The sequence below is a fragment of the Mastacembelus armatus genome, chromosome 7 (genome assembly GCF_900324485.2).
Source record: "Mastacembelus armatus chromosome 7, fMasArm1.2, whole genome shotgun sequence".
NCBI lineage: Eukaryota > Metazoa > Chordata > Actinopteri > Synbranchiformes > Mastacembelidae > Mastacembelus > Mastacembelus armatus.
The window spans coordinates 5,078,383-5,141,717 of NC_046639.1; the positions used below are offsets into that span (position 1 = coordinate 5,078,383).

The window sequence follows — 63,335 nt, forward strand, 5'->3', positions numbered from 1 at the left end:
TTTCCTTAAGAATTTATTCAACAAATGTGCAGACACAGAACAAACATGTATTGCAAAGGAAGCTTTATTGCCAGTGACAGAGGGGAAATATCTGAATCGGATTTTTTTCCACAATATGTTGTATTCTAATCTTGATTTGAACAGTCCAGCACCATTTTCAAAAGTACAGATATTTAGCAAGTTACCATTGCCCTTAACAGTTACAGTCCTGCAGGTCTGAAGATATATGTTTCACCTTAACACAATGGCTAGATTAACATGTCCAATTAGAATTAATCAAACATTCAATCGCAATTACTGAACCAAGGTTTAGCCATGCAGCTGTGTTAGAGTGGGGTATCACTGCATGTTCCTCCCTTGGAAATATTGCCATGGCATATTTCCAAATAAACAAAACAAAACATCCATAAAGCCTCAGGCATGGCTCTTACAAGGATACGTCCACAGATACAATGGCACTTTATACAACTTGGAAAAGAATTGCACACAGAGCTTGTAAACCAATTTTGTACTATGGTAACAATCATGTTATTGGAAAATGGTAGATATCTTTTTACAGTGGATTTGGTTACTATATAGCTGTTTCACCATTTAGAATATTAGATATATGAATTAACCTCCACTAAAGCCAGTGAACAGCAACTGAGTAATTGTGACGTTAGTAAAAAAGTTTTAAAAGAATTCAGCATGTGGATGACTAAAGAGTTCTGAATCAATTTGATTTGAAGAACTGATTTAAGAAAAACACATTACTGAGTAAACAAACAAATATTTATATTGCACTTTCCATCAACTCACAGGAAGAGTGTGCTCAGGGTAAACGTGTTGAATCTTTGAATGGCAGTAACACGGATGCAAGTCCACACTAAACCTCAGAGCACTTCCACTGTTGTCATGGCAACACCAACATGCTAGCCAATATCCAGCGTGATGGTCACAAGGGAGACTTTCTAACTGGCATCTCATGGCAGATCCTACATTATAGACTGTTCATTTATCAACCCTAATGTCTGCTTCCACACAAATGCAAAAGACAACAATTCGAATACAGCATCAGTTCACTGGCATGTGATTTACATCAGGCTATTTGAAAACATAAGTACTGTCTAGAAGCGCTGTTCTCTGATGAAATTACAGACTCCCCACTCCATGTGACGCACTGCAAGACTAGCATCCCCTTGCTGATATTTACACTGTGGGTTACTGGAGTGCAAAGACTTGATTATAATAAATAATTTACTCTTTGGTTCAAAATTATACAGATATATTGAAGTTGTGTGTGCAGACACAACATCCTATGTAATAAAATCTTTCATAAACATTTAGACTAATTTCATTATTTATTTATGTGTCCATCTATTTGTACTCTAAAATCACCCTAAATGATCCCTTCCTGTGACACTGTGAAATGATAGATAAAATACAATTTAACTTTAGAAAGGCAACATACTGCATGTCTCTGTTGTATGGTGTATGCAGGAGTGTACACTGTCACACTCACTGTGTTAATGCATGTTTGGTAATGAAAACATGTATCCTGCAGAACCTATATTATATGCATTTCTTTTGACACATTCACAATGCATGAATTACAGGGAACACAGCTTGAATAAAACGTTACATGAACATCTCACATAATCAGACATTTATAACTGACTTGCACCTGCATTTGTTATCAGTCATGCAAAACAAAAATAAATATCTATTAGTATAAATATGAAATTAATCACCACTACAGCCATACACACCCACATACTGTATACTGAAATATACACAAACTGCAAATTGCACGCTATTCCAGTTTGAGCAATATCTAAAAGTACACACCTAATAAGAAAACTGAAAGGGGTCAAGGGAAGGGGGCAAATCAAAGATTCATAGCTGGGTCAAACAGATAGCACAGAGCAGCGCTGAACTTAGTGTAGGCACAATCAGCTTTTTACATCATCAACAACAGTTCCAAAGAAAAAACACAGCTACTGAAATGTAGATGACCTATACAAGCACACATATCAACAGGTCAACAAGTAGACAGTACATTTTGACACTGCATAGAGTTAAAAACACAGTCCAGGCCAGTACTCAGCTGTACTGAGCTCACGTCACTAAGATCTGATTCTAGCTATCAGCATCCACACAGGTTCGCACTTGTGTTTAGCTTAGGTGTGTCATTGTTATCTGAACTCTGAGACCTTCACCACTTCTCCTGGGTGACTCAGTTGGCCTGGACTGGTTTTGGACCCACTGCAACGCCATTACAATCAAGAATGTACTGCAGACAACCTTGTGGTGGGCGCCCAGTTCCATTCTTGGTTTCACTGACAATTTCTCCCTTCTGGCCACCTCCCTAAAAACCCAAGGAAATAATTTATTAGCAACAACTGTGACGTTTTTTTTGTGGTGAGATCTAAAAAAAAAAAAAAATCTACATTATTGTAATCTTCCAGAATAATTAACTTGCAATGTCCTACCCTGTGTATAGCACATTATCATTGTATTTACAATAACACAAAAATAAGTATGTCTCCAGTGCCTTTGTTTCTTACTATACCTGGGATGGCTGTATGGTGGTGGGTCTCTGGGGAGCATTAGTTTCCTTCTCTGCTGCCTGGTTCATTTTTGCCAGCACCATGTCGGCAATAAGCTGTCTGTCTTCAGCCTGGTGCTCCCCTACTAGAGGCATAGAAGAGCCCACCACCTGCACCACATGGTGAATAGTCCAGCCGAGAGAGAGAGAGAGAGAGAGAGTCGATACCACTGAATAGTGCCTTATGTAAAGCTTACCCTTATTTAAAATATAAATTTTGGCTGATATACTGTAACTGATTAGAATAAACAGCCATCAATTGTAGTTATATTTTGTACATTTGTGTATACACACACACACACACACACACACATATATATATATATATATATATATATATATATATGAATATATATTAGGAATAAGCAGGTATAGATAATGGACAATTCAGTTCAGCATGTTTCTGAAGAAATATTTAGAGGTATCTTTCAAACCTGATAATCCTAGACTCCTACCTCTGTGATATAATCTCTGCCATCTTTCCCATGGATGGCTTTGACTGCACAAATCTCCAAACCTCCAAAAATCTCTGAGCAGGTGTCAACCCACAGTTTGTACCTAAACAAACAATCAGACCATAACTCAAAGCCATTAAAAGCATAATGGTACGCCACAGTCTGATCATTTTTGCCATTTCATCAGGTTAACCCTGATGCACCCAAGCACATTTTTGTGTCGAAGGGACATTAACATTCCCATTGACTTTTTTGAAGGTGCATCATAATAAAACACTGCAGGTTTTTTATACCTGTAATCACTTGTTGCATCAAAATGAAACATTTATCTTCTATTGTGCCTTGTTCATATTGTAGTGTAGGATTGTTTTTATTGAATACTTGCCTTTCAGTCATGGCCACCTGTTCAAGCATAGCTGAGCCTGTGTTGGTTTTCCAGTTACCAGATATAGATGTTCTCCTGCAGCATGTAACACATACAAATAAAAACAAAAGTTTGTTTTCTCATCCACGTGTACAGGTTGAGCACCAATGTAATCATACATACATGTAGGCTTTGTAGTCAGTGCCAATCTTCTGGATTCGGATGTCGTACTTAGAGTCAATGAGAGGTTCTGTGGTGGTGTATGTCTGGGTGAGAGCCACGACACTGGCTATGTCCTGGAACTTACTGTGATTGTCCACCTTCACCTGTACACAAAGGCACATCAGACACAATACAGCATAACACCTAGGATTTCAAAGCTGCTTAAACTGTACTCTACACGTCTCATGATTAAAGACAGAATTATAGCAATATAACATTTATTTACCTTTCCAATACCAGAGTGGGCGTGTCCAATCTTTACAACAACAGGGAATGATGGCATGCTCACCTAAGATGAGAAAAGCATATTATGTGTTTTTGCTTGCTTTATGATTTTAGACAGTGCAAGTGCAAATTCTGAAATTTAATGCAGAAAAAAAGGTGACGGGTGTTGATGGGGGTTCTTACCATCTCCTTGTAGTTTGGGTAAAAAGTTTGCTCAATCAGAGGGAACTTCTCAGGACCCAACTTCCTGTAGGTGTTTATAAGTTGGGCAAACTGGCCACACATAAGGTAAATAAATGCAATAAATATGTAATATATGCAATATATGATAAATATTTCGCAAAAAACTGCCAGTATTTGATAGATGAAATGCAATAAAGTTCTCAACAGCTGCTGAGTGCATACCGCCCAGGGCTTGTCACACAGGTTGTAAATTGAGTCAAGGGAGTTGATACTTGGGACACCGCCATATTGCAGACCAATGATCAAGTTGCGAAAATCCTCATTCTGGGTCATACTGAAGGCATGTTGACGAATGAGGACAAAGTCTGGCTTAAATGACCTAGAAAACAGAATTATAGCAGAGATAGCAGAGATGACTACGTTAGTCGTAACTTCTATGACTATACTAATTTGTGACTTCAAAGGCTAAAGCTTCCTTTACATTTCTATCTTCTTGAATGTGGCTGTATGTGTCTCACCTGACAACCTTGGTGCCATTCCTCAAAACCTGCATGTTAACATTGCAGGTCCCATTGGCATGAGCCACCACATTGATCTCATTGAATTCAGCCTGAGGAGTCAATGATTAGAGAGACGTATGAGGACAGAGTACTTAAGCGTCTGTATTTGTTTTACATAAGCACTTCAAATGGATATCACTGTCTTTGTGAAATGTACCTGTTCCACTTTGATGTCATAATCCCCATGCACTTTCTTTCCCCGGAATAATTTTGCCCTGGTTGAAACAGAAACCGAGAATTTATTAGCTTCTGATGGACTAACTAAATACAGATACAAAATTCCTAAAATAGACATTTCCAATTAATAACCAAAACAACAACTTTATATACATTATTGGAAAAGAATGACACAGAACAATTATTATTATATTATTATTATTATTATTATTATTATTATTATTATTATATTATGTCTATATCCCACTTTGCTGGCTACATGAATAGCACACAGCAGACAAACGCTTCTTTTCATACTCTTCCAACTGATGAGGCACACTCTAACACTTCTCTTCAATCTGGCAGCAAGGATAGTGAGAAGGCATTGCATCCTTTTATAAAGGCTGTATAATATTTAAAGGATCAGCTTTCCACAGCTTACAGACAGAAATATACAGAAATGAAACATTTTCTACTGCCTGGTCCACCAGCTGTACCACTCAGTGAGGTTAATAAGAGATGATGCATTGAGGTAACATTCCTTTTGAACATACCAAATTTCCAACTTCAGAAAATGCCTACGCCATTCATCACTTGTGATTCAGCACTTTTAAAAACAGAGAGTATCTGGCCGTTCACCTGCATGTGCTCAAACTCTTTTTTTTTCCTGGATCACTGCTGAGGTGGAAATCTTATCCCATGGGACTTAAGATTGAGCTCATTATGTTTATATTCATACAGCATGGACTATAGAAACTACACAGTAACTGGTGGTAATGGTGTGTTTGATTTCTGTCTTATTTCCTATACTAATGTGGACAATATAGGCAGACGACTGGAGTCATCTACAGTAAACCAATGATAATGAAAGAACCTCGCCCTTCTGTTATCTCAAGCTGCTACAGAGAAGGTTTCCACAGCTTTAGGTTTACTCTTACACTGTGACTCATCTACTGTAGTGCAGAAACACAACAGCAACAGTGTGGTGCAAAACATCGGGAAAGCTTTATTCGAATAGAGACTGTACATGTTTTGGTATAGCTGTTTTGATAATATCTTGCTGGCACATTTTGGAGTTCTCACTTTCTCTTCCTCTTTACCCTGCTGTCACGCATTCCCTTTAGTGAAGTGGTAAGGCTGAATAATTCATTCTCAATCTAATTAGAGCATGGGGATCTATCTGGCTGTTGTGGAAAACAAGCATTAACATAGGAATCACTGATCCTATATCTGAGAAATGAAAAGCTTACTCTGCACAGTGATGAGGGATATTTACCAGTACAATACTACATGATAGACAGTGTTTCCAAAACATGACCCCTAGAAACATTTGAGAGGCGATCATGACAAAGATTAGCCTCTGATTTCATTTCGCTTTCTGGGAATGGCGGTGTAGATGGAGCATGACATTTATGATTGATTTAGGCTTCATCACTCTGCAGAGGACAGCCCAGTTCAGCATAATTGAGTGTAGAAGTGACTCATGCAAAGAAGGTATGATCCTATAGTATGTTTAACATGATTATGCAACACCGTCAGTTAATATGCATTAGTACTTCACAGTCTGCTCACAGCAACCAGGCTGTCTGGGTAAAATCTACTCCCATTCTGTGTTCATCTCATCTCCTCATCCAAACATCAACATTATTGTTATATATTAGCAATACGCCTGCTGTTCCTCTTTTGTGATTTTTAGAATAAGGAAGACAACAGAGACAAATGAAAATCCAAGCAGCATCACTGATGGCTACAGGCTGTATATGTCAAAGGTATTGGCCAAGTTACATATTGCTGTGAAAGAATTTTTCAGTCAGATGATTCAGCCGAGAGCTTGGTAAGCGGGAGCCCTTGTTGAATTTTAATGCCTTCATCACTTAGCCTGTTTAACATTCACTCTCACATGGGGGTAATGTTTGAATAAGGTTAAGCTCACAGTACAAAACATTGTTTTCCTGATTCCTATTAAAACAGCCCCATATGTATTTTTGTAATTTTGATCATTTAACAACTGAAAGAAATCTTCTTTCTACTTTCTCTTCTGGTACAACTCTGTTATTGATCTTATAAAATAATATACCATCTGCTCCTTCTGTCAAAATAGCACCCCATTCCTGGAGCGAAACACATCTGTCTGGTTGACTGGCAGTCTCACCTAATATGTAAAAACACTGGCTGAATGACAGAATGCGTCTGTCCCTACAGTGTATGTGTTGAGACCCTGGCAATTACTGTGATTTTATCAGCCCACGTTTTATCTAAGATAGATGTCTTTTCTGCTGAACACAATCTAACAAGTCCCTGCTCAAATACTAAATTCCTTCTGTTTTTTGTCAGTGCTAATTCTAAAACTGCAGGACATTTTGTATTTGTAGGCCCCCTTGAAATTTTACATATTTTCTATATGCCAAGCTCTCAGCTATTGCATGTTACATGAAATCCTTAAAACATGATTAGAAGCTAAAATAGTCAGTTTCTGGTTGTAACAGTGCCCATTAGCAAAATCCTGGAATAAGAAATAATGTCCTGAATTTTGTATATTGTAATGTAAACATCTTATATAACCCCCAAAATGAAATAATATTGAGTGACTGAAATATGAAATAATATATAAATATGCTTTATGTAGCTCATCCGCAACTGGACTGATTTGATGTGGTGAACAAAAACTGTCTAATGCAGTTAATATGAAGGACTCCTGATTCATTCTGTGTGTCTTGGAGCCACCAGGTCTCATCTGGCTTTTCATTTACTGCAACAGCCAGAAAACAGTCTCAAAACAGACCATTATGCAATGAGAAAGAAGGTGTGCCAATATTACAAAGAATCTTAGGTCTCCGGCAAAACCTGCATGTAAACAAAGAGATGTTGTAGGTTGCCAACTGCCATATTTTTTATAGGTTTCAAGCTGCAACTGTGAACGCTGTGAATGCAAGGTATGGAGTATTTCCACAGATTTGTGTTTCTCTGACGCTTTTCTTCTTGGCATGATATTAATTTCCTTATTTAATTTTTCAGCACCATTTCAACAGTGGGCATACTAAATAGCTACAAGCTACAGAACACTGAATGAAAATAAGGCCAACTTACACAGTACTTAGTAAACCAAGACTGAGTTCTATTGCCATGGTGACTTATAACTACCAGGTTAAAGGTCTTATGAAAGCAACCAACAGAGATCTAACCTAGTGAACAAACATGTACAAAACCACTCTCAGTGATATCGAGCAGTCATAAAAAATAGATGCAGCACTCTGACAGAGGAAGCCCATTTTAGCTCAGCTTCCAAGTGAATGTGTATGAGACATACAACATGAAGTGAAGATGAAAACAATGTACTACATTATATTTTACAAAATGCATTCGGGAACAAAAGTAATATTTGAGCAGTAAATCACTTGATATTATTTATCAAATACAGAGCTACTTCATATCCTATCTTATTAAATATAGGCAGTTAGAAAGATGGAGCGTGAAACATTAACTCAGTAGGCTTTGATAAATGACATGGTTTTTCTTTGTATTATATTGTGCTTCTCTGCCAGGACTGCAGAGCAATGTTAGTGTATTGGCTCACATTGGAAAAACAACTTCCTTTCCTTGCATAACAAAGGTGCAATAAGTGAACCTCTAAGGCTGGCATCTGTCCCAAGGATCTGATCTTATTAACACTGATCAACATTTTGATTGTATAAATGGCCACTCTGGCACAAAAGAACAGGCTGAGAGAAATCTGTCAGGCTACCTGAATTAGGCAAATTGGTATCCTCATATTTGTGTGATTTGGTGTTTTAAGGGCAGTTTTCATAAAAGATTAAATTATATTCAATGCTATGTGCATCTTAATCACTGTAAAATTAAATACATTCATAATACCTATCAGAGGACAGTCTGCTGTTTATTTTACATGAATGTATTGCTTGGTTTTTGGTTTTCTGCTTTCTAACTATAAGCGGAAATTGGTGAGCTCCATACACACTATTTAAAAGGAGACAATAGAAATCACATAGATGAATATGTATGGCATCCACTGAACAAAAACAACTGCACAACTCCAGCATACATCGCTATGGAAAATATGTCAGCTTTGTAAACAGCTGTAATTCATTCATTCCTCTAAATTCATCTGCATTATGACAGATGAAGATCCTTTCTTTAAGCCACCTTGGAGTACAGGACAATACAGGACGTGTCATTATAATGGCCTGAATAACTCAATGAAAGCCCACTCTCAACATTAATGGCATGATGCAGGGCTGAGAAATATAGCTGTGTGTATACTGTTCATTTCGTTTTTCTTCTCCATCTGCTTACATGTCCATTTGCTGTGCACCGCTTGCTGTATTTATAATTGATTAACAGAAACCTAATATGCACTACCACTGCACATATCTTTATGCATGTAAATGGCATGCCATGTGATCTACTGTCAGTGAGAGTGGGGAAACCCCATAGATTGAAGGCGAACACTGCAGTATTTAGACTACTTCCAGAGAAATAATGTGTATTTCCCACTTTTGTACACTAGGTGAAATATATATTTTAAGAATGGTAAAATGTAACATTACAGGATAATACTACCAATAACCTTTGTTAGCTCAACAAATTGTATGCAGGTAGGTATATATAGTTACCTTTTATTGGTTCAGTATTTACAACAAAACAAAATACTACAGAAAAATATTTACTACAATACTGACAGAATGGATGGCAGGAAAATTCCTCTGTCATGGTATAATGTCATTACTGCTGTGAATCAATGGACCATATTTGCTTAAATATTAGCTGATGTTGTAACAATAGCATGCTGTACCATTAAACCAGAGCAGCACTGCCCATTCACATCTGCTGGGTGCTTCATACAGATGTTGTTTCAGTGGTTCTTTAACCCTTACCTAACTACTACATACAAAGGAATCATGAGGAGGCAAAACAAAAACACACATGCAAAGCATAAGCTAGACATGATTCATAAAGGAATGCAACATATTGTCCTACCACTCCTGTTGTGGTTCGTCGATGACCAGAAGAATCTTAAACTTCTTAGGTGTCGTGACTTGGGACTGCTCCACAAGCCCTGCTGAGGCAGCAGTTTGCTTGACAACGTTAGTGATGGAGCTGAAAAAACCTACACCAGTGGACTGAGCTGGTTGGGGTTTCTTCTCTGGTGCTGGGGAAGTGGCTGGAGGCGTAGGCCCGCCTGTAGGGGACTTGGCAGGGGTGGTGGATGCAGATGGTGGAGGCTGAGCAGGGTCCGGCCTCTGGAGGTCTGTCATATAACCATTGGGCAGGTTGGAGATGAAGGTGCTGTCCGACAGACGTCGCCGCAAATAATTCATGGCTACAGCAGAGACAGAAGAATCAACACGCACTGGGTGTGGAAAATTATTCTGCAGAGGAGACCCTGTTCTCAGTGTAGAGCTGATAATGGCTGAGCTCTCAATGCAAACTCCCAGCAAACGTATTCCCTCCCAGCTCAGTGGAGCATCCTCAGAGCTCCCCCTCACTGGCAGTGACGCTGTACTCTCCCTCAGCCAATCCCCGTACTCTGTGCTTTTCCTCAACCATTGCATGATGCTCCACTGTGCCTCTCCTTCCTCATCCTGTCCTCTCACTTACTGGCATGCCTTCTTTCCCTACCCCTCCCCCATTTTCTACTGCCTCACAGGCGTCATGCTTTTTTGAACCATGGCATGGAAATAAGAGGGGTATCCAGTGTAAGTAAAAAAGGGTATACTGAGCAGTACATTATAACAGCCATATATCTACTCCCTTATTCCCTCTTGTGCCTTTGCCTTGTATCCCTTCACAGCATTTCTCTGTATGTAAACTGCACCCATGAAATCTAAAATGGCTGTTAAGGATAGTGGGCTATCTTCAATTAGCTGAAAAGCGTCAGCAGTATGTCCCTTGAGACACAAACACATGCAGTAAACCCTTTCTGTTAATTAACTTATAAAAGCCTATCCAGATATGGATTTTACTTATATTTTACCCAATAAATACTCCTGCAAGACAAGCTTTAACTGAGTATTTTATTAGACTTTATTGAGTGACAATTTAGTATTATGTCCAATTAAATTTTGCAGATTCACTTCTGCACATGCTGTTTCAAAGAAACTATAAAGGTAGGATGAACTGGTAGATACTTTAAATAAATATCCAAACAAGCTGGGCATAATTATAATTTGAGTTAAAATATACTGAAGTGTCTAAGAAATTAATCCCTAAATTTGTCCAGCTTCCAGAAAATGAAACAGAAGAGGGAATTGGTAATAAATGTTTCATTTTCCATAGCATGGCTTCAGAAAATGATTGGAGTTGAACACAAACCAGCAGCCAACCCAGCTCTAATTAGAGCCTGTATATTTGCACTGTATTTAGTAGTGTCTGTTTCTCCATAATTTCACTGTCACTGTCAGTCAGCTCTTTATATATACAACATCTGTTGCATAACACATTGTATTTTTTTCCTGTTAAATGCTGCAAATATTTTTTTTGTTGAATCGGGAATCTAAAAACCAAGGATATAATATATCTAATATAGGGTATACACTAATATAGGGTCTTCTATGATATACAGTTAGGGTACAGTATGAGGAAACCTATAGGATGATCAGTATGGTATCGGTGCAAGCCTTCCTTACTGAATCCAAGAGATCTGGACATAGGTCCCATTTTCCTTTTTGAGTATTGGCCATGAGAGAGGGTGGTAAGAAAAGTGTGTAATGTGTGTGTGTGTGTAATCTGTATAACCACAGCTGCAGCATGCAATAGCCTGCATTGTATGCCTGAATGCTAGGGTGACACCAGCTGGTAATAGTGGTGCAGTGACATGGAAAACCAACCTCCACTTTGCTGAAACTTTTATTCCAGGCCCTCCAGGCAGATGTCTGTGGAAGGAGATTTAACATTACAACAAGCCCTTAGTGGCCTCTGTGTTACGGCCAGGATGTTGATCAATTGCACGCACTACAGTTGGTGCAAATGTTGCATAGACTGTATTTGGTTGTCTATAAATGGCATCAACAGACTAGACAATGTGAGGAATGCGCTTAAAGCTACCACAAATACTATACTAACATATATCTCACACCAGTAGCCAACAGATCAAAGATTAACCTGTAACCATGTAATTTAAAATTCATAACCAATAAAGGTAGGGGTGAGGACAAGACTTTTATGGGTGCTCACCCCTGTACAGCATTTATACAGGGCCTTATGCTCTTTCCCAGGGGTTTTTCTGATGACTACACCCTGCTCTCTCTCCTTGTCTTCATCACTGTCCTCCTCTCTCCTTCTTTGTGTTGTCAACTAAATAGCAAAGCTAACATCCGATCATACAATCTATGATCTGATAAGCACTATGAATTGATCTATATCAGTTTATAACATTATTCCAATGGAATATTAGGCTGATATGAGAATTCAGATAGGTAGTGTCATTTTGACCTCACCTGAACCTGGTTGTTTTCTTTGAAAACAAAACAAACAAACAGTAGGCTTATGTCTATCTAAAGAAGCAGAGATTTCTAATTATTGAGGGTTTGCCCAAAGCCTGGATTCACTGTCCATTAATGTCTCCATAACTTTTTTGTGTGACTGCATACCAATATGTGTAGTTCCATGATAAAAAAACTGCATGCAACTAATGCTTAGTAAACTTACTATTTAGTTAAACAGCTCTTGGCATTGTGTAAGATTTCCAATCAGATCCTTTGTCTAAATATCTTAGTTAATGATTTGATTAGTGATTTAATTAATTAATGTCTTACTGAAACCTGGCTGCAGCAGGAAGAATATCTCTGTCTAAAAGAACCAACACCCCAAGACACATTCCTGACCCTGTATGTCTACAGTCATCTTTCTAAGATTTGCACTCCTTGAACCTCCCGAAGGTGCTGGGTGTATGTGTATAAGTTTACTAAGCATTAGCAGTGGTTTGTCATGCCATGTGGAGCAAAGTTACCAATATGGTGACTATGTTTATGTACAGCTATGTTTTCTTTCATTTGTTAATGAAGTAAAACAATTGCAGTGCTTTATAATATTACACAGGTTTTATCTCTACTTAAACTAAAATAATAAAGTACATCAGTTACCTGGCAAGTGTGCAGCTAAGTCAGCTAATGTTGTTTGTATTCACACCATAAAGCTGTAAACACACTCACAGTAATAACAACCCAGTGTGTTCACAGTCAGAACAGGCAGCAGCTGTATTTGTTTTTAACTTGTGGACTTAATCTCCCCCATGAAATCCACCGCTACCTTCTTCTACGTTGCTTTTAAGTGCGTGCAGATTAAAAATTCGCAAAATTAACATGTTCGCGAAATCTGACATTAGTTTATAAATGGTCTAAAGTCGCCCCTGGGTAGAGTTGCTGACCGTGTTATAGGGAAATAAATGTTCATCACCCGCATAGAGGTTAATCACAGTACGTGCACCTTAACGCTAAATGCTGTAGTGCCGACCAGATCCGCATGCACGGCGGCTTTAACGCGACCTCTGTTCGCCTCATTTTAGCCGGGGTGGCCCCTCGCTCTTTGTTTGACGGCCGGAGTGAGTAACTAAAGGCGGCGTTAACTTGAGCCAAGCGGGGCTAGCCATGGTGCTGCTGTGGCTGTAGGCTAAAGCTACTTCGGTCGGTGAAGTGAAGAACACGGATTGTTGACATTAAGCTACACTTGGGTTTTGTAGATGGATATAAAGTCTGTGAACGTAAGTTAGCACCGACGCATTGATAAATTCAGCGTTTGTATGGTTTATTTGACCGAACTGAAAACATGTAGCTAAACTAACTTTATTAAGCTAACCTGTTGGTTAGCAACGAGCTAATAATGGCTAACGCTAGTTTGTCACGGAGCGCTAGTGCTGCAAGATTAACTACCGTAACAGTACGTGTGAAAGTGGTTATTGTAATAACTATTAACAAAATGTTATCGATTAAAGACAACTTATCTAACTCGTGTAGCTGTAAAAGCTAGTTGTTAAAAGCTAATGTGACGTGTTTATGTAGTGTAGCGTAACGTCAGCGTCAGACATCGTTAGCCAGCTCACCACTAGTTAGCCATTACCATTACATTTCTCCGAGTATAAGCCACATTATTATATTTACACGCGATGTTAACTGTTATATCACATTTCTCCCCGTTTTCAATTCAAATTCTTTTGCAGGGACGAAGCTTGTTGTTTTCGCTGGTATAACTTGCTAACATCGATGTTAGCAATTAGCCTGTTCGTGTAAATGCTATTCACTAGAATGGACCTGTTGAACTCTCAGTTCCTGGACAAGATGAACAATAACATCGGGAGACTGCACTACGAAGGTCAGTGTGCTGCTGCTTTTTTCAGCTGTAACACGGCTTTATTGTGTATTCAACGTCTTTTCTTAGCAGGAAGCCAAGTGTTTAGGTTGGCCAAAGATTTATTGTAAAGCTCACGTCAAATTTAAGGCACTATTATCAAACTGTCGAGCGTTTGCTTTTTCAAGTTATCAATAAAAAGTTGGTAACTAATTATCAGCACCAGAACAATTAGCTAATTAAACATTTCAAACTAATTGTCATTTTCTATTTTTCTCCAATAAACATTGCATTTAGCAGATGTTTTGTTTACTTTGTAGAAGTTAAGACGGTCCACCGCGTTTGTTTACAATGTTGTGTGTAGCACATCATTTATTTCGGGTTATCAAAGATTTGTATACTTTTTTCTTTGCCAGTGTCTGTGTTTTAGGCAAAAGGGTGAAAATAGGGAGCAGGAATGAGTGATTTTGTTAAGGTGAATAATACGATGAAGGATTTGTTTGACATGGAATCTTGACGCATCCACTTATTTTACCAACTCGGGACCGGGTCCAAAATAAAACTGGCTATCGGGAAGCATGAAAAATTAGTGTTGCAAAAATCTTGTTAAAAGGTCATGATACAACTAAATGCGGATATATAATGCCACAGTATCTTCTGTTCAATGCATTTGTAATTAGATTTAATCTACATGTAATTGGATTATTTGCGCAACTGATTTCTTTCCCACAGATGAGTCCAGGCCACCCTCCCTGCCCAGTGGTATGTCCAGTATTAGTGGGCCTTCTCCACACTGTTCAGGCAAACGGAAGTATGGTGAAGAACAAATGGACGACCGGCTCAGTTGTGATGATGACCACATGACGAAAATGAGCAGATTGTTTGCCACTCAACTGTAAGTGCCTTTCAAATTTTTAAAGTATTATCCTGTACCAGTGTTTTCTTTGTTGAATGTCACTCTTAGAATTTTTTTTTTTGTCAAATTGTGTTTGTGTTCATTTCTAAATGTGTTCATCTTTGCTCTTGGTGGCAAGTGATATGTAATTACACACTGTTTACCAGATTTACCAAATTAAAATAGCCAAGTTATCTTGAAGCTGGAGCTGTCTTAGATACAGTTATTATCATATGGTTTATAGACTACATCATCAGAGCCAGTTTCACTTTGTATTTGAGTTCATCCAAATGAGCTATTTTCCCATAGTAGATTCATGAAAATATTTCATTTCAATTACTGCAGCACTATAGAACTCATATTTGTACATGAGTATCTTGGTGCATATGGCAGGGTAAATAAAATCTTAGACTTGGTGGTTTGCTTTTTCAAACCAGCTAATGGCAGTGCTTATGGCATGCAAGTTAATTATACAAAGATTGTATGGGATATTATGTTTCTTGTTATTAAAAATAAGTGCAATATGATAATGCAGTTTGACAATATTTAAATAACTATGAATATGACTATACTTATATATTATATCAATGCGTTCTCTATGAAAAGGTAAAGCTACTAGCGTTTATTTAATGTCCACTCTTCTTATGAAGGGCCCGTCCCTCTGCTGGAGACAACCGTAATGAGCACTGGAGTCACAGTCCTATGGACCATGTTTCTTCCTTTTCTAATGGTCTCCATGGGAATCACCTGTATGCTTCCATTTCTGGTTATGCTATTGACCAGCCTCTGCCTCTTACCAAAAGCAGCCACAACATTGGAGCTGGGGGAAGAGAGAGGTCTGTCACAGGTGCAGCTGTAGAGCGGCAGCAGGTATGTAAACTTATGGAGGGTGTGCCTGATGTTCTCAGTGACAAACATTAGATAATAAATGTGGTATAGGTAACAAATAAATAGGTGATTTATTTATTCATTTATTTATTTTTTTAATATGTTGTGATTTGGATCAACTGAACCCCAGTTCATCCTTGCTGTATGTGCATCTCTATGAGAGGCCATGTGATGTAAATTTCACCATCCGCATAGGTCTGAAGGTCTGTGAGGACCCTTTTGTGGACAATCAATAAGACCACAATGATTTGGGAACAGCGTACTTAACCTCTGCAGGACAGGTTGTCTGTGTTGGCTGATTATATTATTTGTATCTATATATAGAATCGTCCCTCAGTTATTACCTGTGCCCCAGCCAGCAATCGCAATTGTAACCTCTCTCACTGTCACATGAATGGTTGCTCTCCAAGCTCACCTGCTGATCAGAGGAAGACCAATGGTAAGCCTTACATAGTAACACATAATCTGCTGAACCTAATATAATATTTGACCTTTTTCTGTAGTTTTGTCATCTTAATGTAAAAAATGTACAACTTGTGATGTTATATTAGAAAAGCCCTAAAATGTTTAAAGAATCTTTTTTTTTTCTGATCAGAAGAAAGTTAGTGATGTCTGCATCCGTTTATAGGGAGTAAAATATAATTCCTGTATTTCATTTGTTCATAAAAACCATAGTTCATTAACATTTGAATCTATTGAATTGTGACTTAATTCTGAACAATCACAGTAGCCATCTTTTTCATTTACATCACACTTATTATTCAAAGTTAATTAAAAATGAGTGTGACAAAGCCATACCAAAATATGATTGTTGTATGCCAGTAGATGTAATAATAGCTGATAACCAGGTTTTCCGTGTCTTCCTCCACACATGATATTGTTTTAGCCAACGCTATATGCGATCCTGTAATTGAGGAGCACTTCCGTCGCAGCCTTGGAGAAAACTACAGAGAAGCAGATCCTGTGTCCAACTCGGTGTCTATCACAGGTTCAGTGGATGACCACTTTGCTAAGGCTCTGGGAGATGCCTGGCTTCAAATCAAGGCCAAGGGTTGTGGTCATCAAACCCCAGAGGCAGATCCATGAAGCAGAGAGGAGTAAACATTGTAATCACCTAGTATTTGTGCATGAGAGTGGAGATTGCTCACTGTCATTTCTTGCCACGCATCAACTTCCCCTAGCCAAGAAGAATGGTGCTCACCTAGGCTGTTTACTTCTGGACATTGAGTTCAGCTTTTCATTAGAGCACTCAGCTCAGATTTGTACTCGAATATTGAAATAAGGATTTCTGTTGAAGAAGAAAGTACTGCATAGATGAACAATGTTAGTTGTGAAAACTCTACAATCATAGATTTTATTTTGCATTGATTATGGGATTCACAAAGCGTTTGGTTTTTAGGAGCTCATCTTCTGTTTTACCTGTCCTTCACCTACCTTGATAACCAAAGAAATTCCCTACATTTTCCATCAACATATAAGCCATAGATTTTTGTTTTCATAATAAAATTACACACTTTTCAATCAATATTACTTGAAAAGGACAGCCAGGTCTCATTTGCACTATTATGTTTCTGACCATTAAGGTAGCAGGTTACCTGTTTCAGTTGGAGCTAATGTGCTTATGAATGCATCTTGTATTTTGAAGTTGTGATAATGCAATTGAGGCTCTGGCACCCCGCTTTTTGAAAACACTAGACTCTTGTGTCTACTTTATGATCCTAAACTGGACTCATTCACTGATAACTAAGTAATTTTCATTTCTTGTTTATATGCTCACTGTGGCTGATTACTTAGCAGACTAATATTAATCATAGTAGATCTGTTTAACTAGATAGCATGTTCCAAATAGCTGGTTTCTATTACAGACCTTATTTTATACTATGTATTTACTCAGAATTTATTTTTTTCTGTAACATTTTAGAAATACTCACTGCTGGTACAGTTGTACTCAATATATTTTTTGTATCTGGTTTTCATTCCTCTATGTAGTTGTATATCTTAGTAACCATCAACAAATCACAGCCTCTGGCAAGGTTGTCTGAATGCAGTTTAATAGGCTACTTTGTTATTCTGTGGAGCTGGATGCTGTAGCTTTATATGACTGAATACAGCTAAATCTGATCTTCTGTAGCACAGTCTAAAAGCAGTGGCTTTATTTATTCTCAACATGTTAGTTTGATGTTGAGTTATGAAAGGTCAGATGTGTTTCTAATGAGAACAACAGTGGATATCTCCATTGCTTTAATTACAAGGCAGTTGATTTCCCTCAAAATTTAGATTTTAATGTATGTGAAATATGGGTATTGTTAATTCCTAAATAAGCAGTGACATTCCACCATGACTGCCAGACAGTTACCACTTTAGTTGCATTTAGCAAATGCTGTTATAAATACATTTGCTTTCTTTATTCAAGATGATATCATGGTGTGACTGGCAAAAGTAGTCCTTATTGTGGAGAAACAGTTTACAAAAAGTCAAGAAGTTTTCTTTTACGTCTAAGTTTTTACATTAGTTTTTCATCCCTCTGAAATTCTCTACTTAAAATTGCATAACCTATTTGGTACATCCACATTACAGGTGTTGATGCTCCATTTAGATGTTTTTGTCTGGTCTGATCTTTTTTTGTGTTGGTGGTTCGCATTCATGTTTGTAGATGACATGTATCTGGCTCTGGCGCAAACATGCAGCACATGTGTAACTTTAACTGAACTCATTTGGAAGGAAAACATCAGATTTGGCCTACTTTAGATTGTAACATGAAAGTAGCCTTTGTCAACACTGATTAAGACAGTTCTGTTAAATGCAGTTGTTTTTTTTTGATGTCACATAACTGTCTGTGAAAACATATTCTACAGTTTTTAAGTTGTTACATAGATTATGTTGTCTTTCTATTTTCTTTTTCTCATATAAGACTATCATTGCGCCGCGCGGAATGATCATAAATATTTTGTTTGTATTCAGAGTAGCATACGCATATGTAGCATGGATGTTCATTATCTTCTAACCACGTGTTCTGTCTTTCTAAAAGTTGATATTTTTCCCACAGTTGTCAGATCATTTTAAAAGTGCAGGAACACGAGTCTTTTGATCAAAGACTTTGTTGGTGCAGACGTCTGTATTAACAGTTTAAAGAGTTTGTTTAGCTTTCTGTGTGTACCATAGTGGAGTTTAGGGAATATCTATCATGGGATCTGCTTGTTTGATACAAGTGTTTTTTTTTTTTTTTAGTAATATGTTTGGGGTATTAGTTCATTGTTATTTAATTAATATCTTTAGATTACCTGTATCTGAAAGACTGTTAGCAGAAAAGACCTGCTCTAGCTGTCATTCACTCAGAAAAAAAGAAACTATGTGTTCACTTTTCTCCAGAAGAAAATGCCACTGTTTGTACCTAATTTCTTCCAAATAAACATGCAAATTTATTCTTTTGCATATCTTATCCTTTTTACGTAATAAAATACATACTGCAGGCACACTGGCAAGTGACATACAATTTTTTTTGCATCTTACACTACAGTAGAATAATGATTTTTTTAATTGTCCTTTATTGCCTAATTTAAGGCAAACGTCATGTTTTAAAGTTGAAAATTATGATTTGGACCTAACTCTTACTACAAAGCTACAAGTTCATGTTGTTGGTTATAGGTGAAAAAGTTGGGCATGAAGGGGAAGAAGAGGGATGACAGTGTTGTCAACCTGATGCTGATAGTGTGTCAGCCCGGTATTGTTTCACATGGCTTATTTTAAATTATCCAGTGGTTTAAATGTATGGTACATCTTTTCAGAAAATCTGTTTTGTCTGAATTAACAGGCTGTTGGTTATTTCTCAAATCATGCAATAGTAACAGCTGCATTGGTAAATTGTAAAAATGCTAAACTGTAAAATGCTACCTCGGAGTTAATGCTATCTTCATGAAAACTTTAGCCAATAATGACCACTTTTTCTAACCACCCAATTAGATGTAATTGCTTTTTCTCTATTCTCATTGAACATTTGCTGTTTCTGCTTTAAACTGAAGTGAATTATCAATTTATCAACCAGGAATGAACAATGACCACCCATAGCACAGTGTCTGGGTATCCAAAACATGTCTGTAAAAAGTTTGTAGTAAGAAACTAGATGTTGCTTTGTAATCTGAAGACTTTTGTCAGCTTATTGTCTCTCTTGTGTTGGTAGAGACCCTTCAAACCTGCAGCCTCAATCAGAGTGTTGCAAATTCAACATCAGATGGAACTCAGTTTTAGAAAATGTCTCATAGGAACTATTTCTTTTAAGGTAAATAGCTCGACATAGTTAAATTTGCAGAATGATTCACTCACATATCAGTAGCTCTTTGCCCCACTTGGAGGAGGTTTCTAGGGAGTCACACACCGAGTTTTCCAGGCAAACATAAAAGGCCTGTTGACAAGGTGGTTGAATAACAGCTGTATATTTAATGTCTTTCTATTTCTATTTAATGACTGTGTGGGTGTGTAATAAATTCTGTGGCCAAGTCGCAGTGTTCTTGACAAGCAGCTCAGATGGTCCCCTAGACATTACCACTGTGGACTCAGTTGGCCATAGATGCTGTTTGGTTGATTTGGTGTCATGGTAACAAAAGACTGGATAATTTGTTCATTACTTTTGAAGTGAGAAAACACGAAATTGTAAATGAGTAAGGGAGATTGGGATGAAAGTATTTCAGCTTCTAGTTCATGTTGTAATGGAAATGTAAACTATAGAAAACGATATAGAAACTTTTTTTTTTTTTTAACCAGGTTGTGGTTGAATGAGGGATTCACAGATGTCTTTTTTTCCAACCAGCAGATGGCAGTGTTAAATCACTGCAGGCACTAAATTCTCCAGTCCCTGGAGATCAAACAAAGGCACAAGCGTCATCATCCTGGGAAGATTGATATGGATGCAGCATTTCATCAATATGTCGGTTAGTAATGTGAAAATGTACTTTGCATGTAAAATGGGTCTAAAGGCAACAAGGCATTACTTTTCATGCTCTGGTGGCAGAATACATTGTATATGTTACTAAGCATGGCTCCAGATGCTCCTGCTTTGAATGATCTTCTTTCAGATTTCATTATAGACATATTTATGTATTGGAAAGAGTCTTGGATTAGCATATCCATGGTTACATTTAAAGCTATACATCGAATTCACGTTAGCTTATTTGAATTTGCTGAGCACCATTTATAATTCAAATCTTTAAACTAAAAATGATTTTTTTTTTTTTTGGTAGTTGTTGCTCTCACACCTCTGTTCTGCTGCATGAGATTAGACACAGCCATTCACCAACCACAATGCTCCTTACTTCTGCTGCACCATGCCTTCCAAGGAAGCCTGTTCTTGTGGGATTATACCAAGTACATTCATATATTCCTCCTCATGCAAAACCAATAGCAGACGCATACATGCACGTACACAGATATCAGGCCACACTGGTGGCCAACATGAAACTAGTGTCTAAATCAAGATGACACATCAGGGTCACGCCAAATTCGACTTGGCCTCTTCAGTGTGTGAAGGCCACAAGGAGCATGACATCTGTGCTTGCGATGAAGGACTGGTCTCTCATTCGCTGCCTCCTGTTATTGTATATAACAGGATGGACTGTGCTGCTTTCAGACATGGTCAAGACACACATGTCGAACACTGTCCTCTCCATTTTCCTTTCCTGGTTACATAAAAGGAATGGACCAATCAAAATGGTTTAATATAGCGCACTCTGGTCACAGTATGGAGTTATAATCCAGTTGGATAATGCATAATATTACTATGGGATAAGTGAAAAGTGGCTCTTGCAGTGTCCCACATGTTGACTCACATATTGCCTACATGTTATCCTGCACAAATGGGTGATATAGATCTCATTCTTTCATTTGCATAATTCCACATTTGTTGTGCCTGAATATAATGCAAGGCTGCACCCCTATCTACAGCATCCCTGAATGCACAATGTCTGGGGAATTTGCATGATTGCCTGTAGATTATTTGAACATTATCTATTCCCCCTCCTCTTTTTTTCTTATTTGTATGGCTCTCTGCTGTGAGGATGCACACACATCCTTGGGCAAAAGAATCTAAAATAGATCATACAAGCAACTGGAGTAGATGCACAGGCACAGGAAACAGCTCACGGGCAGACTTGAGTCATGCTGGCAAGATCATGCACCCTGAGCTGACAGCCCAACACGCCCGATTACCAAGCACGTCATTTCTAAAATGCAGCCGCAGCCTCACTATAGGTCACAAACAAGGGGATAATATAGAGATACGGTGCTGATTTACCTATAAATTCCTCCTAAATGTTGCATGGGTTCAGAGCAATGTTGCAGATAACCTCATGAGCGTCTCTGGCTCAAGCAATTGTGGCTCATTCATTGTGTCATGTGGACTGCTGGCAATGGCATAACCTTTGTGGAGGGAAGGGAAGACAACACGGTCACTCTAGATAACAGTCTTGCAATGAACGGAAACAGACCCTGTCAGGCCATCTCAACATCAGTTTTCAGCTGCACACCACCACCAATGCTCTCCACCAATCAGCCTTTGCCTTTTCCTTACTTCCTGCTTCCATTAGTTGAGACACTGCCTTCATGATAAGGTCCTCTTGTGTGGTGTGCATGCAACACTGATTTGGCGGGATCCTATTAATACATTCCTCCTTTATGTCTCTCTGTGTTGCATGCTGTCTCAGCTCCATCTTTGACCTGTTTTGATGCACACATTTGGCCTGCTTTATGGCCGTATGGTGCTGGACGCAGCCAGTGATTTCCCACTGATACAGTTGGCTTAAATCTTATACTATTATATATTATTGATTGATTTTTAAATGATTGATTTAAAGAGCCATCTGCTGCACAATAGCATGACTGTGCGGTCGCTATATTTTTTCTTCAAGATAATGAATCACTTCCAAGTAGGACATACAAATAATGGGCTAATATTTCTTGTTAGCTAGAGGTTATATTTTTTTCTACAAGATCAGGACCCTGTGTTCTTCTTTTAACAACAAGCAGAAAGAGATGTTTATAGAGACAGTGGGCTTTCAGCAGTGAACAGCAGATAAATGTTTGAACCATCACTAAGGGGCATTCTCATATCTCATTATGAGGCTAGTTAGGTCTGTGTTACGGCTGCTTGACTAAGCTGCTTTAATAGGGAAAGTGACCCAACACCAATCAGAGCAGCAATGTTTTTCCTCTCAAGTTTTTTCACTACTGTCTTCCACAGCCCCATCTCCTTCCTCATGTCTGTCGGCCTGTCCTCCCCCCCCTACCTTACCACTCCCCCTGTGTGTTTGGCAGTCACACAGTTGGCCATGTGTGTGCTGAAGATGTTACATAATGCCCTCCTTTCTCTGCACTCCAGATCAAAGAGAACAATTCAGCATAGAAAAATTTCTCCTTGCTGATTTTTCTTCTCTTTCGCCATCACATTGTTTTATCAGACTTCAGTATCCAGAGACTGTACAGTACACAGTACACTGCATTATCTACTTCAACCTTCCCCTTTATGTTGAAAAACAAACGGAGCAATTGGGGAGTGAACAGAGGTGCATTTTAATCCCCCCCCCTTTTTTTTACTGAATAAAAAACAGTATAATTGTCACTATTATAAAATAACCCAATGTAATCTATGTCTGAAAGCACTTGCTCACACACAGCCACCGTGCCTTAATAAAATTTAAAAAATCAAAGAAAGAAGAACCAGATCCTTTCTTATTCAGGGTGCACTATATTAAAAACAAAGGTCTCCATCAAGTAAAAGAAATGGTGATACACACACACAGAGAAAGAGCAAGAGGGCAGAAAACGCTGTCAGAGAAGGTGGGCCTGTTCACCGCCTCGTATGGATTGAACAAATGAGTGTGTGCTTGGTGAACATTTACCTCCAATGCCAAATGTAGGCGGCATATCTTGGGACCAAAGGGCACAAATGACAAAGTACAGCAAATAAGCTATGAGCCTTTAGTGTGAGAATGAAGGAGAAAAAAACTTGTTTAGCTGTTGTACAGTAATCCAATCCAATGACATAAATAGTGTTTGGTACATGTAGGTTATCTAAAGCATTGTCTCTGAATGTCTGACTTTCCTCACTGAGAACCACAGCTGATGCAGAAGTATTTGATTCCCTCCATAAAGTTGGGATCAGCAGCTATCCTTATCTCTGTTAAACCCCCTAGTGATGGATAGTGGTTCCCTAGTCCAAGGGAACAGAGCTGCGAGGTTATCTCTGGCCCCCAGCCTGAGGGTGGGTGTGCAGGTGAACCAGGAATAATAAAAGCATCTTTAGGCCACAGCACATGCTTGAAGTGGTGGATAGCAGACCATCAGCAGTATGTCTGCAGCATAAAATGAACTGTGGGGCAAAGGGAGAGTGCAAGGCTTCAGAGTGGGTTTGGTGCTCAAACTGTTATCACACCTGACAGTGTCTGGTTTGGGATCCAGTGGTGCAGGCAGCATACGTAAGCAGCTGGTCATCTGTAAGACAGAGTGATAGGGTGTGACGTGTCACACGCCACATTAGGCCCTGCCAGAGGATGTGTTTGACAGGCCACAGGAAGTTCACAACGCTTTGCCTCCACTCATATTGTCAGACTTACATCCAAGTTCCAAGCTTACATCTGGGGTCTTATTTATAGAATATCGACTTGAATGTCATTCTTCATTTCACCCAGTATTGATAGAAATATGATAAGTAAATATCAATACAAAGGGAAGCTGTTGATTTGAAAGTTTATACCATTATTCCCGATACATAACGTGATAAATAAGTAATAATTTCAAAATCATTTACTGCAGTGTGATGCAAGCCTTAAAAAAACAAAACTGTTTTGAAATGAAACACAAGCAGTATTTTCTGGGGCCAGTTCAGTTTTTATATCTGTGGCACAAAAGATATGAGAGCATTGTGGTTTTTGCGTGTTTGGTAGGATAAATTGGACAAACAGTTGTTAATAAGTTGAGCAGTTTTTAGGTTTCTTAAACAGTTGTGCTGAAACTTTACAAATTGGAACATGGTTAAATTTGGAGTATCTCTTAAATTACCAAGTAAAGTTTGACAGAATCATGCCCCTAAGTTGTGTTTGGAGTTTTGAATTATGCTTTGGAAAGGCCGTTGTTAAGACCTATGAAAATATAAATATTACTCCTAGTGTGTAATAAATATACCTCAGTGTTGCATTTTTCCAGATATAATGAACATTTGTAGAAGAGGAAAAAAAATTAAAAATAGTAACTGAATGAAAGAATAAAACCAAAATATTAGAAAATACAACATGAGCATTTATTGTTATTGATAATTTGCTTATAATTAAAACTATTGCCATTGTTTAACTATATATTCCTTCATTATGTGATTATGTTGAATGAAAGAATTGACATTTGGACATGAATAACCATCATTTATTCATAATTTCACTCCATGTTGTCTTTGATGCAAAAATAGAGAGGGGAGGATATATTTCAAAATAAAATACAATTATTATTTTTTTTTTCATATTTTTTTGAAAATTTCTTTCAGTCCACATGTGTCTTATGTGTGGCTGAATAGAACTTGGTTAAGTTGTTCATGTGTATCTTGACCAGCTATGACCAGCAATTTCACTTTGTTTGGTTTTAGCTCTGACCTCATTAACCCCTGCTGTGTTTCTCAGTCCAGCAATGTGCAGGCTGCTCTGAGGGTGTCTTACCTGTCACTGTTTTAGCTCAGGGGAGGGAGAGAGTGGAGCTGAGGTGCCTGAGGAGGAAGGACGTACTGGGCAGGCTGCTGTGGCCCTGCCTGGTCCGGCTCACTCATCAGTGAGCAGAGTTTCCAAACCTCTCTGACAGATCAGAATAGAAAGCATGCACCACATCATAGCTATGATTCACTGCAGCCCCAAATACAAGCATGCCCTGAAGATCTTCAACCCTCTTAATCATCATGTGTGCCTGTGTGTGTGTGTGTGTGCTGTTTAAGAAAGAGTGAGACAGACAGGGAGTGAATGAGCTTGTTTTTATATGACAGTGTTTCTAAAAAAGTTGCCCGTGTGTTTTCTCTATGTCAGAAAGAGTAAACCGCATTTTAACAGGCCTTCAAAATGTCTCCCAGAGCAGAGCACTGTATGTGACTCGTGTGTTTGTCTCAGTTTTTGGTTTGCATTTGAGAGAGGCCAGCGATTATACATGTGAGTTGGCTTCAATATCTGTCTCTTATTCTGTGCAGTCAAGGGCATAACTACATGAGTGAAAATGTCATGCAACAGAAGGGATAATACATGCAAGGCACGTGCAAAGGTCACTTGGTCACATTTACATACAATGTGCCAAAAATAATCAAATCAAATTTGTTTGAGAACACAAACGTATAGAAAATAAAGCTATGAATCTTGCATCTGATATATACAATTATTATTAATGTCAGAATAAGACAAATATGCAATGTAATCCATTTCCTATTTTTACAGGTTCATTTGAAATAAAATTACAATGGTTCCGGGTCACAAATTTCCTTAATCCTGTACTCCTCACCTTCTGCCTCAGTTTGAGTTTGCAGCAGTAATAAACCAACATCCAGAGGAGTGAAGTGTAAAGTGTGTGCTGGCGTAATCTGACAGAACTTATTTAAATGCAGGTCTTTACTAAAGCTCTGCCTGGAGCAGCTGCCTGGTCCTGTCTTTAAACTTAACAGGAGTATTTGTTCACATTCATGTACAGTAAATCCATGTGCACATGCTCACATTAACACAAGTGTGCATACATGCATGCGTCAGTTTATGCAAACACAACTGTATGCAGAGACATGCTATATGCATTTACAAGTACACATAATTGTCACATTCCTGCTGTACATATACACAGGTGCTTGAAGGTGCAGCATTTTTAGTCAGTGTGGGTAAATTTCCAGGAGTTTAGCTGCAGAATAGTGCAATTCAGTGGAGCACAGGGCACATTTCTTCTGTTGTCATGTATGTGCGTCAGCAAGGAAACAAATAACTCCATTTGATGTGAGCAGAGATTTTCATTTGTCAGCTATTATCAAAGTCCTAAAGCCTAAACTCCAGTATAAAGAGGCCCAGGGTAGAGCAGAGGCCTGAAACTCTTTGGGCAGGGAATCCAGGAGGAAACCATTAGAGTAACTTCACTTGAGTGCTAGCCCTTCCTCCCACTGGCTTCACATCAGGGCACAAGATCATCCAGCACACTCACTGTGCGTGACCAGGCAGAGTAACATGCCTTGCCCAGCATGTAGAATTTCTCTCCATGGTAGAGGTTTGGCATGAGTTATTCAGTCCTGTAAACCAGCAACCTCTGAAAAGAGTTTTAGAACACATTTGGTCTGATTGTCTGTTTTTTTGAATACTTAAAGATCCTCTGTTATATACACAGACACACTTGCAATTTAGAATACATCACAATTCTATATATTAAGAAAGAAATTGCTGTTTGTTTTCTAGATATTATCTGCCCAAGTATTTTTTTCACTTTCACTTTGCCTGTTCCTTGGCCTGATTTGCATTCAGTGTTTGACCCAGGCAGTAATCTACAATGACTCCCCCATAAGCCTCCAGGACACTGGGAAGAAGTTATTGGTTGTGACAAAAGACAAGACGTGCTAGTGCAAACTAAAGGTAACAGAGGGACTATCTCTTGATTAGCTCAAATTGTCTTCCTAGTTTTGACTTTACGTCTCTTTACAGAGATTGATTTTAATCACAGTTGCTTATTTGCAATTTCTCTTAATGCAGTTTTTCTAAATGCTGTTTCATACCACTATTTATACAGAAATACGGAAGAAAAACAGTAGAGATGCTTACCCCAGCTGGGACAGACAGGTACAGATTTCTATATTATTGAGCTGCCAAGGAGGCAGGATGGGGGAAGGGCAATGTAATGCCCTGTGTAATTTCCAGAAGAGGGGGATTTGTTCATTCAAACCAGTAGATATTCCTACAGCAAGTGTGCTAAGTCTTCATGATTTGTGACAGGTAACTTCTCTGGCATATGGTTCAGAATCTGATATTTGCATCTGTACAGAAATTGTATGCTATGCTTGCCTCTTAGTTGTGCTGCCTATAATAACAGCAATATTTGCTGTGTCATGAGAACATATCATCAAACAGCAAAATCACTGGGAATCCACGATTTCACACGTCCCAGTGTGCACCCATTAATCTCTGATCTCTCCCAGTTGCACAGCAGAAATGTATGTTTGATATGAAAGCAGCAGTGCAATGTGTGTGCATGCTCAAAATGACACTTTGGTCCCTTAAAAGTGAACTGGTAAACACATTCATTTCAGCAAGGTTCATATTCAGATTGGAAAATGGAGCCCAATTAGCATATATGCAGAGAGGCTTTGCATGCTTGACATCCTCTCAGCCCCTCTGCTGGAAATAGCCAAGCACACAACATCCTCTGATTACATTGATATGTAGATTCATGCATCTGCAAAGATTAGTTATTCATTAATGTATTTGCTTTGAATTCTCGCATGAGTGTACCTCAGACAGAAGTCTGGGGCAAACCAAATGCATCAGAGGAAAGAAATGTCAAAAATGATCACACAAAATCCACATCAAAAATATGCAGGTTCAGTGACCCACAACAACATAAACCCAATAGGGCATTATGATTAAGAAAGTCTTTAAGCACTATAGGGTTAAAAAATGAGAAAATATAAACATAATTATCTGCCTTTTTATCTTCACAGCAGAAATAGTTTTTCTTGCTCTAAGTGGGCTATGAGGATTAATCATTGCAGCCTGTGTGAGTTTATAAGCTGTAGCGTTCTGTCATCCTTTCATAAAAGCATCATGGATCACCAGCTTGCTTCTTCAGTGTCCTCTCTTGCAGCCACACTGCAAGCACTTTTTAACTTTAAAAATAGGCTTGTGACAGAGAGTGCCAAGAAACACTAAACACCAAAACAATGTCCCCTTGCTCAGATCTGACCACAGAACCGAGCCAAGACTCTGCATAACAAAAAATAGTATCACATTAATCAATTCTATCTATATCATTCCGTCACTGCTTGCACACACAGTGCACACCTAATGTCAGTTTATGGTTAGGTTTATTTACAAACAGTACCAAATCAAAGTTAATCACAGAGCTTCATGTCATCCACATTATGAAACAAAAAATGAATTTAAGACGACAAAAAAAAAAAAAAAGGAAAGAAGGAAAAACTTTCTGATGAAAATGAAAACAGAAAAGTACAGCTGTTTGGATGAAAATTCAGGCTGTTTGGGCATCAGCACCAGCTTGGCCAGCGTGACCTTTGTGGCTATCAGAGGAGTGAGTGCTACCTTGCCATCTGTGACCTGTCAGACTTAGTGACAAAGTGTCAGCTACAGGAAAAAAACTAATGGACTTACCAAATAGTGACAAGTGACTTTACAGGCAGACCTGAACATTGCCACCAATTTCTGCTGTCACAGCCAGGAAGTTTTGTGACCTGATCTAATTATTCTGAGCTTTCTTTATTAGAACTGAAAACAATGAAAGCACCATTTTCAGTGGGAAAATACACTGTCACTATGATAAAACATCTGGGGTGGTAATATAGCTGAAATTTCTAATCAGGTCACACAATCGATGGGTTACAGAATTCAGCGTGACACTGGGATGTCAGCAAGAATTGGCCGTTGGACAAATGGAAGAGGGGAAGTTCAAAAATAGGTCAACTATTTCAAGATCCGCTCTGATAATAAAGAATCATAATAATAATAATAATAAAAACAATCATTTTGCAGAACCCTGTGTGGAAGATTATTTGGAATGAACCACTGCTGAAAATCTTTGGCCTCATCCTAAGACTAATTGTGTTCTGCTAGATTGCTTCCAACTAATCAAGAGCTTACTCCTCCTGTCCTCCCCTGCCGAAAATGATGATCTATGACTCTTGTGGATGTTAACACATCAGTTTGGGTTGTCTTGGTCGGTGGGTGGTTTTCATAGGTAATGATGCTAAATTACACAGCTGGGAATAAAGGAGGATAGTAAGCCATCCATCTGGGGCTACTTTATATGAGCTGCCATTAAAGGCCTTATTCAAACCCCAGTCCAACACATAGCTTTCTGTCCCTAACCTCACTCTCTCTCCTGCCCTCCCTCACACACACACTTTGCCACAAGCCACTAGAGGGGACATCTCATTCTTTTATCCACGGCGAGTCATTGTGCTGGTGTCAGCTGGTGCCGTCTCTTTTATCACACTGGAAGCTAATGGAAGCAGCAACTGCAAGAGGTGGGGTGGGGGGAGAAGATACAGGCACACAAGCCCTCAAAAACACACACGCGCATAAATACACACAGAGCCATAAGACGCTGGGGAGATGGGGCGGGTGGGCACGCCAGGCCCTGGGGCGAGAGCTGTTTTGTGGTGATGTTTTTCTTGCTTGCCAAGGCCTCTCTATCAGCTCGTGTTTCTGACACTCTTTGCACCACAAGGAAGGGCTTCAGACACTTTTCTCTTATTCTCTTTTGATGTTTCTTTCTTTTCTTTTTTTTTTCCTTTAGTGTTTAGTTCCTTTTTTACCCCCCTGGTAGAGTTAAACTGGATGTCATCTTCACCAAAACTACAGAGGAATGAGTTTGTCCCACCTGACCTGATTCTAACTAAACAAGAAATGAATCCTTCTATACACCTTGCATATAGATATATGTAATGCTTGTAATTTTACTGGGCTCACATGTTCTTGTATCTATAGACCATAATACTCTATGGACAACAGGGTTTGTTTACGAGAGAGGAAACAATAGCCAATTAGTGCAGAAGGACTCAGTGCAGCATACATCTCTTGATAGGATAGTTGGGGTTTGACCTAATTTCCTGATAACAGTGTTGAAATCGTGGGCTGCTACTTCAAACACACATGCTATAAGGGACATATGCCAGTGTTTATATTTTCTATAATTCTTTATTTTTCAGTCTTTTTCTGTTTGTATAACATAACAATCGTGCTTTATCATGTGACACCATTTAGATACATACCATGTTTATATTATGTTTTACATTAGGCAGTGAGACAGTTAAAAATATACAAAACAATATTATTTTACTAGACATAGTTTCTATTTTTAATATAATCATCAGTATCTTCATTGTCATCATCATTTCGTATATTTCTGTAAGATATGTGCTTTAGCTTCTGTGATCAAAATATTATTGCAGAAAACAGCAACTCCATTTTTTCAACATTTAGACAATAACTTCCAATGTATTACAGACATTCACAGTTACATGTTTTACACAGTACAGTTTTACAACAAAGTTCCAGAGAAAACTGTGGTAGAGTAACTTTATACAAAATTCACAGGACATGAACTGTAGCCATTTCACATTTTCGCTCAGTTGTTTTGCTTTTCAAAGTAAACATGTGCTGTTCAACCAGATGCCTTTCACAGTAGCTGCCATAGAAGCAAACTGACATTGTCCTAACACGTCATGGCAAAACGTCTGGGGAAATTAAAGCTTTGTGCTTTTCACCAGTAAAGCAAACACAACATAAACAAAAAGAGAAACAGACCACTTGCTTACTGGCCTGCACTTATACATCTACATATGTATTGCTCAATACATACTGATCAAACATCAATTGATCGTTACACAAAAAGAAAAAAATGATGACTGTACTTAAACACGGAGTTGGTCCAGGTTTTGTGCAAGCATACAAAGCTGTATTTTGTAGTTCTGCCCAGTCAAAGCAAACTGTGGCTTAGTTGAAATTGTTGTATCGGCTTAAGGCCTTCCTTCTTCTTCTTCTTTTTTTTTCTTTTACATTTGTCAGGAGACATTTCAGAAAATTTCACTGATGTTCCTGAGGAAAGCATGCAAAACATAAACAGTAAACAGGATTGACTGTCAGCATTAAGGGATAGTCAATATTTGTAATACTTTTGTAACCCTGTGCTCTTTTTTTTTTGTACTTCTTTGTACCCTGTGCTTTGCCAACTGAATACTAAATGGCATAGTTTTTGCTTTTGTCTGCCTATTAATTTTGGTCCTCCATCACAAGACATACAGTATAAAACATCCTAAAAATAATTCTAAAAATGTTTTGATCACATAAAAGTTTTCTCTTTTTTGCTGAAAAAAAGGAAGAAAAAAATAACAGTCTCTCTCTCACACACAAAATCTTTTGCAACAAATACTGGATTACTCCAGAGCTCCTAAACATGAACTTCTTACTGGCGTTGTGCTTACTCAGAGCTCCTCGTTTGCCTTGTGACCTGTAGTTTTCCTCACAGAGTTTGGAAAAGAGACAACTGTGTGAGGTTTAGTAAACATCCACAATAAAATTGACGCCATCCCTTGCGCTCTTCAATGATGTCAATTTTGTTCACTACTTCATCTACTATATTCACATGGTATTTACTTGTTTCATGAAGATATTCAACAAATCTCTAATCTATATCTCTATGTTTTTTTTCTTTTCTCACAGTATTACACAGTAAGTTTACACTTTTTTTTATTCAGATTTATGGTTGTATTTGTGAACACTAACAGTCTTTGATAATGTTTTCAGAATGCAAACCAATAATCGATATCATTGGCTTGGTTTTACAAATGAAAAATTAAACTTGGTTTGAAAATCTCTTTTGATCAGATATTGCCCCTGGAGGTAGGTGAATCAATTAAAATCTTGGAAGTCCTTTGTAATGTTCTCTTTTGTCTACACGCTCCATGAGGGTTTCTTTGTTGTCTACACGTTGGCCTCTGCATTGGTTAGGTTACTGGTCGGGCTTGTTGGGTTCGGGGGGTTAACCGGCTCCGTTGGGCTAGCTGGGTTGGGCGGTGGGCTGGTTGGACTAACAGTTGTAGTGATGGTAGTGGGATTGGCTGGACTGGCTGTGGTGACGGTGGTGGCGATGGTGGTAGTGGGACTAGTTGCTGGGTTCAAAGGGCCAGTAACAGTGGCTGGATTAGCTGGCGAAAGAGCGGGGTTAGCAGGGGTCACTGGGCTGGCTGAGTTGATGGGAGCTGGATTGGTGGGGCTGGCAGGATTTGCAGGAGCTGGGTTGGCTGGACTGGCTGGACTGGCTGGACTGGCTGGATTGGCAGGGCTGGATAGGTTAGCAGTATTGGTTTCCGCCTGCTGCTCAGGTCCATTCTCCTGATGTCGCTTGACAACAGTAGGAGGCTGAAGCATTATCCGAATTCGCTGGGGGAGAAACAAAACACAGTTACATCAGAGAAGAATGTTCTCGTAACAAATAAGAGATGATTTACTTCTTACCTCCTTGTAAGTGCCCTTGAGTCCAAGATACATATAGATCATGTATCCTGGTATGAGGACCATGGAGGACAGTGCCATGAGCCAGCCCACTCCCTGACCCCAGCCTGGGAACACATAGTCTCCCATTGTGAGAGGAACCATTTGTACAGCGCTGAACAAGAACACCCCCTGTGGGAGACATGAGACGCTTTATGCATCCTGACACCACTGACTACAGGCAGTACTGTCTCAACCCAACATGGCTTCAGGCAGGTAATATTGACTTTATTTATTGTTTCACTTTTCATGTCATGACTTTAGATGTACTCTTGTATTAGTTCAGGCTACTCACAGCGACAACGAGAGGGGTGAACACGACCCAGCACAGCTTCCACCAGACACAAGGTCTGTAGCCAATCATCTCCTGGATGTTGTCGTAAAACTTGTTCACACCTGTGAGACAAATTAATTTGTGATCAAAATATTTATATCCAATTTATTTCAATTTACTGCTGGTCTGCCATGCATGATGATGAGGATGGTGAAGTGGAATGCATGACTGGTCGTGACCTTGAGACTGAACATTTGAAGCTGCATAAATGTCCCTGGAAAGGTGAGATGTTTTCTATCCTTCAGTTTTACCTCAATTTTTTACACATACAATATTTCACCAACTTAGTTTGTTAATTTGTTTTTCCTGTTTTTTCTGTGTTGAATGAAGCACTGATGATACACACCGTAGAACCAGGATATGGAGATGCATTCAAAGAAGACCAAGAACAGCAGACACATTCCACTGGCAGAGTAGTAGTCAAACAGTTTGAACACATAGATTCCACCCTGGTTACAGAAAAATGAATATGTGTTATAAAAGAGACTAAGTACAGATACGGCATTACAGCCCACATACTCTGGTAATGCAATTGTTGTCAAAGAGACAACAAATTTAGATTTAAACTGGCTCTTGGCTCCACTATCACATCGCTCATTTTTCAGTTTTATTACTCCATTGTTTACTCCTGTATCATTTATAATCTCTGTTGAAGTGAGAGAGCTGCCCTGCTGTACCTGTGTGATGTTTGAAAGTCCAATCACATAGGACACCAGACAGACAACTGCGATGAAGATCTCTCGTCTACCCCTAAGAACTCTGGGAAACTCATCCACCAGAGCAGTGATGAAGCCTTCAACAGTGCAGAACTGAAGGACAGAATCATAGAAAGAGCAGTAAGGATAAGTGTGAATATGTGCATTATTCACACTTTATTTTTCTATTCTTTGAGAAAATATGTGCATTCATTTATTTGTTTTAGCATGTAGTGAGAAGCTTCGTTTTAGTGGTTAGGCTGACGCCAACAAATGACAAAGAATTGCAGTGTGCATCAGACCATGAAAAAACATACTAGCATAATCTGTATGACCGAGCATCTACTTTTTGGAGGCCATTTTGCCAATAGCTCTGAAATACAAAAGCACTGTCGCTATGATGTGGGATATGAATTGTAAACCTATGACTAGGGTTATAATCTGCGTCTTCTACATTGAAGTGCTGGTGCTCATAGCAAGTGTATAATCACAGTATACGTTTTCCCTACTCTCTGTAGCCTTATTCGAAAAACACAAAATAAAGAAAGACAGACAGTGAAACCTGCAGGCACATGGAGGTGATAAAGTTGCATTAAGAAGACTTGACAGTTTATGTCAAAGCTCAGCTATATCTGTCCACAAGAAGCAAATTGCATGCTTGTCATGCAGAGAGCAGGGGTGAGCTGCATGATATGCACCTGTATTTAAATATTTAGGTCAGCCCATGAGCAGATCATTTCCAAGCCGCGTACCTGACTGTCTATCCCCAGCATGAGCAGCATGGAGAAGAACAGAATGGCCCAGAGAGGAGACACAGGCAACTGGGTTACAGCCTCTGGGTAGGCCAGAAAAGCTAAGCCAGGACCTGGATAGTAAATAGGAAACTCAGATTTAATCAGGGGTATTCTCATCGCTTTCTTAGTCTCACATAGAGATGATGACAAAAGCTGTGTTTAGCAGTCAGTATTAAACACCGTACACCTGTTTTGTGCAGAGGCAGAACCATAACAGAAGAAGACATGAAATCCATAGTTACCTGAAGCTGCTACATCGGCAATGTCTTTCTTTGTCACATGTGCCATGAAGCCAACAATAGAGAAGATTACAAAGCCAGCAAACATGCTGGTGCATGAGTTGATACAGCACACAATGACAGAGTCTCTGGGGAGAGGAAATATAAAATAGGCCCTTTGTCAAAGATTTAATTTCACTCTATTTTTTTGTTTTCTGTATTGAGCTTCCCTGAAACCATCCACACAGGAGAGACCACAATCTGACAGAGTAGCTGCTATTTATTTCTTTTTATCACACAGATATTTAATAGAAATACATTTTATTGTTTTTGTCAGACAGAAATAGATTTAAGAACTCATAACAAATAATCAATTTTTCATACATCATTTATATGTATAAAACAATAGATCAATTTGAAACACGTACACAAAATAAATGCAACTATTTTTATGTAACTGATTGTTTATGTGACCCAGAACCATGGGACTGCTGGAGAAAACACTCAGTCTTTGCCATGATGGTTGTTTTTATTTTTTTCCTCCAGCACGCACACCGACAGCAAGAAACGACCTTCTCCTTGGATTGTTATTCATGTCAGCAACACACATTAATAAGCCCCTTTAAGGGCTATAACCAAGTATCCTTGAATCAGGTCTTTGATAGTGGCACAAAATATAGTAAAATAGCAACAATTTATCTATTGAAATCTTCAGCTAATTCAATTTGCACTGATTACACTGAATTCAACAGCATTCTCTGTCTCATAGGTTATGTCCTATTCACCAGTCTTACCTGTAAACATTGTTATTGAAAGGGTTATAGCTGCCCAGAGCTATAAGTGACCCCAATCCCAATCCATACGAAAAAAAGATCTGGGTAGCTGCATCTAGCCATACCTGACAAAGGAACACAAGCATTTAGCTGCATGAGGCCGAGCTCTGCTCACTCAGACGTGCAGTACATACGCAAGAAACATATAATACTATATTATTACCTCAGATTGTTTGAGTTTTTCAAAGTCAGGTGTGATATAAAACATAATTCCCTCTTTTGCTCCAGGAAGAGTCACCCCACGAATGAAGAGAATGAACAGCATGAAGTAGGGATATGTAGCTGAGAAGTAAACGACCTATAAAATATAAGTCAGTTTTCAGCAGGGTAACACTGTTACATCTTAAGGATATTTATGATGCAATGACACTTTGTAAATTTGGAATTTATACAATATTCAGACATTTTCACAAGGGCTATAAAGATGCTCTAGATTTATTTTCTTCACCTTCTTCCAGGCGCACACACACACACACACACACACACACACACACACACTAAAAAAAACAACAACTAACAAACAAACAAAAATAGATGAAGAGTAAAAATATTCAGCAAATAAATCACTGCAGCTTCACTTTAAATCAGCTCTCTCTGTCTCTGTGCATTTATGACACTGCAAACAATTGGTGAGAAAAATGTGCAGACGGATGAAATATTTTGTAACCAAAACTAATTTTATTTGCCATGGTCATATGATGCACTAAACTTTCGAAATGTGGCACCACAAGGGAGAGAAACTGCTCCAAGTGAAGGGAAAGGACAAAACCAGATTCTAGCGTGTGGCTGTTTGTTGCTCCTCCTATCATGAATCCACACGCAGTATAGACACTGTGTCAGGAGAATTGGGATTAAAGGAGCCACCATGAGGGAGAATAGGATTAGTCAACAAGAGTGTTTGATGTATTTTCTTTTATTTTAAAATCAATCTTGCAATCTAAATGATTGATGAGGTGATATTAGACTGATTAATATTGCATAGCTGTCACACGTTGCCCCTTATTGGGAAGCAGAATAACAAGACATCTTGGATATCAAAATCTGGCAAATCTCTTACCTTCCCTGTCCAGCTAACCCCTTTCCAGATACAGAAGTACACAAGGACCCAGGCGATGGCCAGTGTTATTGCCAGTGGCACTCGAATCTGGCCTGGTTTTTCCAAGCCATTGGTCATTTCATGCACGTTGCGCCTATAAGTCAGAGCGAGCAACAATAAGACCATTATTCAGACGGGGAAATAAACATGCAGCAGAGGAGGCTGTCTTTTATGTATCACAGGGGTGCATGCAGGACACTTTAAAGCTCTGCTGTTGTGAAATCAACAGAAAACAGTCAATATCTTACTCCCAGAACTCCACCACTGCACTGGTGAGATTGGTGGTGTCTGCAATGGAGTAGTTTGTATAACATCTCTCTGTGTTCCATGGATTGTTACATGAGCTCCATGGAAGTTCCTGAAAGACAAAAATTACAGTGTTTGTATTTTCCTGCTTGATTATAAATTTCATACAGGCACTGTACCTAAAGATAAAACATCCTTCAGCCTTTGAGAGTTTCAGCTTTTATGGACCATATGAGTACACTACATAATACTTACAGTGGTGAATGAGTTGTACAGGTAGTATATGGCCCAAGCAATGATTACAATGTAGTATATGTTAAGCCAGAAGGACAGGACAGCTGCTGCAAGGCCCACACCTATCATACAGAAATGAATTAGATAGCATTGTAAACCTATCGTTAGGCATGTGTGTTATTATGTAGCCTCCACAAATTCTCCAAAATGATTTCTGTTAAAGCATCAAATGCCATAAAAATATTTGTTTTCCATGGGGATTGTTGGAAAAAAAATCCATTATAGATAGATAGGCCTTGTATGAAACAGTTCTCTAGAAATGTATTTAGTTGAGGTATACCTTTAAACATAGGAGCCAGTTTCCACACACCAAGCCCACCAATTGAGGTGTATTGACCAAGCGAGCATTCCAGTAGAAACAAGGGGACCCCAGCAAATATGAGGGTCAAAAAATATGGAATCAAGAAGGCTCCTGGACGGACAGAAGTAAATCAAGTTATGCATTATAAATCATCAGTCTTTGACTAAAACTGCATTGACAGAATTACTTAAACGCCACAGCACAACTTCAGTTAATATGGATTGCAAATGTAGGTGATATATTGTCGTCGTGTAGTTTGCTTATAAATTTAGCTGTGAAAATAATGTTTACCTCCGCCGTTTTTTCCACAGAGATAGGGGAATCTCCATACGTTTCCCAGTCCAATTGCATAACCCACGCACGACAGGAGAAAATCAAATTTTCCCTCCCATGTTTCTCTATCAGGCAACTGATTTTTCTGCTTTTCGGGTTTCACGTCCAGAGACTTGGGCTTGTCATTATTAGTGGCCACCTCGTTCAGTTCTGTGACTTGTCCATCGGTTTTGGTGCCGTTCGTCGCCATGTCTCTGGATTTGGCAGAGGTCCTGGCAGTCGGACGGGAGACTTCAGCACCAGTCCACGTAGACAGCAGCTTCGCGGTTTTTACACTTAACCTCTGGACCAAATGTCAGGAGATGAAGCCTGTGCACACACGGCTCGTCAGGCGCCTTTAACCTGGAATCGTGAATAGAGCAATTGGTCGGTTTTTCAGCAGGCGCTGAAAATGTGGTTACTCACTCACTCAAGAAAATTTGGACACATTTTGCACTACATTCATATTGTCCTCGCCAAATGTAATAAACCAATATCCAAATATATACTCATCTCTTCAAAATAAAGCCCGCATTAACATTATGAACATTTGGTTTACTGACCAAATTTCCATTAATATCAGACTCAACAAAAACCATTGCTGGCAAAGTCATACTGGACATGCTCCCATAACTAACACACAGACGACAGATTGCGCGTAATTTAACAGCACCCAAGACCAGATCAGCAAAAACAATAGCCTAAACAAAGTCAGCAATTAGATATGCCAGAAAAGGAAATCGGAAATAGACATCAGCAACGTCAACGAAAGAGAAAACTTTAAGATGAATTACAGGCTCCAGAACGTGCACTTCAATTGAAAGACGCACCGTAGGAATAGCAAATATCCTATTAGAATTGAGCACAATGAAGTGCAGTTCAACACATTGCACTCTCTTAACATTTGTCATCATACAGAAGTGAAAGCAGCAGGGGTACAGAGAGGTCTCCAATAAACTGGAACACAAAGCGCATAGTGGAGACAAAGGGATGTCCAATGCGTAAAAGCTTTACGCATCGGGCTGCACAAATAGCCACCCGATTCTTTCCCAATAACAGAGAACCAAACGCATTATCAAACCCACGAGAACGCCTCTCCACATTTGCACCATCCAACAGTAATCAATTCTGCATTTAATTGGCTATAGTATGCATAGGTGCACAGCTCATCATGCAGTCATTACATTGACCCCAGCAACATTGACAGCCTCATTCACAATCTAATCATACTCACTATCGCTGCAAAGACCAAAAATGAATCACGCATGATCCAGATTCGTTTGTATGAGGGTTCAGACTCACAGACAAGACGCAAGAATTCAGCACCAGTTTACTCACAATAAATCTGTGGTCTGTTCCGCCGAGGATACGCTGCCTGCCACAAACCTTGAAACGAGGTATCCGTAGATTCCTCCTGCGGATGAAGTTGTAAACTCCCAATATTTCTTGGAACATAAATAGATTTTACTTCCATTAAAAGACTTAAAAGGACCATACAGCGTTCGAGGTGTCCAAGCAGGAGCTGTCCAGCGGGGAACAGTGCTGAAGACCAGGAGGGAGAAGAGGAGGAGGAAGAGGAAGAGGAGGAGGCTGAATCAACACGGGCAGCAGCCGCTTCGCCTTGTGCGACTGTCTAACATCAACAACCAGAGACTCAACTCCCATCTACACAGACTCAATGTCATCTCAAAGTCGTACCCCCCACCCCCTCCTCATCCTCATCCTCATCTACAGGCTGCACTGACATCGCACTTACAGCGTGTTTGTTTTTATAATATTTCAAATTGTTTTACTCTTACTCGCCCTCCCTCGCCTTTTCTAATACATACCAATAATCAGATTTTTGCCACGGTCAAGCAAGTTTTGTAACCGGTAGAAACTGACAGAAAATAACAGTTTCCATTTTAAAGTGGTGAATATTGATCAAATGTTTTTTAAACTCTTAGATTCAGTTTTTCTGCCAAACACTTCAAGTGATTAAAATTGTGCTTATCTTTGCATCCAGCAACACAAAATATGCCCCCCCCCCCAAAAAAAAAAAGAAAAGAAAAACACCCCCCCTTCACCTCCAGTAATGTAATGCATTGTCGAGGTACAAAATAGAAACATATGGAGGGTAATACAAGCAGTATTATCAGGTCCAAACGCGTATATTGGAAGGTGAGGCCAGTACGCGGCTGTCTGCAAAGCTGGCAAATTGTGATAAAGGGAGCCCGTCAATAAAGGGAGGGAACATTGTCTGGTTGTCTAACTCTGCCTGTAATCGTCCAAAGCCCGACGCCTTCCACAAATGAGGGGATGATATGAGAAGAATAAAGTCGTGGACTTATTCACAATTTATTCAAAAGAAAAAAAGAAAAACATGTTTAAAGTTTGGGGAAAACGCGGGATATGAGAAAAATAAATCACACGGGCAGAAAATCAGCGAAGATTGGATCCGGTCGCGGATTTTTATTTTTTTTTTGTTTTTCTAAAGAAACCATCCGGAAAGTGACATACAAAATTAGTTTAAGGAGCAGTGCGTCAATTTTGGGTGCATCGGTAAGTGCTTCACCACTGGTTTAAATCGGCCACTCTCGTTTGATTTCCTTAAATATTTAGCACAAGTTCTTTCATCAGCTCATCTGTTTTTTCTTGCGTGAACAGTGATGTCACATTTGGCTCCTACATGTCTGTCGTTTCACTAACTTCACTACATTTAAAGGTTTTTTTGTTTATCTCCATGCTTGTAAATTTGTTTTCATTGTCCAGTCGGTGTGTTTGGTTGCGCTTCCTTCGTTTTCCTACTTAGAAACAGAAAAAAAGTAGAGCTGGTGTGGAGGGAATCCACGCTGACTGAGGAGTAAACTGCTGGAAATGCTCTGGCAGGGAGATCAGGAGCATTTAGACTCTAGTGTGAATGTTCCCAGCACAGGCTGAGAGGGCACCAGATGGCAAAGCAATGAGGGGTGAACTAACCTACTAAATGATACCACATAAAATGCAGCATTTAAAATCCCATCTGGGTATGGGGGGGGTCCCTGTGGACATGGAGTGTGAAACATGACACATATTTATACACCTGCTGATGGAGCGCACAGGCATGTCCCACAGGCATGTCCCACAGGCTGGTGACCTCCACATCCTGCGGCACTGCTTTGACTCAGCTCAGTGCCCTTTTCACCAGCAGTCCCTTAATTTCACTTGGATGCTTGTGTTTGGCTTCTTGTGAATTATGTACATGCTCCATTAGGCTGGGATTACTCGTCCTCTCCTGTAATGACTTTTATCTTTTAGTATTTGACTGTGATTGAGGGTTGACTTGTCCCTCTTTACTGGCACATTGGGTCTAAAATCATAGTAATGCGGCAAAGGTGCAATGCACTTAACACATTCTCTATTGCTGTGGTAGTTTTAAACTCACTCCAAAGCATATATTTCTTCAGGTAATGTGTTATGTTCAAAATATGTTGAGAAATTTAATTTTTGAAACAACAGGGACCTAAAGATGGAGTCGTTGGCCTTACTTAAAAACAAAAATTCAACTTTTGTGTATTTGAATGCATACTGAACTAAAAACATCAGAGCATTTCACACATTTTTTTTTGTAAATTAAAAATAATTAAAAAAAACACCTCAGGCAGTGCTGAGATATCCTCCTGAGAATGATGACTATGTTCCATTATCTCTCCTGAGGTCAGTAACTTTCTTATGACCCATCTTCAACTGATAGTTTTAACAGCTTGGTAATCTCTGAGCATTTTCTCAGTTTTCAGTTGCATTTCCATGGAGTCATTTTTCTCAGCACCAGTCTGCAATTTGAGGCCACAAAATGAACTGATTAGCATGGTGATTAGTCATTAGTATGTTAATCATAAGCAATTCACATATTTTATTCATATTGTCACAGACTTGTTTTTCTCCTTCTGTTGAAATTGTGTACATATCCCATTTTATTTTTATTGTAAATATTCAAGTCAGTCTGGTTATTGGTGACCATCTACAATGGTGATTGTACCTATTACACAGTGGACCCTAACACACTGTCAACATTTGTACAGTAGCTAATAGATATGGATAAAGTAGATTCACTCAGGTCAAAAAAGAAGAAAATAAACAGGCAGACGGTGGATTTGACTCATCTATGCTGAGAACAATATGAATACGCTGCATAAAAACCATGTTTATGTCAGATGATTTAATATAGCTTGTGATGCATTGAAAATAAACACTGCTTCAGTTCTTTTTCCCGAGTTTTTTTGTTTCATAAAGAGGTCATATCAGGCAAATACAATGCTAGAAAAAGAAATCAACACTAAATATTTACAAAAATGCTTATTGTTACAGGAAGGTTGTCTTCAGCACGGTATTTCAAGTATAAATATGTCTTATTAGGTAATCCCACAAAGAGTTATACTGTCAGAAGCCTTGATGGGCGGCCTCATTTCTGTTGCTTTTTGTTTTCATCAGCCTTTAGCCGTGATTGCTGCTGTACATTTTTCTTGACTTGTAAGCACTGAGTGATTGTAGAGTACAATACGGCTGCGGTGTACCACTTGCATCTTGATGAAAGAGAATCTGGCATAATTGTTATTGGGTAAGTAATGGATAAATGCATAACTGCTCACTGAGTTAAACTTAAATATAATTTGGGCTTCTCTCCCAGGGATGATTGATGAAATTTAGCTCACACCCTGCATATGCTGCACAGGGACACCTGAGACTGCATGTATTCACCACGCCATCTACTTTATGTATTTTAAGCCACTGCATTGTGATCTCAGCAGTGTATACCCTTCTGAAGATGCTGAAATCACCTGAAGGTTTTATGTTCTTATTTGTCTGTGCTTCTTCAGTGTAGCATTTGTTTAGCATGACCTAAATTGCTGTGAAGTGAGTGCCTCAGTAGCTCTGTCTCGCCTCTCTCTTTCTCCCTCCCTGTGTCTCTCTGAACGCCTCCTTTTCTTTTTCATTTTCTCTCTCTCTCTCTCACGCTCTCTTTCTCCCTCTCTCTCACACACACACACACACACACACACACACACACACACACACACACACACACATGCACACACAATCTACAAACAGGCAGAACAAGCTGAGAGGACACTTTTTGATACAGCTTTTGCCAGATATTATTTACATGCGTAGTGAAGTGTTGTGGGATGTAGAAATCAGTGAAGTGGTCTGCCTAGTGATATTTCAGGACTATTGAGTGAATCATCTAACAAATTTGTGAAGCAAGCTGTGTTTCTCTCCTTGGTGATTTTTTTTCATTTTACCTTCCTGAAGGGATCAACTATGCAAAGAAGTTAAATCCCACTGCTGCGAAAGAGGTTTTTTTTTTTTTCTCTGTTAGAATTCTGATGTAGCATTTGCCACTCATTCAAAAGAAATGCTGTTTTCACAAATCCATGGAACTAGACAGCCCTGAGTGAAGAGACACTGAGCCTGTTTGCGGCTTTCACATGTTTGGCATCAACATATCAATGTGCATGCAGCAGGATGGGGACAGGTACTCGTGTTGATCTTCAGACAGCCCAGTGTGACAGCCAGCACACGGCGTGGCTTTAGTAAACATATGACCTCCATGATAGCCAGTATGGGGGCACTAAATTGCTTCAAATTTTGTACATGTGTTGCTAGGCAACAGAATAATCGGTCTCCGTCTCTCCCTCCTTATATGGCTCTCTACTGGGATTGCTGTGCTGCTATCATTGAAAACGGTTAATTAACTTCTACAAAAAGTCCATTAAATGTGCAGATTAGGCTTCTGAGGGTTAAAAAGCACATTTAGCGTATACAGAAAAATATGGCAACATACAAATGTATGTCAGAAATTAAAAGCACCTTTGAAATGAGTTACCCTAGAACCATGCAGCTATCGTATTGTAGCAATAGCAGCTTAAACAGCGGTTATAAACAGTATTATCAATATTAAAAAGGTTATGTACACATTGGTTCAGCTGTTGACAGACTAATTCACAAAGATAACCTTTATTGATTGATTCTCAAAATGAGAAAATAATTTAACACAATTACAAGGACTGTTACAATATGATTCCTGGTTAGAAACTAAAATGCTTGTTGAAATACAACAATGTTGAACTGATACTGGGTTTTAGTTTAATATGTAAAAATGAACAAACCAGATCACATTAACTTTTCATGACATTAACACATGAAGGAAGTGATCACTCATGAATTAACTCACAAACTTAAACCCTGACTCTCAGATAATATAACTTTTGTTTAGATTCTCCCATTTTCTCAGTTTCCAAGACTTCATTGATTCAAAATTTCTAGTGTTTAATTTAAATACAGTGGGTACGGAAAGTATTCAGACCCCTTTAAATTTTTCACTCTTTGTGTCATTGCAGCCATTTGCCATAATCAAAAAAGTTCATGTTATTTCTCATTAATGTACACTCAGCACCCCATCTTGACAGAAAAAAACAGAAATGTAGAAATTTTTGCAAATTTATTAAAAAAGAAAAACTGAAATATCACATGGTCATAAGTATTCAGACCCTGTGCTCAGTATTGAGTAGAAGCACCCTTTTGAGCTAGTACAGCCATGAGTCTTCTTGGGAATGATGCAACAAGTTTTTCACACCTGGATTTGGGGATCCTCTGCCATTCTTCCTTGCAGATCTTCTCCAGTTCTGTCAGGTTGGATGGTGAACGTTGGTGGACAGCTATTTTCAGGTCTCTCCAGAGATGCTCAATTGGGTTTAGGTCAGGGCTCTGGCTGGGCCAGTCAAGAACGGTCACAAAGTAGTTTCGAAGCCACTCCTTTGTTATTTTAGCTGTGTGCTTAGGATCATTGTCCTGTTGAAAGGTGAACCTTCGGCCCAGTCTGAGGTCCTGAGCACTCTGGAAGACGTTTTCTTCCAGGATATCTCTGTACTTGGCCGCATTCATCTTTCCTTCAATTGCAACCAGTCGTCCTGTCCCTGCAGCTGAAAAACACCCCCACAACATGATGCTCCCACCACCATGTTTCACTGTAGGGATTGTATTGGGCAGGTGATGAGCAGTGCCTGGTTTTCTCCACACATACCGCTTAGAATTAACGCCAAAAAGTTCAATCTTGGTCTCATCAGACCAGAGAATCTTATTTCTCATAGTCTGGGAGTCCTTCATGTGTTTTTTGGCAAACTCTATGCAGGCTTTCATGTGTCTTGCACTGAGGAGAGGCTTCCATCGGGCCCCTCTGCCATAAAGCCCAGACTGGTGCAGGGCTGCAGTGATAGTTGACTTTGTGGAACTTTCTCCCATCTCCCTACTGCATCTCTGGAGCTCAGCCACAGTGATCTTTGGGTTCTTCTTTACCTCTCACCAAGGCTCTTCTCCCTCGATTGCTCAGTTTGGCTGGACGGCCAGGTCTAGGAAGAGTTCTGGTCGTCCCAAACTTTTTCCATTTGAGGATTATGGAGGCCACTGTGCTCTTAGGAACCTTGAGTGCTGCAGAAATTCTTTTGTAACCTTGGCCAGATCTGTGCCTTGCCACAATTCTGTCTCTGAGCTCCTTGGGCAGTTCCTTTGACCTCATGATTCTCATTTGCTCTGACATGCACTGTGAGCTGTAAGGTCTTATATAGACAGGTGTGTGCCTTTCCTAATCAAGTCCAATCAGTTTAATCAAACACAGCTGGACTCCAATGAAGGAGCAGAACCATCTCAAGGAGGATCAGAAGAAATGGACAGCATGTGAGTTAAATATGAGTGTCACTGCAAAGGGTCTGAATACTTATGACCATGTGATATTTCAGTTTTTATTTTTTAATAAATTTGCAAAAATTTCTACATTTCTGTTTTTTTCTGTCAAGATGGGGTGCTGAGTGTACATTAATGAGAAATAAAATGAAGTTTTTTGATTTTGGCAAATGGCTGCAATGACACAAAGAGTGAAAAATTTAAAGGGGTCTGAATACTTTCCATACCCACTGTATGTGTACATTTGGACATGCTCAGATGAAGCCTTTCTTCTTCAAATCACTCAGCTAAAACATAATGTGCAGTTGCATTTTAAAATATGCAGGTAACCTAAATTGTACCTGAACATGAACATTTTATTTTTTCATATATTTATATCTACATTTTTTTTTTTTAGAAATTGTTTAAAAGCGGCTGAAGCTCTTTCAGTGATGTTAATAGATTAGTACGGAATTAAAACCTAAAACATCCTACACAGCAAAATGGCAGTGTCAATTTAACACTACATGTGTCCACTGTTCACATATAAACACTTTTTATTGTTGATTTAACACTGGCAATTAGACGTGGATGGTGCTATGTTTGGTATTTCTGCTTATATCAAATGTGAAAATCTGCTATTCAATATCAAAAAATGTAATGAAAATGATTTGGTCTTGAGTTAAAATGGTTTTGTACACCTGCCTTCATGAGTTTATTCGAGATAACCTGAATAATTTTGGCATCACCATCTCAATATATGTTGATATAATGCTTCAGTGAAGTGATTAAGTAATTCTTTGTGTATGAACAGTTCAGTCTCCGATGATAAATTGGATGTAACTGTTTTGGGGCTTATTGTTATAAAGAACTCTTTTTGCAGTTCAGCTTCCATGATTCTTTGCTTGGTCAGCCTGCCACATCCTAATTACAATTACAACCAGGGTTGCAGACTAATAGATGAAAAATACACATAATAGGATGAACACAATTTGCTTACAAACAACAGCTCTTACAATAGACAGTGACTGTGATAATTTGAGAGGAAAAGCATATTATTGCATTAAGGAGTGTTATTTGATATTCTAAGAAATAATGGATTGAAAAAGTCACAAGAATCATACTCTTAAAATAACTGTTCATGAGCTGGCAAAAAAGTAAGATTTAACTTCATGTTCTGCATATTTAATGAAAAAGGCAGATTGTGCTATAGGAATGTTGGGTAGTGCACATCATGTTAACATTTGTATTGCATAAATATCAGAATACACAACATTGTAAAGTCTTAATTCTCAAAGTTTTTGTCTTTGATCAACACTACAGAATAGGGGTTTGCACCATATAGTCATATGTATGATACTGTGGGCAAATGGTTGACCATATACTGCATGTTGCACCTGAGAAACCACTGTAGAAATGGGGCAGTGTTTTTAGTGCTCAAAAAACATGTCTGCATCATGGAAAGCATGGGGACTGAAGGGAGACGAAGGGTCCATCATCAGCGTCACCAAAGAGGAGGGAGCCATGACACGGAGCTCTTTAAATGCAAGCTTTGACAGGAGCCTGCAATCCTTTCTCACTACACTGCCCTTGCTAATCCCCTCCATTCAACCACATCACTATGGAAACTGACTGGATGTCTCACCCTTTCTGCCTCTCTCGTGCCATGCAGCCCGTCCGACACTGACATGGAGGTTGTGCTGCAAAATACTGGATGATCACTGTTCTGCTACACCTTACCTCTTCCTGCAGTTCCATTATTGGCTATTATTGGCCGCTGTATTAAGACCATTAAGTCATTACATTCTAAAATCTGGAAGATTTCTCTGGAAGAGACAATGAACTCAAAACTGTGCAAGAGTAAGGACTTGCACCTTTAAAAGAACAACTTTGCTGTATGATTGGAAGTTTGAAGTGAATGGAGCAAATTTTCATATTCTTGTGCCTGCTACCTATTTCATTTCTTTGCCTTAACCTCTGGCAAAACTGCAGGAGAATATTTGTCATGGTTTTAAAAGGTTTATGATCTTCAAAGCTGAGGGAGCTGGTCGTCCAACCTATCAGTGAGACCACGCAATCCTTCCAGCTCTGACAAGAATGGGTTAGAGTATGTGGACAAAATTCCCCAGTTAAGCTCCCAATTCCGAGCTTTTGCATAAAGCTTGGAGAAGCACATTTGCATTTGCCATTGACGTCAGCTTTAATCCATCCTGAACCACTTCTTCAACGTCCTCAACATCCCGAAGAAGCTCCAGTAATTGCTAATTACAGGAACATGATTGTTATAATCACTAGTGCCATCAGCCTGGTCAGCATTAACACTGATAGCCTGAGATAAGCTAAAATCACCTGGAGAACAGAGTCCGCAGATAAACACAAGCCAACCATGGGCAAGTGAAAGTGAAGACCTGGATTTGTTACATATATCGTGAGATTGTCCCAGTTTAAACCTTCTGAAATAAATCAGGAAAGCAGCACACATACAGTACATGTATGTTGCTTGTTGTTATCATCTTACATCTTTTCATGAAAAAGCCAAAGCATGAATTACATACTGGGTGAGCTGATCCTACTGGCACTACTGAGCATTGCATTGTGTTTAATTAGATGCTCCTCCGCACTTAAATGGTTGCAGTTCTTCCAGACACCTGCTTGGGGCTACATAAATATTATTTATTAGTTTTTTGATCAATAAAAATATAGCATCATCTGTCTAATGTTGTTAAAAACGTAAAACAAATGCCTATAGCATTATTGCGTGTCTATTGCATGTAGAAACTTTGACCTACTGAGTATTTTGTCTGACCAACACTTCAAAAATCCAATAATACAATAAAAAGCAGGTAAACTTCACAATTAACTGCAACTTCTCCAGTGTGTTATACTTACTGAATAATTATGTTTACTGATTAACTGACTTAAAACAAACAATCATTTATCAATTATTTCATATCAGTAGATATAATAATGTAAAATCTCTTATCAACCAACTTATATTTGTTTAGTCTCATTTATAAAACATTTTTTTTTCTCTGATTGTCTCACAATTTTTTCGTCAAAAGAACGTAAAAGTTTTGATCGTTTATCATTTCCCCAGAATTTATTGTCCCTGATGTAACATTAGCAAATAGTTAATTATTTAAATGAACTAAATAAATTATGTCCTTAATAAATGATTCATGAGCCATTTATTCTTACAAATTCACATCTTGCAGTGCAACAATCAACACTATTTTAACATTTCTGAGTGTGTTAGGATCAACTCATTTGCTGTTGAGACAGCTGTTGAGTTGATTCTGTCTCAGTGGAGTACAGAGCAGCTGGACTGCTGTGTTTGGCCAAATGAAACTGTTTTAAAAATCACTGGTTCATCAGCTGTGAGAAAAATTCTATATAAACACAAGCTTTACCCAGACAGAGGCACAATGTTACATGCACTTTTTATGCATTTATTCAGCTTTTAAAAATGTTTGAAGGGATGAGGCGTTCCTTCACAGCTTCCTCTGGACTGTCTAATGACACTTGATATGGCAGAGACTAAAAGCTTTTGTGCATTGAACAATTACAGGAAGATGTAATATTACCTTAGTACTGCTTAAAATCCATCCATCCATCCATTATCTATGCCGGTTAGTCCTGAACAGGATCCCAGGGATCTGCTGGAGTCATAGAGACAAACAACCTCACACACTCACACTCACTTTTATAGACAATTTAGAGTCACCAATCAACCTGACATACATGTTTTTGGACTGTGGGAGGAAACCAGAGTACCTGGAGAAAACCCACGCAAGCACAGGGAGAATGTGCAAACTCCACACAGAAAGGCCCCTGATGGGTTTCAAACCAGGAACCTTCTTGATGTGAGACAACAGTGCTAACCACCAAGCCACTGTGCTGACCTTAAAAAAAATTACTGAGTGAAAAATATCAACCATGAACATGGACTTGTGTGAGCTTCAATTCTTAAGTTAAGTTATCATCCTTATTAGTTGAAGGTGGATGAGTCCAAAGCAGTGGTGCCCTCCCCATTGTCCTCAAGGGCTTGTTTTCCAATCATCCCTGCCCTACCCACCACTGATTACCTGGATCAGGTGTGTTTAGCCAATCAGAAGCTGGACAGTACCATACCAGATGAGGGTGAAAGACAAAGTGAATTGGTATCTTCTACCTTCTAAATAGCTGAACAGACCTGATCCAGGTCAAAAGCCATGCTAGCAGCTCTGTGAGACTGCTAACATCATCATGCTAACATACATACAATGACATGCTAATTTTAGGTATGTATAATATTTCATGTGTTGATGTGAATATGATTAGTTTTGCAGGAATGTGTTATTAATCAAATTATTGGGAAAATTAAAATTGTGATCTGATAGGTAGTAGATGAAATATCAGAAGCATTACAAGTCATCCTGAGGGGGAGGAATTTCACTACCAAAGTTCATTGAAATAGTTGTCAAGACAATTCGCTCAAAAGTACAAATGTCAACCTTATGGTGATGTTAGACGAAAAGTTGGGAGGGTCACTAACCTCATTGTCTGACAACCTTCTACCTGCAGTTGACTTGCAGACTAGATGACAAGTCAATCACCAAGTCACCCAAGTCAATCAGATCCCCCCTCAGTCATCCAGCACCATCGATGTCTGTACCAAATTTCATGACAATCCATCTAATAGTTGTCACAACATATCGGTAAATATCAAGAATGTCAAACTACTGATGTTGATAGCAGGAAAATCAGGGTATCACCCAAGTCATTAGAACCCAGAACTTAGGACATTAGATCCTCTGGGGATTATGACTCTACAAATGCCATAAAGCAGTCAACCAACCAGATGACTCTCTCCTAACCCTACAGCCTCACCTAAAAACTGTACCTGAAATTCAGTATTTTGTTCCTGTCACATCAGCTGTCAGTGTGTTGTTGATATGAAGTTTGTGCTTTATTTTTATAATCTTCATAATACAAACCAATAGAAATGTGAAGAAACAGGTGATGCTTCTGAGCCAAGAAGCAGTTTTTATTTTCGCTGCCCTGGATTGTCTCTTGAAAGGAATAAATTACTTTGAAATCTATCAAAGATTCTTATATTTCCATCTGCACCTGCCCAGTAAGAAGCAAAAAATAAAACAAGTAAATAAAATCTGAAAAAAAATGACCTGCAAGAGAGAGCTGTTATTGTTACATGGCATGTCGCGTTAACCAGATACCAACACTGACGCAAACTCAAGGGACAGCTGACACTGTAGTTTGTTCATTACTCACTATGAAATGAATTGTTGACATATTGATCTATACATACAAAAATCTAACCCACATCTTTGTGTTCTTTTGGTGTATTATTGCACCTCTGGCCCACACTGATGTACTGTCTCTCACCAGAGATGTTAGCTGCTCTTGATTGTCAGTTTGACACACAGATTGCTGTAAAGTGTAGAATATATTTAGTCCAGTCTTTCCCATGTGCTTTCTAGTTCTGTCTAACTATATGACATAAACTATATTTTATTTAGAATGGACTGGATTTTTCATGGACACAGAACAGTGGTGGACTGGAAAATAGATTTAAAGTTGCTCAGTTAATCAGTGCGATGAGTGTTTTAGCACATGGGCAGATATTCCATTAGGGACTTTTCCACTGGAGGCATTACAGAGTTTCAGGCGTTTGGACATTTGTCAGCATCTATTTTTTCTTTGCTTTAAACACCAAACTAGTTGTAGCTCCATTTCCCAGCTGTGCTTTTCCTTCCCACAGATTACCTTATATTTGGCTGTCCTTAACCCTTCTACATATAAATAGCAACTTATTTTAACAGGATTGTTAGTTCTTTTTTCTTCTTCTGCATATTTTTTTTGTGTATTTTTCTCAGAGCAGAAATATATTACTTTTGCACATAAGTATGGACACATTAGCACTAAGAGTTGGAAAAAATTAAAGTGTGCAGGATAAGTGCAAGAACACGAAGCTATTTTAGGACAGAGACATATATTCACAGTTGAGCTACAGTTTCACAAACAGCTATACTTTTGATTTCAAGCAGAGTTTCTTTCTTGTATGTAACTCTTTTAGCTAATTGATGCTCTTTAACCTTTTGCACTGGAACAAAGAACATGGAGCATAGTTTGCTATATGAAAGAAGTTGATGTGCTAACATACTGCTGTCACCATCAGACATGACATGCATGAAGACAAACCCAGAGGTTGTGAGTGCACGTCTGATGGAGTGTGTGTGTTGTTATATGTATATACATATCTAAAGATGGCAGATTAACTTGTGTATAAAATCCTGTGTGTGTGTGTGTGTGTGTGTGTATGAGCAGAGTGATGCAACACCTCCAATGTATCCATCTCCTAAAATGGGACAGATGCATGAGCAAGAGATGAAGTCACTTAATTTAGTTGTTGGCAATGGCATCAGGAAACATTGACCTTTCTTTGCTTCCTTGAGGCCATGAAGTGAGTCACGTGATGGCTGGATATTTACAGTGCCTCTTGTCACTGGCCTTGTCAAATCACAGCACACTTCACTGAAGCGTAGTAGGCCCTAGGCTGGACCTCAGCAAGTCAGACAGATGCAAAGGTGTTTTTTTCCTTCTTTTAGCCTGTGCTTACTGCAACCCTAAATAACACAGAAGAACGTCAGGGCATTGAAGGGCATGCATGTAGGTTGGTTTGTGTTTATGACAGTTTGTGTGAGTGTGTTTGCACAAAAAAGCAGGAGAGAGTGAGACATATAAAGGGAGACACAGCCTGTCTGCAGGACCAATGAATTTCAGGCCAATTTATCTTATGAATGAGCCTCTGGAGGGCATTTATCCTCAGACAGTCCCATGAATTGTATAACAAACAAAACTATACTTCTAGACCAATGTCTCATAGAGACATTTAAAATTTGCTTCAGAAAAAAAATTTTTTTAAGCTGTTTGATATATGAGGTTCCACTGAATTAAAAATACACAACATGATAAAATCAGATATGCCTCAAGGTTCTGCTAAATTCCAGCACTCCTCATTGTGTGTCTTTACATAAACAAAATTAAGCTCTTCCTTGTAATGTTTGTTTACCTTATCTCTGGCCTGAACCCGGCATTCCTGGAAAAAACTGATTTCTCTTATAGCAGATCTCACAGTGTGACATGCCTCTACTTGCTACCAAGGCTGAACTGGTTGACAGTTTTGTCTGTTGGTAGCCCCAAATGGCAATATTAATGAGTGTAAAACCAAAAATATAGGATAGTGTGATTTTTTATTTATTTCTAGGTCACTAAATATACAGAGCCAAAACAATATTATTAATGTTTTGTGGATGGTACAGTTTCTTCTGATGCATGCTAACTATGATTTATAGTATACTGGTGTATTGTGACACAGAATCTCACCTGGTACTGCTCTAATGCTGATAGTGTGTTTGAAGATCCAACAGTTTCCCAGTGACAGAGCCATTTTATAACATTTTCCCTTGGTCAGAACACACAGAGCACAGATCAGTACTGGCCAATAGCAAATATCAGGACAAAAACAGTAGGCAGGTATATAATGTTAACCATTTCCATCATATTACTTTTATATGTTACCAGAATAATATTAGCGAGGTAGCTGTAAATATATGGTACAATTCAGCAGGCTGATGGAAATGTTTCTAAGGTTTTAGGTCAGAAATTAAATAAATTGAATGTGATCTGATGTGTAATGTGAAACTGTGTAATATTTGCAAAACCACAAATGTCTGAAGAGGACAACCCTGGGTTCACCAAAGTCCCTGGTTTACTTTACATAGCCTGAGGGACTATGATTGCCATTCAAATAAACGTATGCCAATTCATCTATTAGATGTAGCAATATTTCACTGTATGCTGATCTGCTGGTAGTACTGCAGGAAATGTCTGAGGACTGCTACTGAGTGGCAATGTTGTATCAAAACCAATTAAAAACTCTGTGGACACTGAATCTTTTGAAGCATTTTTATTTATTGACACATCAGAACACTTTTGACAAATAAATAACCAGTGTATAAATAATCTGTTTCTTTTGGAGAGCTCTACATACATGCATTTTCTAAAAGGGACCGACGTACTATATCAGCCGTACCAATCGATGATTTTCATATATTTGAATGAAAATTTCGCATTTTGATAAGGATGCTTGTGTCTTTAATAATGTATTTCATGGTGAAAAACTATTTACAATGTTCCCCTTTAATGTACTGTATTTTTATTTTATTTTCTATTTTCTGTTAGATGGTTAAAAAGCTTTTCATCACCATCCTCCAGCATTTTTTTGCAGAAATGTGTTATTTTGATTTACCTCAGAAGACAACTGGAAAACTAAGATAACAATTTGATGAGTGAAATTTGTGACCTGCTTTCTCTCAATACACTCTCAGCAGAACTAACTTTTATATTTAATAATGCTCAAGTTACGCCACTGTTCATTTTACTTAGGAATGTCAGAAACATTGTCAGAAACCCTGAGGGCCCTCGGATTCCATTTCAGAGAGCAGCTATTTGAGGGGAAGAGAAGTAGGCAGAGACACTGACAAATATAAAATGGGTGTGGGTGCATGCAAGGACATTTTTTTACCATTAGAGGCAACTCTTTTCATGAGGTAATTTCATAATAGCTTTTAATAAGCCATTATGGTATTTGCACCCCACCTTTACCACATGTAGTTTGTTATTTCTATGACAGACCTCACTATTGTAGATTTAAAAAATAATAACAATATTGAGTTGTTTTTTTTTTTTGATCAGCTGTTGTCTTATTTTATTTCTGATCTTCTAGTGTAAAGATGTGAGGGATTTTGACAAGAGCCAAACGATGATGGCTGGATGACTGGGTCAAAGCATCTCCCAAGCTGCAACCATCCTGGTCTGCAGTGGTTCATACCGACAGAAAATGTCTAAGGAAGGACAAATAGTGAACCAGCGACATGGTCATGGGTGCCCAGGGCTCACTGATGACAAATTTGGCCTCTTTTAAATTAAATTCATCCTTTTCATGACACATCATGTATTGTGTGTTTGAATCTTGGTTAAAATGGTTGAAAATCCAAAATACTGTACACTGGTCTCTATAAAAAGAACCAACATTTTGCAGCTACAGTATAGTGGTGATTTCACAACTAGAGTGGGGAGACTGTTGAATTTGTATGTGTATATATGAAAAATAGCAGTAACTGGCTCAGCATCTACTAATGAACCACAATCACAAGAACTCTGAAAAAATTCTTATTTCACGTTATAAATCCACTTCTTTCAACCTTGCCATTGTAAAGCCTGTTGGATCATAAATCTTGACCACTCCTCTTGCTGCCACTTAGAAGAAACACATTTTCTTTTGTGCTTGAAGGGAACTTTCTCTGCCATACATCTGAGAGGAAATCTTTACTGGGTGTCTTGTACACTACTATAGAGGTATAGCAGGGGGGAGGAGGTGAATTCGGGTAGAGAGAGTGGTAGGCAACTTGGTGATCCAGTGGACTGGAAAACGCTGCCCCCTGGCAGAAAGTTAGTGCATGGCTCTATCAGCACTAGAGCTAATGTGGCCACTGGCTCATTAGAGCTCTGATGTAAGGAACACTACGTAACACCAAGTGCCCAGTGCAAAAAAGTTTCAGGAAAGAACCACTGAATGCACTGAAGCAAAGTGAAGACTATCCTCTTCCTCATGTGCAAAAACAAAGCCCTCAGACATTATCACTGATGAAAAAATGGGTCTCTGAAGCTCTCACAGGACAGAGAGAGTTGCTTTCATAAAGAAAAAAACTGTGCATCATTCAGTCACATGCAGAGCATTCACAGCCTGCCACAACAGGAGCTGTTGGCAGTTTGGTCATCAATGAAAGGAGGTACAGAGAGAGAGAGAGAGAGAGAGAAATAGAGAGAAAAGAGGCAAGAATAGAGAGAAAGAAAAAGAGGCTGATGGCTTAGCTCCCCTCCCTTCAGCAATCAAGGAGGAGAGAGCGCAGGACCTATGTTCCAAGCTCAGCTGCACGTCAACCCAATCATTATATCACACAAGTGTTTAAAATGACACGATGTATGCTGTGCATAACAGATGGCAATGTTCACAAATGATGTCCATCTGAATCAGTGCTCTGAGTGTGACACAGATGTTACACCTCTGGCATTTGGACATATTATGTACCTGTGATCTATAATTTTATTTGATCCATAACTGTTTTTTTGCAGAAACTAATTTTGCATATTAGCCTTGAAATAACAAGCCAATCAGATACTGTATCTATTATGTTTAGTAGGATTCACAAGCACATTGTGGATGCTTGTGCAACTTCACAGCATTTCACATAACCTGGTTGGATGAAAGTATAAAAGAACGGAAGCCTTTTATTTCAACACTAAGCCTGTGACATTAACCATAATCATTTGGACTTCTGGATTTAATTAATTTGCATGAATGATTCTGGTGCACAAATAACCATTGTTAACCCTAATTGTGACCCCCCTACAAATGTATCTAATTTTGATGTGGGCATGTATGCGTGTAGGAGGCAAAGAATAGAAAATAATACAGTCACTGAGGACAAAATAAGGTGGCAGGGAGGCAGAGAGGGAGGTGGAGGGGGAAATAGCCCCGCTCATCTCCTCTCATTTTCTGCCCGCTACTACCCAGCAGAGTTTCTATGGCAACCCCTCAAAAAGCGGTGTGCGGTGAATTGTGGATTTGAGATGCGCTGTCTGATTGCGCTGTGTGGAGGAGATGGCTGGCTCTTTCGTCAGCCTTCCTCTGTAACAGGAAATTGGTGGAGAGCTCCAATGAAACAGCACTCCATATGCTTTCTTTGATGTGTGTGCCAGTCTTTTCTTCTACAGCATGTGTGTGCATGTGTGTGGGTGTAGAAAGCTTTACATTAGAATCTAGTGCGCCCTGCAGAGCTACTCGTCACTCTTGGCATCCACCAGACTTTACTGAGCCATCCAAATGAATCTGTCTAGCTGACCATGTGGACTCATCAGTATGCTCTGGGTTTCAGCTGATAGAATGGGGCCCATTGATGATGATGCTCTGAATTTTAACAGCAACCTATGATGTAGTGGTGTGTGTTTTGATCATGAAATTTTGACGCATGACTGAGAAAACACACAAGGACAACCGAGGCAAAATCATTTTGCCTCAAGACCCCCCCCCCCATGATGGCCTCCTCACATTCCCTCCCACCCTGCTGCCTGTCTACATCCACGGAGGTTCAACCTGTGCATGTGACTAATGTGCACTGCTGTGAGATCTCTGTCAGGAGATCTGCGACTTCATCTGTGTGAGAGAAGGACATGTATGTTCAGTGTGAGCTCCCTCTCCCTCTGTATGATGCTTGTAAGCTGTGCCAGTCCCGATTAGCATCCCATTATAAACCAGCATGATCACTCATCACTTAGAATGCCTGCCACAGCAAGCTCAGTGTGTGTGTGTGTGTGCGTGTGCGCCTGTATGTATGTATGTGTGAGCTTTCTGTGAGAGCATGCGTGTGAACGTGTGTGTGAATCACACAGTCAAGTGATTGAAATGGCCTTGTTTCAAAAGAACATGAAAAAAAATGCTGCAAAGTCTTGCTCTGTGTACAATTCAATTTAAATGTGTCTGCAAGTGTTTGGTTTGTTTGACCCAGATTTCTCACCTACCCCACTGTTGGTAAATTGGATATCTGGAGGCAGCCTTGCGCAACAATTTAATTTAGTTGATATGTAGTGAACAGTACCCTCTGCTGACTAAATCTGTGTTGCACATGAAGGCTAAGACTTCAAATCCTCCTGAATCATGTAAAGTAGGTATTGCCTGAGTTGTGCTCTGCATAAGCTAAGCCTAACATGAGTAAGGTTTCAAGTATTGTGCATGTGAAAGAAAAAAATACAGATAAATTTTGTATGGTTAGATGTTTGGAGGCAATAACATTTCCCTCTCAGTTCAGCCAAAAGGCAAAAAAAATGCAATTTTTTTATCATATGTTTGATTTAATTCATCCTGGATGTGAGCTAGCTGTTTCTGAAATTTTAACCTTTACCCAAACACGGTGCAGGTTAATGGAATTGTCTTTGTGGTTCTCACTGAAAATGTTACAATTTGTAAATAAATAAGGAAATAAACATCAGTTTTTTCCACACACAAACTTGACTTATATATTTTAAGACTGTCTTCAGTAAAAAGTAGTTCCAGTCCTTATAGCCGATCTGAGGATTTTCCAGATTTATCAAGTGACTTTTTAAATGTCATCTTCACTGCTGTAAGTACCAGAAACAATATTCACATTCACGTCCATTGTGTTGGGATGGAGGTGGAGACATATAAAGCAAGTAAGTGAGGAAATATGATTTTTTTGTCATTTGGATGAATGGATCATTTAATTTCATATCTATTTTGTCTATTTCTCTACAGGTAGCACTATGATGTCCCTGGTTAGCACTGTCTTTGGGGTCCTTATCTAACAGTCAGTTTTCCTGGCAGACACTTGACATATTTCAGCAGAAAAAGCACTGGTGGAACTAACAGCATTAACAATGGCTGCTTTCCATTTGGGTGTGCCAGGCCCAGGGCCCTGGTGAGAGGCACTGGCACTGTGATTTAAAAGCCTTAAATGGAATGGAGCCATCATTATTGTTACTGCTTACACCTGTGCATTACACAGGTTAAAATGTCTCCTGACCTGGCCTCCATCCTTTTACCTCCTCCTGACACACCCAAAAAAGCACACACGCAAACACACTCTTCCTCTCTGGTCCAGGTCTAGAAGAATGTTGAGTGTCTCTCTAGCCCCTCCCTGGAGATTAGGCTTCACCATGCAGCCCCCCCACACTTCATTCCATTCCAAAGTGTGCCCCCTCAGAGCTGCCGCATTTTTATCAGAGCTTGGTGATTGTGACAGATTGGCTAAATGACACACATACGCAGGCACACATTTGTGGACACATGTTAAGGCACAAACACAGGGGAGGTTGGATCACCCGGGGAGGGATCAGACAGCGCTGGGATCCAGCTATAAAACCCTCCCAGGATGAGGCCAGTGTCCTGCTTTGAGCTGGACAGCACCTCCTTTCTCTGCGTCAGGACGCTGTCAGGACAGGGAACAGACAAGCCTCCAACATGAATGACATCTACAAGGCAGCGGTATGTCCTCGCACATCTCATAAAACTGAAAGTGTGCAGTTGGCTTCCTCTGATGAAGTGATTTTACTTTGTTGGATGCTTGCAAACAAAACAAACTGAAGAGTGATATAGAGTGATATAATTTGGATGACAAAACATAACCTCTAATATTTCTTTTTAATGACATATGATCAGTGATTTAAAATGTAAGCCTGTAACTTTATTCTGTCCAGTTGAAGTGGGTATTATATGAAATATTCTGGCATTTGTGTATCTGTTTGTTTGGTTCCCCGTCGGTTTGTTCATCTGGCATTACTGGAATAGTTGACAAATCCCTGTTGATTCCACTCGCACACCACATCGTCTCCATCACCAGCTGATGTCAAAAGAGCCTTGACACCATATGCGTCTCTACAGTAGATGCTCTCCTACTTCAGCCCTATCAGAGCTGATAGGAGCCTCTTAGGAGGTCACTGACAGGACAAGCCCCTGGTCCGAACTCTGCTGCTTCATTCATTACTGCAAATGGTGCAGTCCCACTTCACATGGCTAATTTTGGCCAGTTGCTCAGATGCTTCTGCGTCCATGGTCCTGTGGTGCCAGAGAAGGGCTTCAAGTTTAGATAACCTACCCCACCCCACACCCCCACGACTGAATTCCAGCATTATCTGTGAGCCAGAGAGCTGTGTCTGTCCACCTACACCCGGATGGTCCACCGGCTGTCTTGTCCACTCACATCCCAAATGAGCAGTGCAGCTGAGAGTAAAAACACACAGGAATGCACCTTACATGTGTCCATTTAGATGGAATATTTTCATATATCATCGCCAGAAGTGTGTGTGTGTGTGTGTGTATGTATTTGATTATGTCTGCATGGGTGTGTGTTTAATTTATAGTGGACGACAGATAACAACTCTTACATAAGCAGCTGTCTCCCTCTCTCATTCATGGTAGCTTTTCCAGGATTACGGTTCCATTGTTGGGTCAGATCCACAGCTATGCTAATTTAAAACACTGTGTATTGTGTTCTTTATCTGTGGTTCCTGATCCTTCTGTCTGTTTATTTTTACCTCCTCTTCTTACTGAGTCTCACTTATAATATTTAGGTTCTGCTTTTGTAAAGGATGGCCCAGTATGTTTGACCATAATATTAACTTTGTTAACTGAGGTTTTACACTGTAACTCAAGATATCGTAACCTACTTCCAAAATGCAAATTCAGTACATATTTTGCAGCATGACATTTTGAGCTATAGTAAATAGAAATAAAACAATAATTATTTAGATAGAAATGAACTAGGCTGTGCATGGGAATGTACAGTAATTGGATATTTTATGGTGATGTGCAGTGACACGTAAAATACGTTTTTTCAAATTTCTTTAAACATGTTACCTTTTACAGGTGGAACAACTGACAGATGAACAGAAAAATGGTGTGTAAAATAACCATCTTACAATACACACCTTTAAATCATGTCGTCACATTTTAAACAATGTTTTGATCAAATGTTGACTGTACATCTTTCAAGGTTTTGCAAAGAAAAATTAAGTTGTATTCCTGTGTCATGCCATGGTGTTGCAGAGTTCAAAGCTGCTTTTGACATCTTCGTACAAGATGCAGAGGACGGCTGCATCAGCACCAAGGAACTGGGGAAGGTGATGAGGATGTTGGGTCAGAACCCCACACCAGAGGAGCTGCAGGAGATGATTGATGAGGTGGATGAAGATGGTAAATCAAAACATTACTGCACTACAGAACAAGAAGCTAAATGATTGTTTGTTAACCTCTTCATCCCCAGGGCCTCCTTATGTATTGTGCAGCGCAGACTAGTGTGGTTGAAAACCTCTGAATTTAATGTCAAATGATGATCAAGGATCAAGTACAACAAGATGTGTCAAGCTGAACTGAAGTGAAACAAATAGCAGTCACATACAAGTCATCTTCAATTTTCCATGTGATGTAATGATGATACAAAGAATAGCATCCTGAATATTTATATGATGAAGCTCTATGGTGTATCATGTAGGTACAATGCTGTGGATTTTTGTAATAAAAACTAAATGAAGTTTCAAAACGTAAATTTTCTTTTTGCTCTTAAAAATTATAGGCATGTATTTTATTATAAATCATAATCAAAAATAAGTTGGACATAAGTATTTCCAACTTCCTTTAAGATGCTGTCTTTTGTTTTGTGTATATTAAAAGATCTTTCAGTCAACTAATGATTCATTGCAGCTTCCAGGAGAACAGTGAGGTTTGGGTGGTCAACACTGTATCCAGTGTGAGGTGTAAGGATGTAATGAAGTTCACTGTATCTGTGCAGGGAGTGGCACAGTGGATTTTGATGAATTCCTGGTCATGATGGTGAGGTGCATGAAGGACGACAGCAAAGGAAAATCAGAGGAAGAACTGGCAGAGTTGTTTCGGATGTTTGACAAGTGAGTTTTACTGTGGTGGTTTCATTGGCCTATTACAAAAAATGAATGAGCAGTGAAAATATCTTATATCAGAAAAGATTCTGTGAACTTAATAAGGGACTTTACACAATATCGACACCAATCACCAGAGACTAATGATCAAATTGGTCTTTATAGTTTAGTCCCAGCAAAGTGTGTTCCCTGTGTGCAGCTGACAAAATGCCAAGTAGTTCTGCAGAGTACAACATTTAGTTTGTTCCATAATCCCTTCTGACAGCGCCGAATATTTCAAACACCCACTCCATGTAAGCCCGACACCTCGTCGGATCATCAAAGAACAAACTCGCCATACTTCTTTTTTTCTCTCACTGATGGTTCACAAACACTTAAATTCACATGTCACACACCACCTCCTCCACTGCCATCTGCAAAAACTTAATATTTTACTATTTTAATTGTGCAGGAACACAGATGGTTACATTGACCTGGATGAGTTGAAAATGATGCTGGAATCTACAGGAGAGACGATTACTGAGGATGACATTGAGGAGCTGATGAAGGACGGGGATAAGAACAACGACGGCAAAATTGACTATGATGGTGAGGAGTTTGCTAGACTGATAAAAGACATGGCGAAATGTTTATGTAGAGCCAATGCTCCAACAGTCATTTTCTGTAATGTCCCATTTTATTATGATTTATTTTATTACTCAATAATTCCTCCTATATTTGCACTTTTGAGATGTTTGCTTCAAAAAATATTTGCTTCACAGCAGTTTGAGTTCAGCTCAGTTTTTGATAAACGTGTCATTCATTTTACAGAGTTCTTGGAGTTCATGAAAGGAGTGGAGTAATCCCCAACAAGAGAAGGTCCAGTGTGTTATTTTTATATTTCTCTGTGACACCAAAGTCACCTGTAGAAAACATAAACTGACTTTGGATGCCGTTGATAGACCACTGGAACAACTTCGCCAGATTTAGTTGAATACTGTAATTGACTGTATTTTTCTACCATCTCTAGCATTGTTGTAAATACAGATTGTAACCACTTTCTGTGCCCATGTATACTGAATTCGTGTAAATGTATCCAAATTACTTATATCTTCTGTAGAGACTTCATAGTATACTACTTTGGGTGGGTGAAATATCAACTTTGTGTTTGTTTCAGGCTAAAACATATTGTATTTCTAAAGTGCCACAGCCAGTTTACAAATCTTCATACTGAGAGGCTTATACTGTTCAATATATCTGGGCAGAAAATGTATGTGCACAAAGCAAAGTGTATTTATGAGTCAACATTGTTTTACCTTGGGCTCTGGTAGACTAATCATATTTTGAGAGCAATGCATATTACGTGTGCATATACTATATACTGTGTGCATGTTGTGACATGCACAGTGTACACAATTCTGTATGCTTAAGATACCCTCAGGACTTTTTATTCCTATTGTTCCTGGAACATCTGCATATTTCTACATGAAAAGTCTTGCTGGAATGTAATAAACTAGATGCATTTGTCACAGTGGTAATTTTGTCAGTTTTTGATTTCGTTAGAATATGGCAGTTTCAGTCTTCTCATACTCACATGACTGAGAAGTCTTTGACTTGTTGATTCTTGTAGACTTAATCTATCCTTGGGTCAGTGCTGCTTTTGTTTTTCTATCAGTCTATTGTAAAGTTATGTGCTTTATAACTCTGAGACTGAATCAGCAGTTGAGGGAGTAAACAACACTTATTTTACTTGTGTCATTCCAGATTTGTCTTTCTGGTCTTTGACAGGCTGATCCTGTGCTGCAGTCCTGAAATGTTACTATTTGCATATCAAAACAAGATAATTTTGTGCGAAGCTAATTGTCTACTTACTATTTTGATTTCTCTGTAATTTCTCTATTGTGGCTGTTTTCTGTAAACTAATACCATGGT

General features: G+C 39.0%; 4 protein-coding genes across 4 annotated transcripts; 2 read left to right on the forward strand and 2 right to left on the reverse strand.

The window, feature by feature from the left end:
* Window positions 1–1,360: 1,360 nt before the first annotated feature.
* On the reverse strand, window positions 1,361–11,010 carry syn2a (synapsin IIa). The gene is made up of 11 exons (XM_026333254.1): window positions 9,748–11,010; window positions 4,754–4,811; window positions 4,555–4,646; window positions 4,259–4,415; window positions 4,037–4,126; window positions 3,855–3,917; window positions 3,590–3,732; window positions 3,428–3,502; window positions 3,043–3,145; window positions 2,552–2,698; window positions 1,361–2,347 (listed from the first exon to the last, which is right to left on the reverse strand). The coding sequence occupies exons 1-11, from the start codon at window positions 10,320–10,322 to the stop codon at window positions 2,216–2,218; spliced, it is 1,635 nt and encodes a 544-aa protein (XP_026189039.1). The 5' UTR covers window positions 10,323–11,010; the 3' UTR covers window positions 1,361–2,215.
* A 2,191-nt stretch (window positions 11,011–13,201) lies between these two features.
* LOC113145999 (transcription cofactor vestigial-like protein 4) lies at window positions 13,202–19,308 on the forward strand. The gene is made up of 6 exons (XM_026333184.1): window positions 13,202–13,468; window positions 13,925–14,076; window positions 14,785–14,947; window positions 15,598–15,817; window positions 16,160–16,274; window positions 16,722–19,308. Exons 2-6 carry the CDS (start codon window positions 13,995–13,997, stop codon window positions 16,919–16,921), a joined length of 780 nt encoding a protein of 259 aa, XP_026188969.1. The 5' UTR covers window positions 13,202–13,468; window positions 13,925–13,994; the 3' UTR covers window positions 16,922–19,308.
* Window positions 19,309–32,413: 13,105 nt separating this feature from the next.
* LOC113145320 (sodium- and chloride-dependent GABA transporter 1-like) lies at window positions 32,414–38,645 on the reverse strand. The gene is made up of 14 exons (XM_026331900.1): window positions 38,196–38,645; window positions 37,884–38,015; window positions 37,565–37,665; window positions 37,312–37,421; window positions 37,025–37,157; window positions 36,131–36,265; window positions 35,929–36,032; window positions 35,159–35,283; window positions 34,875–34,987; window positions 34,105–34,236; window positions 33,774–33,876; window positions 33,389–33,489; window positions 33,058–33,225; window positions 32,414–32,982 (listed from the first exon to the last, which is right to left on the reverse strand). The coding sequence occupies exons 1-14, from the start codon at window positions 38,425–38,427 to the stop codon at window positions 32,524–32,526; spliced, it is 2,148 nt and encodes a 715-aa protein (XP_026187685.1). The 5' UTR covers window positions 38,428–38,645; the 3' UTR covers window positions 32,414–32,523.
* Window positions 38,646–58,767: 20,122 nt separating this feature from the next.
* On the forward strand, window positions 58,768–62,930 carry tnnc1a (troponin C type 1a (slow)). The gene is made up of 6 exons (XM_026332556.1): window positions 58,768–59,016; window positions 60,397–60,427; window positions 60,577–60,723; window positions 61,319–61,433; window positions 61,876–62,012; window positions 62,235–62,930. The coding sequence occupies exons 1-6, from the start codon at window positions 58,993–58,995 to the stop codon at window positions 62,264–62,266; spliced, it is 486 nt and encodes a 161-aa protein (XP_026188341.1). The 5' UTR covers window positions 58,768–58,992; the 3' UTR covers window positions 62,267–62,930.
* Window positions 62,931–63,335: the final 405 nt, after the last annotated feature.

What these genes read in the sequence shown, in the direction of transcription:
- syn2a (XM_026333254.1), bottom strand. Translation starts at nt 10,322, where the DNA reads ATGCAATGGTTGAGGAAAAGCACAGAGTACGGGGATTGGCTGAGGGAG. An exon ending in CCCACTCTGGTATTGGAAAG is followed by an intron (nt 3,733 to 3,854) that starts GTAAATAAATGT and finishes CTTTGTGTACAG; the next exon opens with GTGAAGGTGGACAATCACAG. An exon ending in CAGGTGGCCATGACTGAAAG is followed by an intron (nt 3,146 to 3,427) that starts GCAAGTATTCAA and finishes TTGTTTGTTTAG; the next exon opens with GTACAAACTGTGGGTTGACA.
- LOC113145999 (XM_026333184.1), top strand. Translation starts at nt 13,995, where the DNA reads ATGCTATTCACTAGAATGGACCTGTTGAACTCTCAGTTCCTGGACAAG. An exon ending in CGGGAGACTGCACTACGAAG is followed by an intron (nt 14,077 to 14,784) that starts GTCAGTGTGCTG and finishes TCTTTCCCACAG; the next exon opens with ATGAGTCCAGGCCACCCTCC. An exon ending in AGATTGTTTGCCACTCAACT is followed by an intron (nt 14,948 to 15,597) that starts GTAAGTGCCTTT and finishes CTTCTTATGAAG; the next exon opens with GGCCCGTCCCTCTGCTGGAG.
- LOC113145320 (XM_026331900.1), bottom strand. Translation starts at nt 38,427, where the DNA reads ATGGCGACGAACGGCACCAAAACCGATGGACAAGTCACAGAACTGAAC. An exon ending in AAAAACTCAAACAATCTGAG is followed by an intron (nt 36,033 to 36,130) that starts GTAATAATATAG and finishes TTCCTTTGTCAG; the next exon opens with GTATGGCTAGATGCAGCTAC. An exon ending in GACTTTCAAACATCACACAG is followed by an intron (nt 33,877 to 34,104) that starts GTACAGCAGGGC and finishes TTCTGTAACCAG; the next exon opens with GGTGGAATCTATGTGTTCAA.
- tnnc1a (XM_026332556.1), top strand. Translation starts at nt 58,993, where the DNA reads ATGAATGACATCTACAAGGCAGCG. An exon ending in ATGACATCTACAAGGCAGCG is followed by an intron (nt 59,017 to 60,396) that starts GTATGTCCTCGC and finishes TACCTTTTACAG; the next exon opens with GTGGAACAACTGACAGATGA. An exon ending in TTGTTTCGGATGTTTGACAA is followed by an intron (nt 61,434 to 61,875) that starts GTGAGTTTTACT and finishes TTAATTGTGCAG; the next exon opens with GAACACAGATGGTTACATTG.